Here is a 55,610-nt window from a genome sequence, read left to right as displayed (position 1 = left end):
AATATATATTGTTTTCATTATAAAAAAGTAGAAAATTGACAAAGCCAACAATACCCTCACACTTTCCGAGTTTTTTTTTTTTTTTTTTTTTAAAATTGTATTTTATTTAATTTTTGTTTGATAAATCACACTTTCCGAGTTTAGACCTTCACCAAACCCCTCTTAAAACCATAATGACTTTCTCAGGCATCAACTTCCAATTGTTTACAAATCTCACCAAAAGCCAATCTCTACCTCTCTCTCTTCCCCACCGCTTCATAACCTTTCCCTTTGGCTTTTTTCTCTTATTAAAAAAATAAAATAAAATCATAATATAATTGTATAATTTATTAAAAAAACAAATTTAAAATACGTAACCCAAATATAAAAGAAATTCAGAGAAATTTAGGCAACTGATCTTCCTCAATCATTCAACCTGTCTCTTTCTCTCTCTTCCTCTTCCTCTCTTGGGTTCTCTCAGCGGCGGACCTTGTTTGGATCAGAGACGAAGAGAGAATCAAAATAACAAACCAGACGCAACAACAACGCACCATGGTTGAAACCAGACGCAGTTCTTCTTCCAAGCGGGCTTTCTCTCCTCCTCCTCCTACTAACTCCAAACGAACGAAGGTTTTTTTTTTTTTTTAATTATTTTTTCTTTTGATTTGGGGCTATGCATGTTTATGTTCATGGGCGTGTTTATCTATGTCTGGGTTTTCAGCAATTTCCTTTTTTTTTTTTTTTATACGGAGTTTTTATTTCCAAGATTTGCATGTGTGGTTTTGAATTTTTGATCGGTTATCGTTGAAACCCTAGGCGTCGGAGTCTTCCTCTTCGATCAGCGACATTCGGAGTCCGCCGTCGGTTCCGGTGAAAGAGTCTGGGTCCGATAGTCGAGACCTTGTGTTGCGTTCCCCTGATCTGCCAAACACCGATCTTTTAAATTCCGCCAACGCTTCTGATGTGATCGTCTCGGAGAAATCCCCTCAAGTTGGGGCCGAGTGCGTGACTTTGGTTCCGCCGCAACCTTTAGGTGCTCTCTCGCTCTTTTTTCTTTTTTCTTTTTTCTTTTCTTGCATTTTTTTTTTTTTTTTTTTTGTGTGTGTTCGAGTTTCCGTTGCATGCTGATTTCGTATTTTGGGTTTGTCGGTTTAGCTGAAACTGTCACAGATTTGGAGAAACCGAAGGCAGTCGGCAGAGGGAAGAAGTGTCAGACCAAAACCACGACGAAATTGATGCAAAAGTTGCCATGGGGAAAGCTTCTTTCTCAGTGCCCTGAGGTAAACCTTTTTGTAGTTTTTTGTACTTGTATTCCTGTCTGTTCAAAAGAGACGATATTTGCTTGCTTCGCTGTGTTCTTGTTCCTTTCCCTAGAAACATAGACTGGTTCTTGCTTATGATTTTTGAGGTCTCCAAAACTTAGTAACTAGTCTCTAGTATCGTTTAGTAATTAGTCTCTAGTATAGTTTAGGTTCTTTCTCAAGTACACCATATGTACGTGTATTTTTATTGTGTGCAACTATACATATGACTCGATGCCAGTGAGTTGGTGAAAAATTGGCGTGGTTTTATATTCTATCCTAACTGTGAATATAGCTGTTAATTATGTGCAATTGCACCATGATGGAATATTTCTTAGATGGTATGTGACTTTGAAGATGAAATGCTTGCTTTGAATTTATGAGCAACCATCCTTTCTTTCTCATTGGTTATTGTTTTAGGCTTCCATAGGTACTCTATGGATTATTAATGAACCTATTTAAAGAGTGACCTGTGTTGTCATTAAGGAAAGTGATTTTGGAGTCTTAGGCTAGGGGAATGTTAGATCTTCCCCACAGAGACAGAGATGGTTTGCTTTTGAGAGGGGTGCGATGTTAATAGTTAAGAAGAGTAAACTCCCATCAATTCTGAGCTTGAAACGACTTCCTTCACAAGAGTGGTTGGACCAATCTTGTTTCGTAATTGGAGTGACATTTGATGCAGGTTGAGAATGCCTGTGTTGCTTGAGACACATAATCTGGATCTTGTTGCAGTCTGGAAAGTTGGTGGGAAAATTGCTTGAAGGTTGTTCCCTGAGGTTTTAAGTGCTGCATACTGAGGCCTCAACTTGCAATTTTCCTCGAACTCATTGTTTCTTAGGGATGATTGGGTGAACATTTTTTAGCAAGAGGAAAATGAATGAGAACTGTCAATATCTTTGCTTATGAACAGTTGCCCAGTTTGTATCCCTATATAACAAGGTTAGTGGAATTTAACCCAATAGTGATGAGATTGGATTTTATCGAGTTTCTTATGATTAATAATCTTCCATCTGTAATGTTATCTTGTGGTCACACATGTATCATTATCTTCCTCGTAGCACCATTTTGCTGGTTCATTTAGTAGGTTCCTTGGCCGACTGTGGAAGGCGTGTTGTAATAGTTGATTCACATTCTAGTCAGTGATTCAAAGTAGTTTGATAATGGTTGTAGATATATGTATAACCTTTTCCTTTTACTTTGTCGATGATTCTTTTTGATATGAAAATAAGTAGTTTCCAAGTGTTTATTATTTTCTTGTTTGTTTTTTACCTTCTCTATTGCTACTGTAAACAAGCAACTATGTATTGGTTTTTGTTGATTTTATGTTTATCAGTGAGGAAGGAAAACATCTTCATCTGGATGTTCCTTTTGTTTGGAACTAATGGTATGAATTTTTTTTTTTTTTTGTTCATTTTCCTACCAGAACCCTCACCTGTTCATTTGTGATCCTATTTTCACCATTGGCGAAGGCCTTCAATGCAATTTATCAATTAAAGACTCACCCGTTACTACTAGTTTTTGTAAACTGAGGCTCAAAAAGGTATTAGTGATGTGACCTCTTCAATATGTGTTTGTCCAAGGAAAAATTGTATTTAACGTAATTTGCTTTTCCTTGGTGGTAATGTCTCTGACTCTCTCATTTTTACTGATTTTAAATCTGGACAGCATGGTGTTGCCGTACTAGACATCTTAGGGGGAAAAGGTTCTGTTCAAGTAAATGGAAAAACATACAAAAAAAAATGTTTTGTAAATCTAAGTGGAGGTGATGAGGTTGTGTTCGGTTCGTGTGGAAAGCATGCTTATGTATCCTTTTTCGACAATGCCAACAATATTTGTTACTTGTTTTTCTTTTTTCTTTGGATTCGACCTTTGTTATAACATTGGCCATGTATTGTCTTCTTGCATGTTGTTTTGAGCAACCATTGGTGGATGCCATGTTAATTCTCCTACATAGCTTTTCAGTATTATCCTTGACACTAACTCAGATTTTTGAGCAGCTTACCAGTGATAATTTAACTACTCCTGGCGTTACTCCTTCATTAAGCATTTTGGAAGCCCAGAGTGCTTCTGTTAAGGGAATTCATGTTGAGGCGAGATCTGGTGATCCTTCTGCTGTTGATGGAGCATCAATATTAGCTTCAATGTCAAATATTCGAAATGACTCATCACTTCTGCCCCCACTTGCTAAAGCTGGTGTGGATCTGCAACAAGATGTAGAGATGTCCTCATTGCCGTCTGGATGTGGAGGCTCAGGTGATAGTACTCCAGATATTGATATCAAGGACTGCAATAATAATAATGATCAGGATGGTGTGTCTTCTAGGGGAAAAGATTTAACTACATCCCCTGATGCTACCAATGAAAACCCTGCACTTGATAGCCTGGGATTGGATGCCTGTGTGGATGCTGAAGTAGGAAAACTCTCTGGTCCAGCTTATGAATTGAGGCCGTTCCTGCGAATGCTTGCTGGTTCACCTGACATCGGTTTCGGGGGTAGTATTTCCAAAATGCTGGATGAGCAAAGGGAAATCAGGGAACTCCTAAAGGATATTGATCCACCAGTTTTAATATCTACAAGACGTCAAGCCTATAAAGATAAATTGCAACAAGGAATTCTGAACCCTGAAGATATAGAAGTTTCATTTGAAAGTTTTCCATACTTCCTTAGGTAAATCTTTTTCCTTTCAGTTGAATGATATTTGATTTATTCATTACTTATTCCTTGCCTGTTAATATATTTACGTGTGTTGCGACAAATTTCCAACATTTCAGTGATACAACAAAAAGCATATTGATTGCTTCAATGTATATACATTTGAAGTGTAATAAATTTGCGAAGCATGCGTCAGATCTTTCTACAGTGAGTCCGCGTATTTTATTATCTGGTCCTTCAGGTAATCCTCTTTTTCAGTTGATCATTCACTTTTAGATTTTGTAGTTTATTAGTGTTTTACTTTGTGTGATGGCTCATCATATTCCTTGATTTTATACTTCTAGGGTCAGAAATATATCAGGAAACTTTGGCGAAGGCACTTGCCAAACACTTTGGTGCTAAACTGCTAATTGTTGATTCTCTTCTGTTGCCTGGTGTAAGTTATTGAAGATTATTTTTGATTATTTCCTTTGATTTTAAGTATTTTTTCTCCCCCTAACTACCTGTTTCTTATTTTTGTCTCTTATCTCATTTTTAGTTTGAATTATTAAAAATGCTTTTTCCAGACATTTTGTATTAGTCTCAATAAATTTCCAATTAATTTCAGGATCCAACACCCAAGGAATCAGATTCTGTGAAAGAAGGACCCAGGCCAGAAAGATTGTCCATATTTGCCAAACGAAGTTCAGGATTACAGCATAAGAAACCACCTTCTAGTGTTGAGGCTGACATCACAGGGGGATCGATTATGAGCTCTCAGGCTCCACCAAAGCAGGAGACATCTACTGCATCATCTAGAGGCACTACATTTAAAACAGGCATGATATTTGTTTGTGTCTATGTTTATGTATAGACATTTGCAGCCGATCTTCTTTTTTAGTTATTTCACATTTTTCTGATATTTGTATAAATAACTAATTGCTAATTGCTGGTATTAACCCTTATATATGCAGGTGATAAAGTAAAATTTGTGGGTACTGGATCTGGACTTTCATCCCTGCAAAATTGTCATTCTCCAAGGTATTTATTTTGTATGATTAAGATTTTTCCCCAAGAAATGGGTTTACTAAAGGTAAATTTTATATGATTATGTGGAAAAGTATATATTATCTATTTATAGCTGTATATTTATACATATATATGTATATTTTGTAAGCAAAATACATTGCAACATGTCTATAAATGTAAGTGGGCTTTGTTGGTGTCGGTGTCCACCTATATTTTGCTCAACCAAGAGAACCATACCTTTAACTTTGACGTGTGTACGTTCTTCTTAATTGCTCAAATTTCTTGTAAATTTCTACCATTTTTATTTGGATTTTGGTGTTTGTTGCTTCTAAAAGGAAGATTTATTTTAAATGCCTTGCGTGGTTTTTAATATTAACCTTCTATTTATCTTCCATCATTCTTTGTCATTTTCAATTTTCCAATTATTCCAAAGTGAGGGAGATTTATTCCATACCAAGGGACATCTTCCTGCTTTATGCATTTCTAAGTACCAAAATTTTGCTGATTTACAGATGTTTGGGATTTTTTTGATTGGTAGTAGCTGATTAACTTCGCTCTTAATATATTTTGATTAACAGATAAGAAACCATCTAGGTTTTTGATACATTTGTTTACTCTTTCCTAATCTAAATTCTTGGCAGGGGGCCATCATTTGGTTGTCGGGGCAAAGTTGTTCTTGCTTTTGAGGAAAATGGGTCCTCAAAAATTGGAGTTAGATTTGAGAAGTCAATTCCAGATGGTAATGATCTAGGTGGTCGTTGTGAAGAAGATCACGGTTTTTTCTGTTCTGGTGATTCCTTTGCCTATATAATTTTATCCCTTTATTTTATTTGTGCCTTTATCACAGTGTTCTCTTAACTTGTTTTATTCTGTTTTGCTTTACTGTGCAGCTCATCATTTACGGTTAGATGGTTCAGGAAGTGATGACCTTGAAAAACTTGCTATTACTGAACTCTTTGAGGTCTGTTTCCTCTTTGCTTCATTAATACTTTTGGTGTTGTTTTGGTATTAAAATTTGAAATTGTCTTGTGTGTATAGATTGCTTCAAATGAGAGTAAAAGCGTTCCTGTTATATTGTTTGTGAAAGACATTGAAAAGTCCATGGTGGGCAGCTCAGATGCGCACACATTCTTAAAAACCAGGCTTGAACATTTGCCTCCAAAAGTTGTTATAATTGGCTCCCATATGCAATTGGACAATCGGAAGGAGAAGGTAAACTGTTGATACTTTAGTTCTTCTAGCTTGCTCTTGGTTGTTCTCTGTGTTGAGTATACTATTTTTAATTGCTTATGTTTTTACACTGCTGTAAAAAATGTTTTGCAGTCCCATCCTGGTGGTCTTTTGTTTACCAAGTTTGGAAGCAACCAAACTGCTTTACTTGATTTTGCTTTCCCGGTATGCCTCTTATTATTATTATCATTATTTATTTATTTATTTAATTTTCTTCTTCCTCCTAATTGTGCATGCAAGTGAGCAGAATCTTTCTGGTCTTATCTTATAAGAAACATAGTATTCATGACTTGAAATCTTTATTGCGATAACTTATAGCTGGTGGGTTGATTGTGTGACTATGGAAGAGTAATTCTAATGGCCTCTTTAGTTGCTAATCTCTGTTAACTTTTTCTTTACAGCATCCTTTTCTCTTTACTAGTTTATCCGTGTGTAATGTATTACTTGAAAAGTTTCCACCATAGTGGGGAGTATGAAAGTGCTGTTAGCAATTTTATTTCTTTTTCCAATTCATTAGGACACTTGCTTGTTTTGCTTCTTTTAAGGACGAGTACGATGTTTTTTTCCTCTTTTGTAGGATAACTTTGGTAGGCTTCATGATAGGAGCAAAGAAACCCCTAAAACAATGAAGCAACTTGGTCGACTTTTTCCCAACAAAGTGGTGATACAATTGCCGCAGGTATTGAAGCAAATATTAATCTCACCGATAATGAATTGTTCTTGCTGTTTATTATCCAAATAAAATTTCAAATATATGTTATTCTTTATCCTGGTAGGATGAAGCCCTACTTTCAGACTGGAAGCAGCAGTTGGAATGTGATGTTGAAACAATGAAAGCACAGTCAAATATTGTTAGCATTCGCTCGGTGAGTATCACAATTTTTTAGACCTTTCATACTATGCGGCTATTTTTTCATATGCTGGTGGCAGTTTTAAGTCTTTACAGTACTTTCATGCTGTCTATACATATTTCCGTTTTAAACATAACGATAGTTTCATGGTACATTTACATTTACCAAGTAAATGTATGAAGTGGGAGGTGGATATTTTTCATGTATAGTTGATATTATGATAAACTCTTGCTCATTCTCTTCTCTTTGCTCTTACAGACTGGCCAAGCGGATGCATTTAGTGCATTCACATGCTAAAAACTGTACTACTTTTGATGCTTTGGTTTTGTTGACCAATTTGACCTTACCTTTTCCTTGCAAAATTTTTCACACGTCATGGACTAATTTCTAATACCTTGGTTTCCTATAATGGTCACATGATTCTGCAGTTTTGTTCAACTTGCGAAGTTATTAATTTTGATTTGATGTTATTCTGTATGTTTCTTTTCTTGTTATCTTTAATTTTGGATCCTTTGCTTTGCTTTCAGGTGCTCAACAGAATTGGCTTGGATTGCCCTGATATTGAAACTTTGTGCATTAAAGATCAAGCACTTACAACTGAAAGTTTGTATTTATTTTGCCTATGAATTGTTTTTCTTGTAATCTTTTACTCGAATATCTACTTATGGTTGCGTCCTTTTTTTCACTCTTTTGGTACAGATGTGGAGAAAGTAGTAGGCTGGGCTTTGTGTTACCACCTTATGCAGTGTTCTGATGTTTCGATCAAAGATGCCAAACTTTTAATTTCTTCTGAAAGGTTGTTGACTTTGCTCAGTCTGTTTTGTAATAGTTTTTAAGTCCAAATGCATCTATCTTTCTGCTCGTTTTAACATTTGTGTTTGATGTAATTTATTTCAGTCTTAGGCATGGCCTCAACCTTCTACAGGGCATTCAAAGTGAAAGCAAAAGTGTGAAAAAATCACTCAAGGTAAAAGTTGATAGCTGTTCTTTGGTGCTATAGAATTCAGTGCTACTTTTCAGTCTCTTGAGACAGGTTTTTTTTTTTTTTTTTTTTCAGCTAGTTATTTTTTCCCCTAAATGTAGTTTGAAAATGATGATTTGGTTTATTGTGGAATTAACATTAAGGATTTGCAGGATGTGGTCACTGAGAATGAATTTGAGAAGAAACTTCTTGCTGATGTTATTCCACCAAGTGATATTGGGGTAACTTTTGATGACATTGGGGCCTTAGAAAATGTGAAAGACACACTTAAGGAGTTGGTGATGCTTCCTCTTCAAAGGCCTGAATTGTTTAGCAAAGGACAGCTTACTAAAGTAAGCTTAGTTTATTTGTTGGGTTGTGTTTTCCATCTTAATTATGCAAATATAAATTTTTTCTTGCAATTCATATCTTTTATCTTTACCTAAAGAATTTGGTCCGCATTTTCACAGCCATGCAAAGGAATATTGCTCTTTGGTCCGCCTGGTACTGGAAAAACTATGCTTGCAAAGGCTGTCGCAACTGAAGCCGGTGCCAACTTTATCAACATTTCTATGTCAAGCATCACTTCAAAGGTATGTAATGTTGTAGTGAAGTGATGTATGGATCTTTCTTATTGGTGCTTTATTGTTGAATTATGATCTCCGATATGTTTGATTGCAGTGGTTTGGTGAAGGAGAGAAGTATGTAAAAGCTGTTTTTTCACTAGCCAGTAAAATTGCTCCGAGTGTTGTTTTTGTAGATGAGGTCTGTTCTGTTGCATCCCAATTTCATATTTATAGCCTGTTGTCTTCCTAGTTATATCTGCAAAAACTTATTTTTGTTTTTTGTTACTATTTTAGGTTGATAGCATGTTAGGAAGACGTGAAAATCCTGGAGAACATGAAGCTATGCGTAAAATGAAAAATGAGTTCATGGTAAACTGGGATGGTCTGCGTACAAAGGATAAAGAGCGTGTTTTGGTACTTGCGGCTACCAATAGGCCTTTTGACCTTGATGAAGCAGTTATTAGGAGGCTTCCTAGGAGGTAGATTTCTTACGTTTCTAGCTCTTTTACGTTGCTATTCAGCATCATTTAAGAAGCACGATTGACTACATTTTTCTGGGCCAAAAAATAAAGAAAAAGAAAAATGATTGACCATATTCTAATTTTGTGCAGATTGATGGTTAACTTGCCAGATGCCCGTAACAGAGAAAAAATTCTTGGAGTTATATTAGCCAAAGAAGATTTAGAACCTGATGTTGATTTGGAAGCAGTTGCAAATATGACTGATGGATATTCTGGCAGTGACCTGAAGGTTGCCTACAAATACTTTTAATTAATCTTTTAATTAATCCGTGTATTTGCCTTATAAAAGAATGTTCCAGTGAATTTGATTACCTTTTTGGTTGCAGAATCTTTGTGTGACAGCAGCACATCGTCCTATTAGGGAAATATTGGAGAAGGAGAAAAAGGTTGGTTTTATACAATTAGTGTTTTGTTAAAATGTATAGTTTATGTAGAACTGTGTCAATTAATTACTAATGACCAGTCAGTCCCATATCTCTATTTTGCTCTTTAAGTCCCGTACTGCTACTCATTTATAATTGCATTTTTATGGAGGATGTTATTGGACAAGCATTTTAATTCTAGTTGTCATCTAAGTTTTCTTCATCTTTTTGGTTTCCTTCTGGATAAAAATAACATAAAACATGTATTGGGAGTTTTTATTTTTTTATTTTTTTATTTTTTTTTATTTTTAACTTTTCTTGCTGTCAATTGTACTGTACTGCTGATTTGGCTGTATCATATGTTGAATTGCATTTGTTCCCATAATATTTTCCAGGAGAGGGCTATTGCTTTGGCAGATAGCAGACCTGTACCTGCATTGTATAACAGTGGGGATGTTCGTCCTCTGAAGATGGATGATTTTAAATGTGCACACGAACAGGTATGGTACAAGTAATATATATATATATATATATATATGTAATTTGATTTTAACGGCTGGTGAACATATTGCCGATGATAATTGATTGGTTGGTTGCAGGTATGTGCGAGTGTGTCATCGGAGTCTACGAATATGAATGAACTCCTTCAATGGAATGACTTGTACGGGGAAGGAGGATCGAGAAAGCAGAAGTCACTTAGCTATTTCATGTAGAGGTGGTATTTTTGTGTATAGCATTTCTTGTTTTTATTCTTCTTTGTCACCATAGAAGTGGCAAGAGATGGGACCAGTACTAGTGGAAATCCCCGGGTCCTGTTCCCATTGTATAATATATAGGTTCTCCCCTTGCTCCCTTTTTTTTTTTTTTTTATAAATTTTAAATTTTTATTTATTTTATTTATCCTCTTATTTTAGAAATTTCACATCTCAATGAGGTTGTTTTAACCTTTGAAAGAAGTAATTATAAGAAAAAAAAAAAAAAAAAAGGTTCTACAGGCCCATCTTGAAATTGATCGATGAATAAACATTTGTTCTGTCCAGAAAGAGAACCCAAAAAAAAAAAAAAAAGTGTGAAACTGTAGTTATTGGCTGATCAAGGAGATTGTGTGACTTTGTAAAACGATGACAAACATTGGGATATGATGACGGTAGTACGGGCCCTTTGTATCCTGCTCGGTAAGTTGTCTCAATATGATACAAATATGTTTATATCGAAATAATTCGATAAAAATATTCCAGCAAAAAAAAGAAAAAAAGAAAAGAAAAAATCGTTATGAATTGATGTCATGATGAAGAAAGCTTGTAAACTAGTGCACACATTTTCTTACTACATGTACGGCCATAGAGGAACAGGTATCGATTCTAAAACATTACCAAAAAAAATTATACCTGGCAATTTGGGTTGGTGGGTCGTGTTTGTATCAATCCGTTTAATAATCGTGTCAAAAATATCTAACTTGAACACGACCCATTTATTAATCGTGTCAGGTACCTAAAACACTAATCCGATCTGTTTATAAACAGGTCAACATGACACGACCCGTTTAACACGATTATTTTAACGGATCGTGTTGACCTATTAATCCGTTAACCTGAAATTGACCTATTAACCCGAAAACTAACCTATTAACCCGTTAACCCGAAAATTAACCTATTAATTCGAATTTTTTTTTATTTTTTTTTATTTTTATGTTTTTGTTTTATTAAAAATGTATTTTTTGTTTTTAAAAAATTAGTAATAGAAAATTATTTTTATAAAATTTTTAATTTATAATATTTTTTAGTTATTAAATATTATATTAGTGATAAAATATTAATTTAAAATTAAATTTAAATGGATTGTAATAGGTATATAATCGTGTCAGGTTGAAACTGACACGTTTAATAAATGGGTCGTAACGGGTCAATTTCGAGTTAAACAGGTCAATTCGAAAATGACACGATTAATAATCGTGTTAAACGGGTTGATCCGATTATGATCCGAACCCATTTATAATAAATCCAAATCTATTTATTCCGTGTTATTTTCGAATTGTGTCGCCGTGTTCAAATTGCCAGGTCTAAAAAAAATATATCGATTCTATAAGGCAATAAAAGCGTAAATAAAGTTTAAACGCAATACACCATCTGGGTTCCGTTAAGTTGCCATTTGTGGTTAAGCTGAAAAGTCAAACGCAATCACCGTAACCGACAACTCCAGGAGAGAATAATAAAAATAATAGTAATAATAATAATAATAAAAAATCAAATAAGAAAAAATTAATAGTTGAAGAATCCATCATGTCGAGTCTCGAGTTTCAACGAGTTGTACGTTCCACAACCAACCACCACATCAACAACACGCGCTGGATTCGTTAAAGTCGTCACTTCCGACTCCCTCCATTATTATTAAGTTGAAGAAGGAGAGCTTCCTTCCCACTTCCGACGTCATCCTCTCTCTCTCTCTCTCTCTCTCTCTCTCTGCACCCACATACACAGTACGCCTTTTTCCAATATTTTCAGCTGCCTACCTTCTTCAGGTAACCACCAGGTAGGCAGGCTCCGAAGAGTGAGACTTTCTCATTTGTTTTTCGTTTTGATTTCCGAACAATTGAATTTAATATAAGTGTTTAATTATTCATATAATTATATATATATTTATATAATTAACTATAAGTGTTTAATTACTCATATAATTTTATTAATATATATATATATATATTTATTTATTTATCTATTTCAAGTTGTTATTATTAGGTTTGGAGGAGATTGTTTTGGGCGTTTTGTTTGGTGTGGAATTTGGACTTTGTTTAGTTTTGTTTAGTTTTCAATGGAGGTCATGTCTCACTCCTCCAGCTTCTTGATCCCTGCGATACCGCCGGATCAACGCTCTTCTCTGACCTACGCACTCGTTGTGCTTAACCAAAGCCTCCCCAGATTTGTTCCCCTCCTCTGGAAGCACGGTGAGTAATATTTTATTTTTAATTTATTGTTATAAGAAATTTTTTTTTTTCCCCAGTTTAGTAGGAAATATTTTCTGAGAATTTTGTGGTGCTGCGTGCGTTTTTTGTTTAGAGCAGCACAACTTCGCTTGTGTGCCGATGGAGGAGCCAATCGCGTCTACGATGAACTCCCTTTGCTCTTCCCTCATGAAGATGCTCTTGATGTTCGCAATAGGTTTGGTTTTTATTATTATTTTCGCTTTCTTATTTTTCTTTTTTTCAACAGTATTTTCATTGACTTATAGTTTTCCCCTGTTCAGTTTCCTCTAGCATTTTTTTTTTTTTTCCCCCTAGGTGGAAGTTACTTCATAATCGTATAAATTACTGGCTTGTTAAAAAAGATTTGCATTAAATATAATAAAGGATTTATGACAATTTTAAATTTGACAATTTAAAGAAGATGTACTTCGGTTTTTTTGGCTGTTTTATGTGCATATATAATGAGGTATATACGAAGCTTCTATTTACCTATTTACCCGATAACCAAACTTGCTGCATATGCATAATTATGATATGATTTGCTTTTGGTTGTAATTCTTTCTGTATATTTGTTGATGAATTATTTGGAATAAATTTAAATGTAATGATTGTTTTTATTTATTTATTTATATTCCTGGAGTAAATTAAGACCTGTTACTACTTCCCTAATAGTCTGATGGACTGGGTTTGAAATATCCCGAATTTGTTTGTGAAGGAGACTTTCTTTAATAAAACTGTTTAAATAAGTATTTTCTTAAACATGAACTCGACATCTCCATAATATTTGAGTTAACGTTGACTTGTGTGCACTAGTTTCTATGCATTTCATGCTTTTTTTATTATTATTATTTTGAAATTTTCACATTTTTTTTGTTTTTCCTGGTGTGCTGTTGTTTGGAACTCTTCCACATCTATGTGTTTTCTTTTATTTCTTGACGACATGATATCTAAATTCATGCTTGTACTTGTGCGTTTGAGCTAAGCATTTTATTGAACATACAACAACAACATGATATGTTAACTGAAATATACTTAAGCATCAACTTCTTTGATTTTGGTCAGGTACAAGCCTGATGTTATTAAGGGGGACATGGATTCAATCAGAACAGAGGTTCTAGATTTTTATACAAACAATGTAAGCGATCTGTTTTCTTCCTTCTATGCTGAGTATTAAATTGAACCTATTCCTGTTGAGTGCATTTCTCTGTATGAATGTAAAGTCAGTAAACCTTGCTTATGATGTCTCTGTTTACAGGGGACCAAGATTATGGATGAATCTGATGATCAGGACACCACGGATTTGCATAAATGTGTATCATATATATGTGACTTCGCACCAAACCTGGACAAGTCTAGTGTAAGTTTCATGCTCTTCTTTTTGTGTAAGGTTGAGCATCATTCTGATTTTTCCAAATTGGTTACCGATATGTTTTTCCAGAACAATATCATAATTTGTTATTTCTTTGATCTAATCCCAGCTATGCATTCTTGTTGCTGGAGCACTTGGCGGACGGTTTGACCATGAGATGGGAAACATCAATGTCTTATGTCGATTTTCATCCATTCGAATAGTACTTTTATCAGATGATTGTCTCATCCACCTTCTTCCCAGAACTCACCATCATGAAATCCATATTCAGTCTTCTACTGTAGGCCCGCACTGTGGCCTCATTCCTGTTGGAATGCCATCTGGAAGTACCACAACCACTGGACTTGAATGGGATCTTCGTAAGTATTTTTCCAATGGCATAGAATTCTTGTGGATTTAATAATGTTTGCGTCCAGAAAATGCATGTCACATCTAAATCAATAACTTAGCTTTGGTATGACGGAAAGGAATTTGAGAAATATCGAACAATTTAATATTCATATGTTGAGTGATTTAGTGGGACATTCTGTATGGGATATGATTGATGACCAGACTGCTAGCACTAAGCAGAGTTTGCGAACTCTAGAATTATATTTTAAATTTGCTTTTTTTTATCAATCTTTAGCATCTGGTGTAGGTTCGTTTCAGCCATTGACCTTTGGCTTGCTCTGTTTCAGATGAAACGGAGATGAGGTTTGGTGGTTTGATAAGTACATCAAATATTGTCAAGGGAGAGAAAATAACAGTTCGATCCGACACGGATCTACTTTGGACAATATCTATTAAAAAGCTTCAGACTGGTTGAGAATTTGTGATGAGGTGGACAGTGGACGGTGGACAGGCTATTTTTTCTTCGAATTCTCTCACACACATAAAAGCCCATTCGATTAATCTTAGGCATCTCCATGTTCATAAATAAATTTTTTGTAATTTCTTTTACTATACGTTTATTGGTATTTAATATGATTTATTATATGTTTTTCTTCCAATTGTTTTAGCATTGCTTTTTACTTGGTTCTATTGAATTTTGATTTTTGCTTTCTGAGTGCACATGTATTCCAAAATACTTTTACTCTATATTTGAAGACAAAAAAATTAAAATATTTGGTTTTTCTCGTGGGAAGTCTAAAAATATAGCAGTATTGTTTATATGAAGTTTATTTTGTTTTATTGTTATTATTATTAAGGGAGTTTGTTTAAGTGGAGAAGTCATTTATATCTATATCTTTATATCTGGGTTAGAAATTTTTTTTTTTGTAATTTGTGTGTTCGCAAAAAATTAATAAAATTATCCAAATTCCATTTAGACTTTTTCAGTTTTGATATATTACATCTATGATTTTTAATTCTAGAAACTAATGGATTAAAACTGATTGATGAGTTTTGAGAATGATTTTTCAAAATATGGATACAATTGGAATTAAGGAAAAATTATAGTGGTCTAAATTAAATTTTCCTTTTGTTATTATTGTTGTTATTGTTATTATATTTTTGGATGCATGTATCCATTTTTCATCGATACAAATATTCCAACTATAACTCAAATCAAAGAGTGAAAATAAATAAATAAATAAAATATGCAACTCAAATTTTAGGTTGACATTGTTATATATTTGGTGCTGTTGATGCTCACACTGGATCGGGACTACTTAAGGTTAGATATTTGCTGTATGTTTTCTTCAATAACTTATTTTAATCAAGAAAGTCGACTTTTAAAATTTCATACTTTATTTTGCTTCTTTGGATTTTGTGGGCTTGTATATGATCTTGCTAGTTTGGAGGAGCATTGCAAAAGTGTGAATATTTTTTTCAAATTCGTACTTTATTGAAGATACTGATTTCCTATGCTGGGATGCTTCTAATTTAATTTGGACAACCCTGTTACTAAAACAATAATAAGAATTATTTTAAAATAAAAAGTATCTTTAAACAGAAAAAATATAATTAAAAAAATTATTTTAACAATGTTTTTTATATCATTTCTCTTTCAATTATTTTATCATTTTTTAATAAATTAATAATTAAAATAAATACCAAATTAATTTTTTTTAAAATGTAAAATAAATTTGGTTCTTCCTATTAATTCTATAGCAAAGAGTATATAATAGATAAAAAACTGCTTGGAGATTTTCTAAGTATATCATCCTTATATATATATATATATATACACATATAGTAATATTAAAAATGGGATAAATGTTAGATGACACTCTTTGTAACTTTTCCGAATTTTATGACTATTTATCGAGCCAACTTTTTTTTTTTTAATGTTGCATTTGTTCCATTTAGGTTTTTATTAGAGGAATTATTCAAAAAACAATATATGTTTTATATATTCTTAAATCTAATAAAATTAAATTAAAAAAATAGAAAAATAAATGAAAGATAAATCTTGAAGTTTTAAGGACTAAAAACAAAATCCATAAGGAGGAATTTTCACACTGTTAACGTTTGAAAATTTGAGAAGGCTTGTTATTATTATTATTAAGGCTTATTTAGACGTCTTTTATTTTATTTCATTAATATATATATATATATATATATATATATTTATATTTATATTTATATATATATATATATATAAATCACAATTACGCAAATGCAACAACAAAATAGAAAGGGCGATACATGGCCCCCGCTTCTATATTTGTTTGGCGGCAAAAACTGTACCGAAATAAAAACCCAACAAATATCTCCGTATATTGAGCCCGGTTCTTCAATTTCCCGACCAGATTGTAGAAATCAAAGTCTTCAAATCCAGAAGATAATGTTGGAATTCGACATTTCGTATCATCTCATAATAAAGTGACGTTTCAATTTCATCGATTTGGGGTTTCCAATGGAAGCAGCAACTCCGTCCGATTCCCCAACCATAATAAGACCGATAAACAAAGGCGTTGTTCACAGAATCTGCGCCGGCCAAGTGATTCTGGACCTCTCGTCGGCCGTCAAGGAGTTGGTCGAGAACAGCCTCGATGCCGGCGCAACCAGCATTGAAATCGCTCTCAAAGACTACGGCAAGGAGTGTTTCCAAGTGATCGACAATGGCTCTGGCATTTCGCCGAACAACTTCAAGGTCCTCGCGCTTAAGCACCACACTTCGAAGCTGGGCGATTTCCCTGACCTTCAGTCTCTGACCACGTTTGGTTTTCGAGGTGAGGCGCTGAGCTCTCTCTGTGTGTTGGGGAACTTGACCGTCGAAACCAGGACCAAATACGAGTCCGTTGCCACGCACTTGACTTATGATCGTACGGGATTGTTGGTAGCCGAGAAGAAGACGGCCCGTCAAATTGGCACCACTGTTACTGTCAATTCTTTGTTCTCCAGTTTGCCAGTGCGATGCAAGGAATTCACTCGTAACATTCGGAAGGAGTACGGAAAGCTTATTTCGTTACTAAATGTGAGTTTTTCTCTCTTTCACATTAACTTCAGTTATTGCTGTAATTAGTGGCCAAAAAAAAAAAAGGAAGCTTATTCAATTGCATATGTATTATCTTTTTAACGTTCTAGGCCTATGCCCTTATTGCAAAAGGAGTTCGGTTAGTATGCACAAACAAAACCGGTAAAAGTGTAAAATCGGTGGTACTTAAAACGCAAGGCAGTGGTTCGCTTAAGGACAACATCATTACTCTGTTTGGCATGAACACTTTCAACTGCTTGCAACCTCTGACTTTATGCATATCAGATGGTTGTGAGGTTGATGGTTTCGTGTCCAAGCCTGGACAAGGTAATGGACGCAATATTGGGGATAGACAATTCTTTTATGTGAATGGTCGACCGGTGGACATGCCTAAAATCACCAAGCTTGTGAATGAGTTGTACAGAAGTGCAAACTCCCAGCAACATCCTGTTGCAATATTGAATTTTACTGTTCCAACCAGAGCATGTGATGTTAATGTAACTCCTGATAAAAGGAAAGTGTTCTTTTCCGACGAAAACACCATATTACATGCACTAAGAGAGGGTTTGCAGCAGATTTATTCCTCAAGTAATGCCTGTTACGCTGTTAATAAGGCCGAGGAGCTTACTATGGAAACGGGTAGGTCTCAGTTGTGTTCTCCTCATCAGAAATCTCATGTAGTGGTGAAACCATTATCTAAGGATGAGAGTTCTCCTGAAGAAGTTCAGGATGAGGATGGCAATTTGGAGGTTCAAAGTCATGTGAAAACTGTTGAAACTGATGTTAAGGATACCCATATTATAGAAAGCGTTTCTGGTGATAATATAATGAGGGACTTTGCTTTGGGAGTGCACAGCATTAACAAGGGGGAGGATACAAGTCAATTGATGACCCACAATGACAGCATCATTAGCAGTCAGAATACTATTTCCTTCTCTAAAATGGTTAAGGATTCGTACAGTCATTCAAGTGTGGTTCAATCATCGCTTGATAAATTTGTAACTGTCAACAAAAGAAAGCATGAATGCATCAGTACAATACTATCTGAAGTGCCTGTCTTAAGAAATCAGACTCTTCAGTTTCAATCCAAGAGCAGCAATTTTGAAGACAATGCTGCAGTTTCAAGATCCCCTAGCCCTCAGCAAGTTGAGGACTCTGCTAAGGTTGAAATGCTATCTAAAATGCCTGTCTTAAGAAATCAAACTCTTCAATTTCAGTCTGAGAACAGAAACGATAAAAGCAAATTTGCAGTTTCAAGATTTGCAAGCCCTTGTCAAGTTGATGACTCTGCTGATATTGAAATGCTATCTGAAGTGCCCGTCTTAAGAAAGCATTCTCTTTACTTTCAATCCAAGAACAGCATTGTTGAAAATGATGCTAAAGTTTCAAGATCCCCATGCCCTCACCGGGTTGATGACTCTGCTGAGGTAGAGGAAAGTCACGCTTCCAAGTATATTAGAGAAGAAAAGATCTCCAATAAAATTGTGAATGCACTTGCTTCTGTATGCGATACTGATAATGGAGAACCTCCAGAGGTATGTTGGTTTGCACTTCATTTGAATTTGTTTCTGTTAAGCTTGATTAGTTCTAAAATTCTTTTAAAGTTAATTGGTAATACCTATCTTGGTGTCCCAAAAAAACAAAAAAACACAATTTTTTCTGAATATGAATATAACTTATGGCATAATTCCTTTGTGATAGGAGTTTTTGAGTTAGTTTAGATCTTTATAGCTAGGGGTTTGTGTTTCTGATGCTTGAAAGGATTCTTGCTATCTGTAGAAGTAGATATGATGAGAAAAGATGTTGGAGAAAGAAAGGAAGTGAGAAATAGAGAGAAGTGAATATTAAATGATTAATGTTTACTAATTGTCTTTGCAAAGTCTTTGAGACAGAAATCAATATATTTTTTTTTTATGTGATAAGTGGCATCAACTGTGATTAACTCAATTTTTTTATTTGTCTTGTTTAGAATCATGTTTTTCAAATGATCTGGCTTTCAGCTGAAGGTCTTAAGCTTTCTTAATACTAAGTTAGCTAGTTCATTTACAGGATATAGACACTCATGAGAAAGGAGTTCCTGTTGCTAATATCACATCAATTGCTTCATCCAGTGGGGATCTCGAATTGCTGCCTGAAGATGGTTCGGTTGACGTTCCTTTACATTCTTCTAGTATTCGGATAGATGCCCAAAAGCCTTCTTCTGACCTTAAGATATGTTCCACCGTGCAATTTAGTATTCAAGACCTGAAGACCAAAAGGCAGAAAATGGTGTCTCAATTGCAATCCAGCAAATATATATGCCAAAGAAGGAAGACGAAAAGGTCTATAAAGTTCTAATTTTCTTTAATTTAGGAAAAATACATTATCATGCTCTTTTTCTTAAGGTATTATTGTATTCAAATGCTCATACAGGTGTTATACTGCTGCAACACTGGAGCTATCTCAACCTGAAGATGAGGAGCGAAAGGCGAAGGCTTTAGTTGCAGCGACTACTGAATTGGAAAAACTTTTTAGAAAAGAAGACTTCAGCAGGATGAAGGTTGTTCACATTACTCAATTGTCAGTGCATATGTTTATATTCATTAATATTGAGTTTGCCAGTCTGGCTGAGCTGTTCTTCATTTTATTTATTTTCTTTGGATACAGAAGGTCCATTGCTGAACCTGCTTTTGTAGGCAATTAATAGATCCAAAGACATATACGTCTTATGACCTGTCTGGGGCACATTTTGGTAGTACATTCTAAAACATATTGAAGAATAGAATAAATATAGTCAGGCTAGTAAATTCTAAACCAGTAAATTGTAACATCAACATTTGAACCAAGAGTCAAAAGAAATAACTTATCCTCTTAAACAGATAGGAAATTTGAATAAAGAAAAGAAATGATACTTTTCTAGCTTGGCTGAGAAGTTGTAGACCCCAAAACACTGGCAGCAAACTTATCTGCATTCATACCTGGAATTTTTTTTATTATATTCATGATCGGGACCTACTTTTGCTTGGTAGGTAATTGGACAATTCAATCTTGGGTTCATCATTGGGAAGTTAGATCAAGATTTATTTATTGTGGATCAGGTAGTTCTCCAACCATTCTTATGAAATTGACATTTTCTTGTTGAGGGATAATAAGGATGTCATCAAAATAAATGCTTCATCTTCAAATTTAATTTGAACAAAAACAATGATTTCTAATGAAGTTTCTTGTTTTCAGCATGCTGCTGATGAGAAATATAATTTTGAGCGTCTGTCACAATCAACCATCTTAAATGTACAACCTTTACTTCGGTGAGCTATAACCTTTTCTTTTTCGTCTCTATTTTGACATTCATGAATTGCTCAAAATTGAGGGTGATTAAATTATTGTAGCTTTGCTTCTAGCATAGTTAGGTATAACAAAATGCACTTCTAACTTAATAGGTCGTTCATATTGGTAGTCGGTCTTCTCCTTGCTGTAGATCTACCTTAAATGCATTTGTTTTTTTCTTCTTGATGAAAAGCTCTCTTCTGAACTTTGACTTCCATATTTGTATATAGGCCGTTAAGGTTGGAGTTATCTCCTGCAGAAGAAGTGGTTGCTTCAATGCATATAGATATAATCAGGTGATTTCTTCCCCACACACAATCCTCCCCCCCGCCCCCCCCCCCCCCCACCTTCCCCTCTTTTATATCATAGCTGTGTTTTTATCCTTCATGGAAACTTTTAAACTCTAAATTTCAGTTCGATTACAATATGTGACACTAGAGTTGTTTATTGTTTAATATATGTCATAGTGTATGCCCACTTGCTTCTATTTTCTTCTTATTAAACTGTTTTTTTTTTTTTTTTTTTTTTAAGAACAGTAAAAATGCTATAAAACTGTATGATTTCTGTCCCTACAGACTTATTCTTGTTTAATTTATCTTCACTCTAAAGTTCAAATACATGTTTGCTATGATCCAATTTCAGGAAAAATGGATTTGCTTTGGAAGAAGATCCTGATGCACCCCCTGGGCACCAATTTAGACTAAAAGCTGTCCCCTTCAGTAAAAACATAACTTTTGGAGTTGAAGGTAGTCTATTCTCTTGCTTTCCATGTTTTCTGAGCTGATTAATAATTGACTGAGGAAGTATCATTCTTAAATGGAGAGTCTTTTGCTGGGGTGAACACCCAGCTGTTAAGAGAGTACAATTGGCTAAGCTATTTTACATGGGACTGGTCACTTCATTTTAATTTAAATGGTGACGGAGCCAACATATAATATGAAAAAGGAGGAAAAATATACTTGGGGTTGTCATTGTTTTTACTTTGTTTTGCTTATATTGGAGGGGGCAATTCTGATTAAGACTCTGGGAGATAGAATCAAGATTAGGATACCATTGTTGCATGTTCCTTGACAAAATCTTAAACCTTAAATATTGCTCGGAGTTTTTCCAGAAGTAGTTTTCAAATATCAGTAATTTGCTTAAAGGTGTAATTGCATCCTTAAGGGTATCAGACTGTTTTTTCCAGTCATGCTATTGAGTAATATGCATAATTATTCACGAATATGCTTCTGATGGAAAATTGCATTGTCATATCATAAAGTATTAGTGTGTAAGACATTAACTGCCAATATTACTTCCATATAGATGTTAAAGATTTGATTTCTACTCTTGCTGATGATCACGGGGAATGCACAATGATCGGTACTTATAAGATGGACACCCCTAATTCTGTTTGCCCACCCAGAGTTCGTGGCATGCTGGCGTCACGCGCATGCAGATCATCTGTCATGATTGGGGATGCACTTGGAAGAAATGAGATGCAGAAGGTAATCTTTCATCCTTACTTATAGATCCTTAAAAACTCCCAACTCCCACTACTTTCTTCCTCTCTTCAGAACCAAAAGAAATGATATCAGAAAGGAAAAGCTTGCCAGCATTCTCTGTGGTACATGGTTGTTTAGGAGTTGACATGGTAAGATATTCTTATTGGTGTTATTTGTGTCAGATAATTGGGCATTTGGCGAAGCTGAACTCTCCTTGGAATTGTCCGCATGGAAGGCCAACAATGCGCCATTTAATAGACTTGACGAGCATATACAAGAGATCGGAAGAATGATGCTGATGCAGCAGATAATTTGATTATCCTAACCTTATAAATTATTTGTTCAGAGGCATTTTGTTTGTATTTTAAGGTGCTGGCACTCGAACGTACATAACCTTTTTTGGTCTGAGAATGTACATAATACATGGGGCAGGAATTTTGGTTCTGTATAAATAATTTTAATTTTAATTTATTTTTTTTTTATTGACGATTACGTGTCTTTTGGCTATGGCAATCGGATTGTTAGAATTTTTTTTTTTTTTCGTTTTTTACTTTCATAAGTTGGATATTCAGGAAGTTAATTAATATTCCCTTTAAATCTGAAATTCTCATTCCAATTTATCAAAAAATAAAAATAAAAAATAAAAAGAAATTCTCATTAAAAACTATAAGAATTGGATATGGCCTCAAAAACAAAAATATAGAAGATTGATGCCTTGGTATTATTGAAATAACATTGGTATTCAACCTTTAAATTATGATTATTGAAGCCAATCATTAATCAATGGAACAAAATAACAAGTAAATACATGTCATATTATTCAAATTTAGTAAATAATGCAATCACATTAATTTGTGTTATCAATAATTGATACTGTCATTGATTTTTGACACCATTCAATATCGTAATTATAATTATTGCCAAAAAAAATTGTAATTATAATGTTTTATTTTCTTTCCAACCGAAATCAAATTCGATAGACGGCAGACTAATTATCGGAATTATAAGGTTTTATTCTCCTTTTTTTTTCTTTTTCTTTTTTTTTGAATTTTCTCACTATTTTTAGAGACGATTTTGGGGCCTTCTAGTACAACCGTGAAACTATTTCTTTCTATTTTTTATTATTTTTTTTAATGCTTCGACCGCGAAACTATTTAAAAACAGAGAAAAAAGAGAAAAGAAAACCTAAAATTTTGTTTACACGTAGTCGTACTTTATACGCCATTGCCAAAAAACAGCGCGATATTCCACTGACTGAAAATTTTGAAGAGAGAGAGAGAGAGAGAGACTGAGGTTGGTTTGTGTTGCGGATCGAATCCTCTTGATTGGTATATTCCCAATATCACCTCCTTCTAACCTGTAGGCTTTTTATCAATAACGATCTCTTTCTCAAAGCTTGGGTTTATTTAGGGTTTCTGGTTACTTTAGGGTTTCACGCTGTAATTATTTTTCCTTAAAAGATTTGAGACTTTTGGATGCTTTAGGTTTTCCTTTCTTTCCGTTTTATTTGAAATTCTCACTTTATGATTTTCTCTGCAGGTTTTTCCCATTCTTAGGGTGACCTTTCTGATTGTAGTAAACGATGGTAAGTTTCTTGGATTGATTTTGTATTAATGTGAAAGATAGTCTATTTTCGTTTTCCTTTTCTTCTAATTTCCAAGCATCCAAACAGACTGTCAGTTTGTTATTATTAGTTTTTTTCTCTTTAATGTTAATTTAGGTATTGTCTATACTGATTTTGTAACTCTTGATTGATTGCTGTAGCTTCCCCTTTCTCTACTTAAGACTGCCCAAGGGCACCCAATGGTAAGATATTTGGCTTCTTTTCTTTCATTTTTTTATACTTTGGAATTACAATTATATGTGTACAAGGCACTAATTGGAAGGATTTTTTATTGTAATTTTTTTTTAATTTTTTTGGTAACAGTTGGTAGAACTTAAAAATGGGGAGACATACAATGGGCATTTGGTCAACTGTGATACTTGGATGAACATTCATCTCCGTGAAGTCATTTGTACATCTAAAGTAATATGTCACTTTTAGATATGCTTTTCTATTTTCTATCTTCTCTTTTATATGAAAGGATTAGTATCTTACTTCAAGCTTGAATATGATGACCTCTAGGATGGCGATAGGTTTTGGCGAATGCCTGAATGCTACATCCGTGGTAATACGATCAAGTATCTTCGAGTTCCTGATGAGGTATGATTCATACTTCTCTCATATTCTGGCTTTGTTTTTTATGTTTTATCTTTCTAAAGCTTATTGCTAATGCTATTACTGAAAACTGTTAAATGTATGCAATTTAATTTGAGTTACACTAGATATTTGATTGTTTGGATATTTTTCCTTTTTCCGCACTAATAGTTTTTTCCCCCTATCTTGTGTATTTCCTAGGCATATAGGCTTCCAAGTACCAATTGAGGAGTTTAATTTTTCTACCGAGTTGTCCTGGATATTTTTTATTTCTCAATGTTCTTTGACCTTTGAGGTTGATGTGGTATACTTGCCTTTGCTTTCAGGTGATTGATAAAGTTCAGGAAGAAACCAAGAGCCGGTCAGGTATGTTTAGCTATTTTCACTTCATTGGTTTAATTCTCTTGCCTGATAATTGTCGTAAAAAATGGGAAGATAGTTCTCTCAATATGTCAGTACTGAAGTACTCTAGGGTTGGGAAGAGTTGTAAGTGTTCACTTTTTCATCTTGATCATTGTAAAATACTATAACATGTTGTTTTGGCCAAAATATTAGGGAGTCTCGGATTGTTTCTTATCATCTTCTGGTCCCAATTTTCTCATCTTAGGGGCTATTTACACTATGAATACATTATATGTTTTCTTTTGGTTGCTTTTCCAGATAGGAAACCACCTGGAGTAGGGCGCGGAAGAGGGAGAGGTAGGGATGATGGTCCTGGACGACAGGCGAAAGGAATTGGACGTGGACTTGATGATGGGAGTGCTAAAGGTGCTGGTGGAGGCCGTGGCAGAGGTGGATCAGGAGGAAAGGCGGGTGGAGCCAGAGGTAAAACATTCCTCCTGACCTTTCTTTCTTAATTCTTAAGTATAATGAAGAAATGAGTTGTCATGGGAAATCAATTGTGTTTAGGTAGATATTAGCAAGAATGAAGATAAATAAGTTTACCCACTGTAATTACCATCATTATTACTTAGAGAAGTTCATAATAACTTGTAAGCAACATGGATATTGAACGTACTTATTGTTGCCATGCCACTAGATTTTTAGTCAGTCAATTGACGGCTTGCTTTTCATTTTGTTTTGGTGACAGGTGGGGGGCGAGGGCGAGCTTGATTCTAAAGCTTTTGGTTTGAAACAACTCGAATGGGCGAGTATGCTATTTTTTAAGGCATTTTCTGCCCCAACAGTGGTGTCAGACATCCTTGGTTTTTTATTTGCTACCGTGTGTTTCCTTTACGGTCATGTGATGCAGTTTGGATAGGTTGTTTTTGGGTAGCAAATGTGGCTAAACTTATGGTTTCTTTTTAAATATCTGGATCTATAGGATGTATTTTAAACGATGTTCTTGTGTAATGTAACTGCTGGGCTTCTAGCAAGGAACAGCTCAGAATATACTCCCAGCCATGTTCATTTCGCCGAAACTTCCATGGGAATGTATGATTCTTTGCATTATTTATTATGCCTGAAGAGTGGTACTACGAATTTCAAGTAGTTTCAGTAATTCCTGTTTCTTTATCATGCAACTCCAGTTATCAAAATTTGTTCGACATTGTAGGTACTTTAACATGTTACTGGTTTAGAGAACAAACAGCGACAAAGCAGGGATTTGTTGATTCATTTAAAATCCAAGGCATTTCCTTCAATTGGGATTTAAGTATATTTGACAAGTAATATAATAAAAGATTATCTAAAATTACAGGGAGAAAAAGAAAAAGAAATCTTTAAAAAAAAAATGAAGATGTTAGTAGAGGGGTTCTGCTAATACGGTTGAAGCCTATTTTTCTTGCGAGTCTTGGGGGATTTGACAACCAGTTCACTTGAAATCCAGGATCTGTTAGTATCGGAAGAATGGTCCGACAACCAGCAAGATAAGCGACCATCTTCACCCCCTGTCCACCCAAAAATGCCTTGGCTCTGCTCAGCCCCACTCTTTATATCTTCTATCATGGCCAACACGCTCCTAACAACTCCTGTATGCCCTCCTTCAAGCACTGCTTCAGCACTACCTATTCCTCCTCCCTCTTTATAATTTACAGGGAAATATCCTAAACTGCCCTCGTTCGTTCCACCAACCACCCATAATCTTTCCCCTTCTCCTGAGTAATGACAATCAACAAAATAATCCACCTGCCAAGACATTGCGGGCATTTATTTGGGAATATATGGTACAAGATTTCAATCTGACAATTGAACGAAAGCTCAGTTGTCTGAATGCATTATAAGCTTCATAAATTCTATAAGTTTTGGTAAAATAATCTTCAATAGGAATAAATAATCTCACATGATCTTGACTCCAACTATTCGAAGCTAATAAACGTGCATCTGAGAAATTTGCTTCACTTCTTGCATCCCTCCAGTCCCAAATGCTATGTAAGCAGTATCATAAACACCAGTTCGGACAATTAAATAAGCGAAATGCATCTTTGAATGTCATAGCAAATTTTAGACAATTGTTACAGCAATAAGAATTAAATTGATGAAGAAAAGTCAATACCTTAACGTTTCGATATGGGTCAAACACCAAAGTTTTTGATAACTCTCACCAAAAAAACCCAATTTTCCAATTGAAGTTTCCACATTAATCACCTACATATGATTACAGCGTTAATGGAATTAAAAACACAAAAATTACGAGAAGCAAATGTCATAGCACCAAAAACCAATCATCCTAAAAACAATAGCTTGAACTAAATGTCTTAACACATGCATGAATTCAACTAAACCAAACACAGTCTTTTCGATGATTAATAGACAACTCAGAATGATGGGAACAAACTTACTGATTCCAAATGATCATCATCATTAATGTCTCCATCTGTATCAAATATACAAATCAATCCATCCACGGAAGCTGAGACAAGCTTGTTTTTGTGGTTGGGAACAAAGTGCACCTATAAACAGACAACAGTGATAAGTTAACAGAAATCGAGGTCTCTATGATGAGCCATATTTCAAGGATTTGATGCCAAACCAAGAAATGAGTACGTGTGGCACTGCATGTAATGATGGATAACATAGATTCCACAAGTAAAAATACAAACATGTACATGTGTATGTATATATATATATATATGTATATGTATATACATGATTTAATATCATCCATAAAAGCAACCTGAGTAACATCATCCACATGAGATTCCTCCAGACATGCAACTTGTTTCTTGTTCCTCCAATCCCAAAAGAGTATCTGAGTAAACAAGCCAACAACCAAGAAATGAACAATAAAGATATACATTGTCAACAGGAAGGAAGAATAATAGATTTATTTGCATGCAATTTCCCACGTTCTAAACAACAAAATTTCTGGGGAACAGCAAAACTGATCACATTATTTCTCAATATGTTATCCAAAACTACTACATACACTTCTTCGAGCACATCTTAAGTGACAAAAAGGAAAAACCATATATATTAATTATTGTTCTCTATCACTAATTCATACCTGGGATTTACATCCTGCTGAAAGAAGATTATCAGTAGATCCTCCAAATGAGAAGCTAAAGATCTCTTGAGAAGAGCCAGCACTAATAAGGGACACCTGCAGCATAATGTTAACAGAAAGAATATATATACAAGTTTATTACTAAGTAGTAAAAGAGTAAGATATAGAAGTATCTTAGCGTGAATCAGTAACGCGTATCCCAATCGGAAGATCAGATCGCATACAAGCACAAACTTTTATGCATATATAGCCACAAACATAATATAGACATCCAACCTGCTGCAATGTACGCGTATCCCAAGCTCTAATGGTTCCATCAGAGGAGCAAGAGTGCAATACATTTGGGTTAGATGGACCTGAGAAAGCAATGTGATTTATAGTTTCAGAGTGACCCTTGCACTCTCCATAGTACTGACCCGTCACCGGTGAGTACAGTTTTACCGCGTTTGTAGACAATGAAACTGCCATTGACGTCCAGTCATTCCTTCATTCCAAATTCCACAGAGCATTTCAATCACCCCAGAAATCAAATAGCAAGTTATTAGCTAAAAAGATTAAAACCCAATTGAAATTTCAATCAAGTCGTCGCATGGAATTGCCGTTAAGTGCAAAATTCGAGTTCTTTTTGCCGTCCAGACTTTTCTTTACGAACCGAACAGAGAGGTAATCGAAAAAACAGGAAGAAAATTAAAATAAAAATAAAAAAAATAAAGGCGTACTTGGGAACAATTTGGAAAACGTAGTCGTCTCCGAAATTTGTTTGGACATAATTTTTGAGTCCAAACCGCTTGAAGGAAATCGAGGAGGACTGAGGCTGATCCTCCACGTCCATGTCCGTAGCATCCATGATGTCTTTCTGTGTGTCTTCTGCCTCAGCCTCAGTTGTGGAGCCGAAAGAGAACAAGTTGTAGGGTTTTAGATATTTAAGTGGACTTCTAACAACGTTTTAACTTACCACCGTGTCATCTTTTTCCTTTCAATTTATTTTTCTAGTGTTGATTTATTCTCGAAATTCATTTTATAATTTTTTTATTTTAGTGAAAAAGGGGATAATGGTATTAGAACCGAAACGGGACGTCAACCTAAAACGTAAAAAGAACCGAAACGGGAACGGAGAAAAAATTTTGTGCAAAATTGGAATGGAAATTCCGATCGCTTATAATTCTCCTTTTATTATTTAAATGTTGATACATTTCTCATGAATTTAATTTAAATACCGTCCCGTTCCGATTCAGAAAAAATACCGTCCCGTTAGATTACTCTAACCACGAAGTAGACTCCAATTAATTAACGACGTTTGTACGTCCAAACAAAAACAGAAAAACAGTACTTTGAATTGATCAATTTTATTAGTCTCTTCAAACGTTTTTTTTTTTTTTTTTTTTCCTTTTTTTTGGGGCTGAATTCTTCAAACGGGCTACGCTAAGGCCAAACCATTTCGCACACTATTAATTGATAATAATATAAGACTACCCATATGTTACTTTTCGCTATCAATCACGATGAAACAAGAAATAAGAATACAACAGGAAATATTGCAAGTCTATATAACCCATAAATCATAGTCTCAACCCAACATGAATAAATCATGCAATATTGAACCTCAAGAGGTTAGAAAAACCGATACACCAGTCGCTAAATGCGAAGAAAAAGAAGAAGAAATTAAAAACACCCAGCAACTCAACATTAATTAGTGTTTTATTCCAACATCAACTTATTTGCCTTTCTCTTCCGATGCACCACCGCCTTCACCGACTCCATGCTCTTGTTCACCTGCATCCTTATGAGCTTCTTCTTGGCCTGGCTTCGATACTTCTTGCTCTGTAACAAAATGGCAAGTAAACATATGAGCATAAGAAGACAAAATGGAAAGCTATAACAGCTTCAACGACTGTTCTTTCTTTTCTTTTCTTTTCTGAAAAATGACACCATCAAATTTTTGAAACTCATACTAAAATATAGCATTTCCTCCATGCAATTTTTAAACAGCTTTGAAGTTTTATCTTCTGTTTTGGTACCTGATTCTAAATAATCTCACAACCTTGGTTGTGAAACCTTGGCCAGTCTAGCTACCTTCAACTAAAACATATATATATTTTTTTTCTTCCAATAGATTTCCAAAGCTAATAAAATCCATCATGAATCGCTGGCACTATAATATGCAACTACTACAGTATTAGGCCTTCTTACCATCATCATCACTATCATCGAAGTCTTCACCCATTGCATCATCACCCAAGCCACCCATGCCACCCATGCCACCCAAGCCACCCATGCCACCCATGCCACCCATGCCACCCATGCCACCCATGCCACCCATGCCACCCAAGCCACCCATGCCACCCATGTCACCAAATTTCTGCAAGATACACGAATATTTAGAACAAACGCAAAACTAATCGACCAATGTTGCTATGGAAATGAGAAAACTTATAGGCTGATATACTAACCGAAAAATCCATTCCTCCCAAATCCAAGTCACCAACACCTGATTGTTAGAAAGAAAAATAGAAAAGATAAGAGGCATGTCAGCATTTGTCGACTTAAAACAAGAGTAGATCCATATGGGAGTAGCCCAGTGGTGTAATCCACTGTTTCCACCTTTTTAAGTCACAAGATTCAATATCCATGCACCCAATAGACGGGGGAAACAAAGAATTGCAGAAAAAGACAGTACATACGATTAAGGAAATCAAGAAAATTACCTCCACCATTATCCTCATCCTCATCCACCCATTTATCCCAATCTACTTTGACATAATGTGGTGTCTTGCTATCTCCGCGCAAAAGCTTCTTCCACCATGCTTTCTCTGACTTCTCCAAGATACAGAATATACTCCTGACTCCAATATTTATTTTGCTTTCCTATAGAAGACAACAAGGAGGGGAAAAAAAAATCAATCAACACAAAAGAAATAAAAAGCATATTCATAGTAAAGAATCCTATTAACCCGTTTTACTAAGCAATACTCACACTAACCATGTGGGCATCCAAGTATATTTTCACTCAAAAGTTTACAAATGTTAAGAATAAACCAGAATGGATGACCTAAGGATGAATACCTCAATCCTTGGCCAACAAAGATAAAGAAAAGAGTAAAATGTTACTGAAAGCAGCCATTTTCGGTGAGTGCTACCTTGCTATCAAGTTTATTTATAAAACGAAGAATCACAATTAAGATAGACATAAAAGCTCTAAACTATTGAAAATCACTTTAAAAGCACCAAATTTTCAGAAAGGTTTTTGAATGTCTCAATAGTTACCTCCACATTGACCTTATCATAAAGATCCAATTTCAGTTCATAAAGGTGGTTTTCTGCACCAGCACTAGCAGAGAAGGTAAAGACTCCATCTGGTTCAAGATTAACCTTGGCATCTTTTGCATCAGGCAATAGTACTGTAATAAATAACTTGTCCACCCTCTGGGCCCACTTCACCTCGGGATGACGACTAGCACAATTAAAAGCATTATTAGAGAATCAAGAAAACAAAGATACCTAAACTAAGAACCAATCAAATATTTAAATACTACAAAGTAAAAACCAGGATCAGAAATATTCTTCCCAATTCTTATAAATTTTGTAATTATTTGCTCAGGTTAAGTACAATACAAATATGTGAAAGTAGACAAGTGCACTCAACCAACTTGTTTGTTATTGTGATTTAATGGCTGCCTCTGCAAAACAGCCAGTGCCCTGCCCTGGTTTAGGACCCCAGGACCGAAAGTGTAACCGACTTCGATCAGAATCTCTATGAGATTGAGCTACAACTTCATTAAAAACTACATGCTTGACCACTTCGATTCCATTTTCTTAAGGACACTGCAAACTAAGAGTGTTGATGAGAGTTCAAACGACATAGGTGAACCAGAACCCCAGGAGCGAAAGTGTAACCGACTTCGATCAGAATCTCTCTGATATTTGAGCTACAACTTCATTGAAAACTACATACTTGACCACTTCTATTCCATTTTTTTAAGAACACTGCAAACTAAGATTGTTGATGAGAGTTTAAACCGCATAGGTGAATGTTCTAGTATCTTTTAATTTTCAGTTTTTATTTATTTTTTTAAAAAAAAAAAAAAAGAGAAAGATATACCTCGCTAAAAATTTTTTAGGGTTTTTTTTTTTTAAAAAAAATAATTGCTTTATAATTTGATTTTCTCATTAAAAACAATGATTTCAGTTTTAACTATTTATTTTCAACATTTTTTTTTTTTAACTATATCTTCTCTCCCTATCTACTCTACCTTTCCTCATCATTTCTTCCTCTAATTTACCGAAAAAAATATAAAAAATAACTGAAAACCAAAACTAGCATACCTCCTCAATCACAATCCTCGGTTATTTATTTATTTTTATTTTTATTTTTTTCTCGAGAACCAAACATCATTTAAAAGGTAAAATAATCATAAACAAGTTCATATGTAGGTTGAAAAAGGACAAAAGAAAATAATGGCAAGAGCGTAAAAAAGAATCAAATCCGGGAGCTGGAGAGCAATAATCAGAGCAGAAGAGAGAGGAATAAGAAGAAGAGAGCTTACCTCATATTTTCCTGGAAATAGAAAGAAACCGTAAAACCCTAGAACAAAAGCAGCGCTAGCCCAAGTGTGACTCTTGTTTTGGGGTGTTTGGGAGCAGGCAAAGATAATAAAGAAAAGCGTACGACACACTTCTAGTACTTTCTTCTCAGAATTCCCCTTTTCTATAATATAGAGTGGCTTAGAGGCTTCGAATATGCTTTTCAATGCCCATTGGGCTTCTCTCACGTTGGATCTACATTTGATATTAAGGCCTGAGCCCTTTTGCTCCTCTTTAGTTATTAGGCCATTCTTTATACTTAACCCGCTACCCCCTCTTTTCAGTCCAAGCCCATTATTCAGTGGACCTAAACAGAACCATAATGACCCATCTATTTGTTGGCCCTGGTTCACAGTATTGCAATTTAGGACCCATTCCATTTGAGAATCATTTTGTAGCTCGAACAAAATCACTAACTGCCTAAAATGCCCAATTCAGAGTGATTGTAAAATCACTTTTTTAAGATTTTGTTCTTGGAAAATCACATATTTTGGTGATTCTCGAAAAAATATTTCATAAAAAATAATTGATTTCTATAACTGATATTCCGAACGGCCCCTAAAAAACACTTTTAGTTTTTCCTTACCAAACTCCATATTAAATCTTCTAGAACCTGAATGGTACCTAACTGGATTTACACGATATGGGGGCCCATTATCTCTTTGCTCTTATGTGCAACCGCCAATCACATGGAAAGCTTGATTGTTTTCTCTTCTATACTTTGAGAAAGCATCATGAACTTCATGAGACTTAAAAAAATTAGGTCCCAACTAAAATTTCATTATCTATTTGTTTCTTGCAGATTTTCAATCACTTGTGTCCGACACGATAAATCCAAATATGAAGCATAAATCGAAACGGGTGGGATTTGTTAGATTGCTTGCTAATTAGAGCTTTTAAATAGTCAAAAAGATCTATCAATACCAAATTGAATCTTTAAACATTTACCAAATCAACACAAAGAAAAAAACTAATTTGTTATTCCCATCTTTGTATGCTACTTTATTATGTGAACCCTACCATAAAATAAAATTTGTAATTAATTTTAATATTATGGATTTAAAAATTATAACGAACGAGTCCACATAGTTTGCAGCCATATTTTATCGGGCCTACATGCACTTTAACTATGTTATAAAATTAGAACCTGCTGTTACATTTTCTTTTGATGAATTATTCATTATACATTACGTATTATTTTAGATCGTGCACTAAATATCCAAGAAATGAAATATAAAATCAAGTGGGATGGGGGGTTGGCCTCAAACACCATGTAGCGTTATGAGGCGCAGTTGTTGGGGATTGAGCGCCAATATTTTACCAAACACAATATGAACCTCACAAGGATATATATATTAAAAAAGTACCTTGCCTTCCATGTGAGTCTTATACTTGTTCTGATATGTGCATCGAACTTATACATATTTGATATTGGTGTCCGGATTGAATCTTAGCGCGAGAAACTATTATATGCCCAGCCGGAGCCAGAATATCAAACAAATTTCAGATCCTACAATCCTCGTAAATGTAATACTCCTAAGATTTATATGCAATAATTAAATAAATTCTAACTGTTGAAGAAACCCATCTGAAGCATGAAAAGGTTGATATTTATTCTTTTTTTTTTTTTTCTGTTTTTAAATCATTTATAATAATTCTTTTCATCATTATCTTTCAACTATAAATATGACTAGTTTATAAGTATACCATCTTCATTTGACATGAAAAGGTTAATATTGATTAGAGGAAAGATTACCATATGTTCCTCGGCCTGCATATTCAAGACTAAAAGAAATTATAGGAAATTAAAATTAATGTGTTAAGAACCGGATTGCGTTTAAAGAGTGAGTGATATCAAATTTCTTGCATCAATTATTTATTTCCTTCCCCTTTTACTTTTCAAACATGGGACAAATTTTTATTCACCAAGAAAAAAAAAACATTGGAAATATTTTGTCATTAACCTATCAGAAAGGTTGGGATCTTTATTTGGTTTTTAACGAGACAAATAAGTCGTTATCAGACAGAGACAACCCTAAAATTAATTACAAGAGTCCAACGATGTATTTCAAATGACTAGTGCTTTGCATAGAGAGATGAGATGGGGCCTGAAAAGGCAATGTGAATTGATTGACTGAGATGATATTTGTGACTACTTGATGACCATCACTAATTTATTCCATATGAAACGTGATATTTTATTCTAACTTTCAAAATTAAAATATAATTAAATATATCCAATTACAATTTAACATCTTTACATTTCTCTTCACCATTACCGGCGCTGATAACAAATAAATTTTTAGATACAGTCTAATAATAAAATCTTTAATTACTTCATCCACGATCTTCAATATAATATATATATATATCATAAAAGATAAAAAAATTCCCAGCAAAAAAAAAAAAAAAAAGATAAAAAAAATAATAAAAAAAAAAGATCATCGACTTTTGAGCAACGATATGTCATTCAGTGGCCTGTAAAAGAGAGACATAAAATTCGCTCCTTTGTTATTTTCTTACTAGTCGTGGCCTGTAGGTGGATCTAGCTACAGTTTGTAAACAGCACCTGTTGTACAAACAGGCAAGTTTAGCCTAAATTTTAATTTGCATAATTTTTTCCAAACGTAAATTTTTCATTGACCTATATGTCTTTGGTATAAAATTGATCATACGGACCTTCACATACATATATTTTTTGAAACTCCAGTGAAACTTCCTACTACAACATTCTGCGAATAAAGCCATTAATATTTTATTTATTATGGAGTCATGTTTACCAAAGCTCCCAGAGCAGGAAAAGGAATGACTGAAGAGTCATCGTACACGATGGCTTTTTAATTTTTGTTTTGATAGGTAATCCTTTAAGGGTACGCGTTTTGGAATAAACTAAACTAAATCCGGAAAAGGTGCGATGGACAATGCAAAGGCCAGTGAGTTGTAGTTCCAATGGAGCATGCACTTTGGATACGCGGTGTGAGAGATAGAGGCGGTGTTTTTGTCTAAGTGAATTCTTTCATTCATTCATTTCAAGGCATGATGTTTGAAATTGTGGGATTCTTTCATCTCTCCGAATAGAATGAATTTTTCCCTTACCTACTGTTCATTGTAAAACTTAAACTTTTTATTGGAAAAAAAAAGTAATATAAATAAAAAAAAAATGAAAATTATCCTACATAAATATAGATATGGGTGAGAGCACTATCAATTTCCAGCTGACTCTTTTTTAATAATATTCACCAAAAAGAAGCATCTTTCTATAAAAATTTCCAACCAAACCATATAGGTGTTATTCTTATTACCAACCAAAAAAAAAAAAACAAAAAAGGTATTTTTCAATATATATATAAACTATAACGGTGTGAATAGGGAAATAATAGTAAAGGGTCTGATAAGCTGCTAATATACCCCACTTTCCTGCAATCGCAGGGTCATAATTTTCTTTTACCATTTAAAGCGCACCATCATGGGTCATGATCCAAGAACAGTGATTTCCTTATGGAGATTTTTATTCGCCAAAAAAAAGAACAAAAAAGAAAAGAAAAGAAAAGAAAACCTTATGGAGGTTTTTCTTTGCCTCAACTATAAATATTTGAATTCACCCAATACAGAGATATATAAATATTTGAAATATAATATATCATATTTTGATGTTTTGGTTTTACGTGCCCTTCTTTTTGTGTGTCATCGACCGAATACCCAAGAAAAGACGCTTTTTATGAGTCAAAGTCAGACACTTTTTTTGAATTGTACTTCGTATAAAACACTGTTGGTAAATAGTCCCATCCATCTATCATTTGGTTATTGTTAAAATTACACGTTTAGACATGTTCTCGTTGCAAGTTTTGAAACTTGGTAAGTTTGAACCAAACCCCGAATTATAGGCTACAGATCTGTGGACAGCTGCCGTGGGGAAAGAAGTGCATCTTTCAGTAGAAACGATAGCCTAGGGTGCGTCTAAGTGTTTCTGTAACTTTTCTATGTGTTTTTGTTTGTTTCTTAAGAAAATTCTAATATAAAAATTCTGCTTTGGATCTCGGCACAATCCTATTCCATTTCCACATCGATTACGCGTGACAATTTTTAGACTAAACCATACCAAAATTCAGAGTAGATTTGATTCTGACGACTAGTGAGTGGAAACCCGGATGAAGTTGTTGTCATTATTTTCTTCCTTCAATGCCTCTTTATTATTTTCTCCATCCCTTTCTCACAACGTCACCGATGACGAAACCAATAAATGGAAAAAATGAAGATGTGATATAATTTTGATCAGGAATTATTTACTCCGAACACGGCAATATTTTTGCTGTTGATTTTTGGTTTTATTATATATTTGATTGGTGAAATGTTTTTAATCCGGGTACGCTTTCCACGAAAACAAACTTGCTTGATCCGATATTCAAGGGGTGGGCGAGAAAGAAAACCAGCGTGGAAATTAGCATTCTCTTGTATATTCGCTTGAGTAAAACTTAATAAAATCAAATACAAACAAAAATAAATAGTATCCCTCTTTTTTTTTTTTTTTTCTCGCTTAAAAATGTAGCATCCCTCATTAGAAATAGGTAATAGATTCCATTATTACAAATTTGACTCTATTAGGATTCAGCATATATACCTTTGGCATAGCTTCTTTTGAAAGAGAGCTTTTACTAGTAGATTTTTTGTGAATAGACTATAAGAAGAAGAACTTTTATAAGTTATTAGATGTCTGGATGAAAATAAAAACGTTTAACATTTTATAATAGTTTTGTGATTCCTTTAAAGAACATGAGGATATCATTAGAAAGAATATATTCATTAAAAGGAAAATTTAATTTACCTCCGAAACTTATTTTCATCTTTACGGGAAAAAATTAATAATTAATAATTTTAAAATATAATTAATTTAATTACATAGATGTCTTAATATATCAATGCTATCCAAAACGTAAACAATGAAACATAATTCCCAGATAAGATTATATTTTTTTTCAAAATTTTAACACTTCTCACAAAGGATTTATATATATTTTTTTAAGAAAACCAATTTTCACCGTCAAAATAAATTCGGGAGAGTGTAATAAATGTGAACTATACGATAGGTATGATCAATGACATGGGACCCTTCTTTTATTGGGTTGAGTATCAAAATATGTAATTTTAATTATTTTATTTGACTTTTTTATACTAAAATTGAATTAAATGGTAAATCTAAATAACTGGAGTCACAATACTTATAAGAATAAAAAAATAAAATAAAAACCAGCGTCAAAATTTTTTTCTTACTTTTAGATTTATAATACCAATAACTTAATATGAGATTATATATTTTAATAAGAAGTGTAATTTTTTTTTTTTTTCCTATTGGTGTGATATAAATAAGAATAGCACTAGCTGTTGCGAAAGGAGGGGGAAAAATGGTTATCATATTGACGGCAGAAACTAAAATTTTAACCAAAATAAAAAAGCAGCACCTTAATTGTTTGATAGTGACTGTCATTTTTTAGTAATAAAGTTAACATTGCACTCATTAAGATATATCAAGTTAAATAAAGTGCATCAAATTCATTACCAAATAAAACACGCAAAAAAAAAAAAAAAAAAGAAAGTGCACAAAATATAATGTTAAAAGAGCAATGCTACTGATACTATTGAGTCCATTAATATGTTTATAAAAAATATGTATGTAACTATTTGATTATTTAACATATCAATATAATTTGTAAATGAATAAGTAAATCTTTTAAAATCAATATTATTAAATAAAAACTAATTAAATATTTACATATTGATTTTTGATAAAATTGATACAATAAATGATATCTATAATATTACTCAATTATAAATATCTAAAAACAGGAAAAAACAACACCAAAATATTCAAGAAAATAAAAAAAAGCAATTATTTAAAAAGGTCGTTTGGAGAGGTAAGTTGGAAATAATAAAGAACAAAATGACAAACTTTTTAATTTCTATCGTATTTATTTGCTTGGTATGTATGTACGTTAGTCCCATTAATTGTCAATCCTTGTCATCGGCGTTGTGTGTGTCCGTAAAGGAGGACCATACATATTTAATTAAATAAGATACAGACCGGATAGGCTCATTAAAGGAAAGGCTAATATGCACCACAAACGTATATATACCGACCACAAGCAAAAAACAAAAACGTATATATATATATATATACACACACCGAAGAATACAGACATGGGAGCCTCATTTACGCAGTCGCTGCCAAATGCCACCCACCCCCGTCGTAAATCCCCGACTCCAGTTACTTTTTCCGTAGTCGGTCCGACACAAAATTATTAACAAAAATATTCCATGAAATTACAAATAATTGCGTTTCTTTTTTCCTAGCCACAATGGCGGCGTTGCCCTTTTGCCCATTCCGCAAATCCAATATGGCAAATTCACACAAATATTTAAAAGCTGAAGCTCTGGGTTCACCCCTTTTTCATTTATTTTTTATTTTTCTTAGGGTTTTAATTTATTGAACTGGTGGTTGACACTCTGGAGAAGATGATCAGGTCGGTCAGTCATTAGTTACGGAGTGAAGTCAATTAATTTGCACTTCCTTCTACTTATCTAAGAGTAAAATTGTAAATAAGTTTGAAAGATCAATCATTCCTACGCTTTGTAAAACAAAGTTCGAAACGTCAATCATTTCATCCAATTTTTAAAGTTTTATATTTATGGCATGCATACATAATTATATATTATATATATATATTACATATTCATAACCGATTCACAATGCACGTGGCCCCACTACTTAGATATTAGATACAATTTTAAATCACCATGTAGTATCTAGTAGTAGAGTTGGTGATACTATTCATTATCTTCTTCCGTTGACTATGCTGAAATTCAGCATTCATTTCACGTGGCATGTATATTAGTGTTTCTGCGGTTACTTTTAAAATTAAGATATCTTTTTTTGCTTGAAATAAAATTACGATATCTATGTGGTATACTTAGAATCTGGGGACAAGAAGAGATCTCATCGAGGATTTTCAAAATATTTTATTGTTATTTTCAATAATGCTACAATATTAAAACTTATCTATCAAATAATAATAAATTAAGTAATAAATAGGTAAATAATTTGGTATCCATTACACTATATATTTTGATTATATTTATTTATTTTTTCTTTATTTAAATTTCCTAAACACAAAATTTTCACTGGGGTCATATAAAAGGTTGAAGACTCATGTAGCTGATGCAAGATATAGCCGGCGGAGATGGAAAGAATCTTTACTGACAAAAAATGATGATGATAATTAAATACGTATATCCGTGCACCGCATGGGTTGTTATTTTTAACTTGTTATTCGTACACACATATGCCCCTTCTAGAATTATTTTTATTTACTGGATATTTGATCGCAACACAATACGGGTCCAATCTAAGGATCAAATTAATAATTGTTCATACATTCATAAAAAAAAAAAAAAAAAAATGCAATTGTTTGTACAATCTTCAAAACCCACATATTTATGCATAGAAAAAGAAAAAACACAACAAAATAAAGAAATAAATAAAATGACTTTTCAACACCTACCCGCTGAACCATATTCCTTAAGTGGGCTGTCAACAATTAAATTTGATCAATAATTAATTTGCCACTTGTACAACGAGTACATACCATGTGATTCGCCGATGGCAATCAAAACCTGCAAATAACGGTGATGGCATTCACCAAACCTAAGCTATCTTTTTCTTTCTTGACCACTTTTGCTTCGACATACTTTCATTTTTTTTATTTTAATAAAATCACACCAGTTTGGAAATACATTATTTTGAATAACACTCATTGTTTTTATTAGTTATTGTCTTAACTCTAAAAGTATATATTGCTGTCACAGTTTAATAGTAAAAGTCATCTTTTAGAATAATAATCGAAATTTGAATAGTTTCACTTCCAATATCAAAAAGATATTAAAAATTTATCTAAAATATATAGAAAAAGAACTCTTTTAGTATTTTCTTTCCTTATTTTGTTTTTTATTACATTATTTGTGATTCTATAATTGCTTGGATTAATATTCAAAGGGCTTTTTTTCCACTTAATTTAATGTGTTTTTGGCAGATCCAGTTTTGGTTGGTATTGGTATAATTATTATTTAAATTCAAAATCGACTATAATATTTTAATTTTCTCTCATGTAACTGAAATCTTTTTTATTTTGTTTTATATTTTAGCCTGTTATAAAAACCTTGATCCTTCCATTTTTCTTGGAAAAAAATATAGTTTATATTTATTTCGACATAAATTTTAATTTTTTTGAGTGAACGTAAATTTTAAATTGAATAAAAACTGAAATATTAACTTTTTTTAAAAAGTGATAAATTGACTTGTTGATCAAGGTCATTCATATAAATATATATATATATATATATATATATTGTTTTTGGGAGTATGAAAACACCCAATCACGTAAACGATTTGTATAATTACAAATTGAAACAAACTAATGAAATAATTATATATTATAAAAATGGATTAAAAAAAAAATATATATATATAAATTGATTTTTGTTTATTTTATGTGTCTCGTGAAGCATACAGTTGCAAAACTAATCTCCATCGTTCGCGTGCCGACTGCTTAACTCTTGGATGTGGTCGTGGAAAATTGACAGCCAAACGGTGAAACAACACGAATGTCGATGAAACTCCAAACCGCGTGGCACATCACAAAAGCATATTATTTATTATTATTAATAAACACAGCGATTCCTTCTGACCGGTAGCATTCATGCATGCCAAGACAACACCTCGCTCAAAAATTAATATTAAATCGAAAACAATTTTCTTTTTTTTTTTTTTGTTTTTTCAAATAATTTGTATTTTTATTTTTTTTTATTTTTTATTTTTTATTTTTATGTTTTTGGGCTGAGAATAAAGAAAATAGAATTGGCCATGTTTCTTTATCGGACTTTTCAGTCTGTGTTGGGAAAATCTTTCAAAACATCGATTTTGAAGTTGCCAATATGCCTACGCTACGCTCCGCGAATCCACTGTGAATGGCACAACGCCACGTGAAGGGGGGTGTAAAAATGTACAGTGGTAGGTGGATTCTACGGCTACGATGTTGCCAAAACTCCAAGGGGATGGTGATTGCAAAGACTAAGCTAGAGAGTGATTGCACGCTCTTAGATGAGAAGGTGGGAATATCAACCACGTAGTCCCTACGAGGAAGGTGATAAAATTAGTGAACTAAAACTGTCCAAACAAAATAACGAAGTAAAAAATAAAATAAAATAAAAATAAAAGGACAGCACATTCTCACTTGTGGAAAGAAAGAAAGACTTGCTTATTTTGACATGTAGGCTTTAAATGCCAAATTAAAATTTTGGTACAAAGGAGTCTGTAAAAGGTGCACGTTGCCTGCCAGAATTCTCATATTTTGGCATTTGTCTCTTAAAGATGTTTTTAATTTTGGAGGCAGACCATTTGTTTGTGTCCGAAGAGATGAGATGTGGGGGAGTTTGCATAAGTGAATAAGATGAAAGCACTAACCAGTAAGTAAGCCAAAGAACGAAGACTTAGATGTGTGGCTCAGTTTTTGTTGCTTATTAGCTCATTGACCCGCTTGGTTTTCTGACTCAGTTTTTGCTCCATCGTAGTTCGTCTTGAGGTTCGAAAACCAACCGCTTCTCTTTTGAGTTTTTTATGTTTGGTTTTTATAAAGTAGAGGTAGTCGTTGCTGTTTTCTATTCCTGCATGGTTTACTCTCTCTCTCTCTCTCTCTCTCTCTCTCTCTCTCTCTCTTTTTATCTGATTTCTTTCTTTCACGAGTTGGAATTTCTTTCGGTGTTAATCTTTATAGTTTTTCTGGAAAAGAAGGTCAAAAGTCATATTTGTTGTTCCAGTACGTTTTATTTATTGTTTTCTTTTTTGGTTTTTTAACATTTTCTGGCTCTGATTGCTTCTCCAAGTAAGCTTTCTTAAGCCTGGTTTTTTCAATATCCGGCGAAATCAACGATATTTTAATATTTCTAATAATTTCTGTGTGTCGTGAAAACTGCGAAATAAGATCGTTTTTCAACACTCATATCATATTATTGTTTGACTAATAAATTATTAATTACTAAAACAACTTTCATTTTAAAAGCAAGTCTTTGTTTTAATATTTCCATTTATGATTTCATCAGTTTCGTTGACGAGAGTCATTTTGTGATTCACGGACCCCGTTTATTGATTTAGTCGTATTTCTTTCCATGGAAGTAAATCAACTATCAAGCTTGAGCAGCTATCAAACACCTTTGCGAAAGAGCTCCTGATGAACTTTTTCGCTTTTTCCTTTTTTAACACCTTTCTGGGTTGACCTGAATAAGCACTAAAATATATATGAAATCTTCAAAAAGGTCTTTTTTTCACCTGGGTTATCAATTTCTTAGTGGTGATTCGGCATCACTTTTTAGCCTTTTCTGATTCTGTTTTTGCTTTAAATTGTTATTTACTTAAGTATTTAATCCCATGTTTGTATTATTACGATTTGATCTGTCTTCTGCCTGCAGATTATATATATAAAATTTTAAATCTATATTTTAATTAATCTGTGTTCGATATCATCGACCCTTTTTTGTTTGTCTTGTGTCTCTTTCTCTCTGTCTTTGTGTCTTGCTTTTCTACTTTTGTGCTTTCTGCTCGTGTCTCTCTGTATATATCGTTGTTTCATGTTTTTCCTGCTTTTCTCTCTGACTTCAGCTGTAAAAAGGTTCAAATAATATATAGTTTTATTGAAGCAGATACCAGTATTTCTTTCCTTCTTTTTTTTCTTTTTTTTTTTTTTTTTTTGTGGTGGGGGGGATGAAACAGATACCAGTCTTTCTGGGTTTAGGATTTTATTATTATTATTATTCTTATTGTTGTTGTTGTTATTTCAATGCTTATACGTACGCCAAATTTGGAGGCAGCTTAGCCCTGATTTTTGTTTTATGAATTTGAACTTTCAGTTTTGTCTTCAGAAAACATCTAACAATTGTTTTTTTAATATTTTCAGGAAACAAGGAAGGAATTGATGAGATTCAAGCATTAAGAAGTAAAAATATATAACATATATATATATAGCTCCTGATACAAAAATTGGGAGATGTCGTCAGAATCTTGGATCACATCTACTTCATGTTCAACCTCTGTGGTTCACCTCTCAGAGACCTCCTCAATCCCAGCATTAGTTCAATATATAGCATTTGCTTTTCTCTCTCCATGTCCTCAGCGAGCTCTGCTATCCATAGTAGATGTCATCTTCTTGCTTAGTCTCCTAGCATTTGCAATTCGTAAGCTTTATCAAAGGTTCATTTCCAATGAATACCGTGCCAATTCCGAACTCAGCAAACCACTTATCGGTAACAACTCAAACAGAGTTGCTCCTCCCAGAACTACTCTCTGGTTTAAACTCTCTCTGCTCGTGACTGCTCTGTTAGCTTTTTGTCACATTGTTGTATCCATTCTAGCATTCAATAAAAGTAGTCAATTCTCATGGAAGGTATTAGATGGGTTATTTTGGTTAGTTCAGGCGATATGTCACGCTGTTGCCGCAATCTTAATCTTGCATGAGAAGAGATTTCAAGCTGTTACTCACCCGATATCGCTTAGGATATATTGGTTTGCAAACTTCATCTTCATTACCCTGTTTGCCATTTCCGGTATTATTCGTTTTGTATCCGATGATGAAAATGAGGGAACAAGTTTGAGATTTGATGATATCGCTTCGATAATATCGTTCCCGTTGGCGACATTTCTTTTATTTGTTGCCAATTATGGATCAACTGGGATCGTTCCCAGTAGAATATCCGACGATGGAATGGCGGTGGGAACCAATTTATATGAACCGGATGCGAAGATAACCAATGTATCTGGCTATGCTTCAGCTTCCTTATTATCCAAGGCCTTTTGGATTTGGCTGAATCCTTTGCTGAGAGAAGGCTACAAATCAAGTATCAAACTTGATGAGGTGCCTTCGCTTTCACCAGATCATAGAGCTGAAAGAATGGCAGAGCTTTTTGAAGCGAACTGGCCTAAACCGAACGAGAGGTCGAACCACCCTGTTCTAATTGCATTGGTGCGATGCTTCTGGAGCAGAATTGCATTGACAGCATTTCTTGCAGGGATACGTTTGGTTGTGATGTATGTCGGGCCAGTACTTATCAACAGTTTCATTGATTTCACTGCAGGGAAAAGAAACTCTACAAATGAAGGATACTATCTCATATTGGTTCTTCTTTGTTCGAAATTCGTTGAAGTTTTAGCGACCCATCAATTTAACTTCAATACTCAGATGATTGGCATGCTCATCCGCAACACTCTCATTACTTCACTATACAGGAAGGGCCTGAGACTGTCCTGCTCTGCTCGGCAGACTCATGGGGTTGGACAGATAGTGAATCACATGGCTGTAGATGCCCAACAGCTCTCTGATATGATGCCCCAGGTTCATGCTGTTTGGATGATGCCATTTCAAGTGATTATATCCTTGGTGCTCCTCTATAACTACCTTGGTGCCTCAGTGCTAGCCGCGATAGTTGGACTTTTGGGTGTTCTTTTGTTTGTTGTGTACAACACCAAAAGCAACAACTTCTACCAGTTCAATTTGATGATGAAGCGCGATTCGAGAATGAAGGCGACCAATGAGATGCTTAATTACATGAGGGTGATTAAGTTCCAGGCATGGGAAGACCACTTCAATAGAAGAATTCTAGCTGTCCGTGACTCGGAATTTGGGTGGCTTACCAAGTTCATGTACTCTGTCTCTTTAAATATTATTGTGATGTGGAGCACACCGTTGCTGATATCAGCTGTTACATTCGGCGTTGCGCTTTTGTTGGGCGTGCCACTTGATGCGGGAACAGTGTTCACAACCACCACAGTCTTCAGAACCTTGCAGGAGCCAATCAGGACCTTCCCGCAATCTCTGATATCACTTTCGCAGGCCATGATAGCGCTTGGAAGGTTGGATCGGTATATGATGAGCAAGGAATTGCATGATGAATCAGTGGAGAGAGTGGAGGGTTGTGATGGTAGAACTGCTGTGGAGGTTAGAGATGGGGTGTTCAGCTGGGATGATGAAAGTGAAGAAGCGGTTTTGAAAAATATAAATATGAATATTAGTAAGGGGAAGATAGCAACTATAGTTGGGACTGTGGGATCTGGAAAGTCTTCACTCCTATGCTCTCTTCTTGGGGAGATGCATAAAATATCTGGAAAGGTATGGGTTCAATTTGGTAAACAACCTGAATTCTTATATTCCTCAATATATTTTGGCCATGCATTTTGTGGTTTATCTTGTCAGAAATCTCTTTCCAAGATGTCCCTAAGATTCAACTATATGATTGGATAACCCTTTTTGCTGTTTTTTCACTCACAGGTAAGAGTATGTGGAACAACTGCCTATGTATCTCAAACATCATGGATTCAGAATGGAACTATCGAAGAAAACATCCTATTTGGCTTGCCAATGGATAGACAGAGATATAATGAGGTTATCAGGGTTTGTTCCTTGGAGAAGGATTTGGAAATGATGGACTATGGAGATCAAACCGAGATTGGAGAGCGTGGCATCAACCTAAGTGGTGGCCAGAAACAGAGGATACAACTCGCCAGGGCTGTGTATCAAGATTGTGATATCTACCTTCTTGATGATGTCTTTAGTGCTGTTGACGCTCACACTGGATCGGAACTATTTAAGGTTTAAACTGCTACATGTTTCCTTCAATAATTAATTTTAAGAGAATTAAACTGCTAGCTTGCCTTTTATAGCAAAGTTAGCTAATCATATTTACCAGAGCTAAGAATAAGAATTAAGATAATTAAATATGCTGCAAGATGGATACCTTAATAAAGCTTTTCATTACTAATCTTCTAAAGCTATTAAAACTAGAATCTTGTCGAGTTATTTTACATAAACTTAACGCCTTTTCATATGCAGGAATGTGTGAAGGGAGCTCTCAAAGGCAAGACTATTGTACTAGTAACACATCAAGTTGACTTCTTGCATAATGTTGATCTTATTATGGTAATGAGAGATGGGACGATAGTACAATCAGGAAAGTACAATGATCTTCTAGATTCTGGCTTGGATTTTGGAGCACTAGTAGCTGCACACGAAACCTCCATGGATCTCGTAGACGTTGAGCATAATAACCCACAAAAAGAAAGAATAAATTCTCCACGACCAACTAGAAATGCATCCTCTTCCAGCCATGGCGAAGCCAATGGTGAAAGCAACTCTGTGGACCAACCAAAGTCTGAGAAGGGTACTGCAAAGCTTATTAAGGAGGAAGAGAAAGAAACTGGCAGAGTGAGCATGAATGTGTACAAGCAATATTTCACCGAGGCTTATGGTTGGTGGGGTGTAACAGCAATATTGTCCCTTTCTGTTCTTTGGCAAGCTGTTCTAATGTGCGGTGATTATTGGCTAGCCTATGAAACTGGTGATGAAAGGAAATTCAATCCCGCTCTGTTTATTTCTGTGTATGCTGCTATTGGTGTGGTTTCATTAGTCGTGGTAACAGCGAGATCCTTCTCTGTTACCATTGTGGGGCTAAAGACGGCACAAGTTTTCTTCTCCCAAATTCTCAATAGCATCTTACATGCCCCGATGTCGTTTTTTGATACTACTCCTTCGGGAAGAATCCTAAGTCGGGTAACGACTCTTAAAAGTTCTAGCTCTTTCTCATTTAATCCCATGTTTTCAAACTTCATGTTCAGTTAGCTCTTGAAACTTAAAAATGTTCTCTCTCTTTTCAGGCATCTACAGATCAGACCAATGTTGATTTCCTCCTCCCCTTTTTCTTGAGTATTACAATTGCCATGTACATCACACTGCTCAGTACCTTCTTCATCACAATTCAATACGCCTGGCCAACAATATTCTTAATTGTTCCTCTTGCTTGGCTCAATATTTGGTACAGGGTACGTCCTTTGATTTTTTTAACAGTTTTTGTACTTTTATTTCATTTGGGTAACTACACAAAACCTACTTGAAGCTCTTGAGTAACTACACACTCAAATATTTGTATTTTATGCATTCATGTCTTGAAAGATTTTAAGCATTCATTTTATTTTGGAAAAAACAATTTGTTTCAATAATAAATTTTAATTTTTTCCATTAGCGTTCTTAGTTTGAAGATTTGACATACTTTAGAAAGTATTTTGTTTTTTTTTGGTAGCTGTGTAAGCTTAAAATAATTTCAAGCTACTTAGCCAAACCAATATTTATAGTTTTTAATCTTACAGTCAAAGAAGTATGTGAGTTAAAACAGATCATTATTACAGGCACCTGCCTCCTGATTAGATGATTATAGCATTTGCATTGTGTTTTTCACAATGAATGGTCTAATATAATCCTCACAGCACCCAAATCTTTTGAACAGCAAATCCAAGTCAGGGTAAATTGTGAGAATTATGAACTGACTTTTACAACTTATGCCAAGCTGTAGAAAATGAACTGAACTAAAATATAAGAGTCAAAAAGAGAGGCTGTATAGATTTTTTACTGACAGTTCCTTGTGGTTTTTAGGGATACTATCTTGCAACATCTCGTGAACTTACCCGCTTTGATCAAATCACAAAAGCACCTATTATCCATCACTTTTCAGAAACTATAGCTGGGGTTATGACCATCCGCGCTTTCAGAAAGCAGGGTAGATTCAGGCAGGAGAACATTAGAAGAGTAAATGCCAATTTGCGTATGGATTTCCACAACAATTCATCCAACGAGTGGTTGGGTTTTCGCTTGGAACTTCTTGGGAGTATTGTCATGTGCTTATCAACTTTGTTTATGATCATGCTACCAAGCAATGTTATAAAGCCAGGTATTATTCCATTTCAATACTTAAATTATCCATGTCGAAACTTGATCATCATCTCTCAGTGATTACTGATTTCTGAGTTCTCTGCATCTGTCAATATTTACATATCAAAATTTTTACGAGTCCATCCTAATCAAGATTAGATTTCGGCTTTGTTTGGTAAATGGTTATTTATTAGCAATGTCCTTTCGATTTTCCTTCTCTCTAGCGAACCAAAGCAAGGTTACTATTGTGCTTTATACAATTACAGTTTTTGACATAAATATGGTAGAAACTTGACTAACTCAGATTTTGAACATAATTGCAGAGAATGTTGGTTTATCTCTCTCCTATGGGTTGTCCCTCAATGCTGTGATGTTCTGGGCTGTATTTATGAGTTGCTTTGTGGAAAATAGGATGGTCTCCGTTGAGAGGATCAAACAGTTTACTAATATTCCATCTGAAGCAGCATGGGAGATCAAAGATCGTCATGCTCCTCCAAATTGGCCAAACCATGGCAATGTTGAGCTTAAAGACTTGCAGGTGATTCACTTCAAACTTTTTTGATATCTTAAAAATTTTATCAACCTTCTCATCCAATTCAAAGACTTTGTAAACTAGCCATGGTATTCCTCGATGACTTGGACAATCAAAAATTAATGCACAGAAAGTGAACACTAATTCTTAAGATACAACCTTTAAGCCATATTTGGGACTGAGCAATCATTCTACTGGTAATAATGCCCTCCCTCCCTTTCTTGACAAGCAGGTCAGGTATCGTCCGAATACACCCCTTGTTCTTAAAGGCATTACTTTGAGCATTCGGGGAGGAGAGAAGATCGGCGTTGTTGGTCGAACAGGAAGTGGGAAATCAACTTTAATTCAAGTATTATTTAGGCTAGTGGAACCCACAGGAGGGAGAATTATCATTGATGGCATTGATATAACCATGCTGGGGCTTCATGAACTAAGGTCTCGCTTCGGGATCATTCCTCAAGAACCAGTTCTTTTTGAAGGAACTGTGAGGAGCAACATCGATCCAACTGGAACACATTCCGATGAAGAGATATGGAAGGTAAAAGCACACCATTGCTATTTCCTGATTATAAACGGAATTCAGAAGCAAACTTATTCATGAACTTAATTTGCTGATTAGCAACAATTTTATTGATTTTGTAGAGCTTGGAACGGTGCCAACTTAAAGATGTGGTGGCCTCGAAGCCGGAAAAGCTTGATGCATTAGGTACCATGATTATTGTCACGTTCACTTTCTTCTCCTTACAAACTTGTTTGATTTCTTAGGCTGAAAATGTATGTTTGCATTGATATATATAGTGATTGATAATGGAGACAATTGGAGTGTGGGACAAAGACAGCTTCTGTGTCTTGGAAGAGTAATGCTGAAACACAGCCGCCTTTTGTTTATGGACGAAGCTACTGCTTCGGTTGATTCACAAACTGATGCTGTTATACAAAAGATCATCCGAGAGGACTTTGCTGCTTGCACAATCATCAGCATTGCTCACCGAATTCCTACTGTTATGGACTGTGATCGAGTTTTAGTAATTGATGCAGGTCAGTTTCTTTCTCTTTTTCCTCTCTTGTACAGCTCAATTTTGAGACTTGCGCTGGGATTTTCGTACTGATGCCGATGTTGCTGATGTCTGTGTCTTGGTTTTTCACAGGACGAGCAAAAGAGTTCGATGCACCATCGCGGTTGCTTGAGAGGCCATCATTGTTTGGGGCATTAGTTCAGGAGTATGCCAATCGGTCGGCTGAATTGTAGATCTCAACCAATATGATGTTCGGTTCGGTTTGATTTTGGTAGGCAAAATTTGCTGCTGATTGAGAGGCAAAATTTTCAACCTTCCTGAAAATCATTGCCAAGATTGGTTATGGTATAACACTCCATGTTATGGAGACGAAAATAATCTTCTCAATTTTCCGACAAGAAAGGGAATAATTCTCTCGAGTTTGAAGTACTTTGTATAAAACATTTTTACAAAGTCGGGCTACCTGAACTAATTTCTACTCTGTGACCTAAGAAAAAAAACCACTCATATCATCGATGGTAGTGTTAGTGTAACACAAAATTATGAGATCCTTTTCCTAATATTAGTTACACTTTAGAATTGATTTTCTTCTCCTTTTTGATTTCATAATTATGTCTGCAATAAAAAGTGTAACATATTTTTGTACTTCTTTTTGTTTATGTTACTAAAAATAATGTTTACTTGAATTGAATTATTATTATTTATTTTTCTTGGTGTATTATCAAGTTGGACAAAATCTCTATAATTAAATTAAACTTCTGAATGGTGTAGTGACTCAGACTGGCGCAAAACATTCCTTAATATATTATTTTAAATGAACGTTTTTAAGAGGTATTATTTTACTTATAAAGAATATTTATTAAATCAAAAAAGAAAATTTTGACGGAGATTTTTTTTTTTTTTTTTTTTTTTTTTTTTTTGTGTTTGCTGTCCCCTATGCCCTCCCCACCCGTGACTCGAACTCGCGCAACTGTGGCGCTATCATTTTCATTGTTCTTTGGTTTTTTAATTAAAGCTAATTTTCTTAAGCTTGAAGAGCTCATCTACTTTCTTTTTCGTTTATTTTTTTGTAAGGATCTTTTGTAGTTTCTTATAGTCCAAGGCAGCTGAATAGAGCTGCTCATGAGCTAGCAAAATATTCCCTATGTCGATCTGTGTATGAATCCTGGTTACTTGGCTTACTTCTATTCTCAAGGGTGGTTTATCTTCATCTGATTAATGAAGCATAGACGTATTCTTTTCACAACAAAAAAATAAAATTAAAAATTAAAAATTAAAGAGAGAGAGAGGTTAAAACGCACCGTTTAAGGCTAACTTTAAACCCCGACCCCTAAACCCTTCCCTGTTCTGCCCATTTGGTGCTGCTGATTGTGCCCTAGAAGCAGAAACAGAGACCAAGAGAGAGATGGGAAGGTCGAGAAGAAAGTACAAGAAATCGAGGCCAAAGGTCCGCGTGGGTTTGCCGAAGAGGAAGCCCAACGTCTTCAAACCAGCCTTCTGTCTCCCTCCCAAACTCCGGTCTTTGCTCGATGAAAGCGACCCTTCTTCTGCTACTAAATGGGACAACAAAGCAAGCGTTATCCAAAACTACAACTCGTTCGGCTTCGTATCAAACCCTAACTTGCTCGGCGTTCGTGCCCGAACCTCTCACATGATTCAAAGCGATGATCTCCAGGTCCCTCCCCCTTCTGTGCCGTCCGATGAGGCCGCCACCGATCTGGATTATACCAATTGCGGTAGCGATCTCGAAGAAGACGGTCAGTTGCTTCTTCTTTCTCTTTTTTTTTTTTTGTTTTTAAATTATTTTTACATAATTTGGGTAAATCCATTGATGAAATTGATTAGAATTTTACCTGTAAATCAATTTTGTTCGAGCTGGGCTCACTGATTTAATTTTGTTTGGGTTGGGCTATATAGACTTGAAGTCGGCGCTGGGAAAGAAACGAAGAGATGGGAAATCCGCACTTCCACAACCATTGACTGCGATGCAGCGCCTTCATATCTCTCGTCTTGTAGAGAAATATGGAGATGACTATCAGGTAGGATTAGGAATAAAAATAGGAAAGCGTAGTGTTTTATTTATTTATTTTTTTTGCTTGCTGTTGTGTTAGAGATTTATGAAAGATTATATGGGTTTTGTATGTTTGCTTGCAGGGTATGTTCATGGATACGAAGCTAAATGCGATGCAGCATTCTGTTGCCACTTTGGCGAAACTGTGCAAGAGGTATCACATGTATAAAGATCGAAATCCTTTGATCTTAGTTTGAAACTTGTGAGGAAATTTTGATACCGAGTTTTTGTGCGTTTATAACTGATGAAAGCAATGAAAAGATTCAGAATATTAATTTAATTTTTCTACTTCCTAATTCTGTTCTTAATCTTCAAATAATCTTTTATCAGTCTTGAATTTGTAATGGTTCTAGTGCAATGGATACTAGTCCCTGTATCTTCTTTTATCACTATCCAGGTACCAATTATCAGAAAAATAGAACAAAAGCTTTTCCAACTCCAGTGGAGCTGTGATGGAGTGGATTCATTCCAACTCCAGTGGAGCTGTGATGGAGTGGATTCATTGTTCTGAATTTGCCTAATTTCGTATTAACCATGGTTCAGATCGATTTAGTTTCTCAGTTTATACTCTTAACATCGATGATTGTTGAATCTTTGGTTTGGTTGGCTTCAATATAAATATAAAATCTCTTTCACTCGTTCGTACAAAACATGAACAAGCATCATCGTGCACTAAGTCCTGCTAATTCTACTGAAAATATATTAAAGTTTAAGTTTTTGTCCTAAGGAAACTACTTAACCAAAACAAAAGAGAATTCCTTAATGTCAAACAAATCCATCTTCACTAAAAAGGTAGCCAATAATATGGGTTTCTTTAATCGAATACGGATATGGTGGTCGAAATTTTTTTGTTGAAGATGTGATCCATATTACTGTAGTCATAATATGGGATACTTTATTTATTTTCTAACTTGAAAAATAATGTCTTAGATTGATCAGAAATGTGGAAAACTACATAAGCATGGGCTCTTTTTTTTACTGTTTAAGTATTTAAATATAAATATATACATGCAAAAACAAGTATTTTTCGTAGACGGACCTGGCGTCCAGTGGGATTCAAATGACTGAGCTTTACATTTTTTTATTTTTTTTTCCTATATATTGGAGCTCTTTAAATTAAGCCAAAGAAGTTGATTGAATTAAAAAACTAAATTTAAAGAAGGTTGATAGGTTTACTTTAACATCCCCTTCTTCGAAATATTCAAACCTGAATGATATGGGCAATTATAAAACTATTCCAACGAAAAAGCAAAAAAAAAAGGCATGCTAATATAATATTCCAAGAGTCCATGTAAGATCAGCCGCGAATTTCTACAGGTCGGACGGAGAAACAGGGGGAGAGAGAGTTAGAGGAGAGATTTCTGGGTTTTGATTGGGGGAGGAATGGTGGGCTTAGAAAGACTAACAGTTTATCATCAACATCTGATGGATGATGGTAATGGTGGTGATGTGGAGGGTTTGGAGCATCCTCCGTTTTCTTGTTCTTTTGGGGTTTCATGCTCAATTTGTCTTGCTTTGGCTAGCGATGATGGAGGCAGATCAAGGGCTAAGCTGTAATACGGCCATGTGTTCCACCTGGGTATGTGTTTCTTTTTGTTTTCTGTGTTTCTCATTAATTCTATGTCCATTGTTGATATGAAAATCATAATTTATTTTTGGTGATATTTATTGAAATTTTGACTATTGGGTTGTCTTACAAAAGGAATTTATTAATATAGATCGACTTTGCAACTATATTTTTTTTTTTTACAACTATTGTCCCTTTTCTTGCTGTCTTTTTTGAATTCTCATGTTGAACTTGCATGTCTGCATCAGAAATATAGTTCTATTTCACTGATACAGCGCTTGGAAAGAAAATTTTGTAGAAAATCTTTGGGTGTACTTGTCATTATAAGGAAAGAAGAAGAAACAAGAAGCGCGTTTTGACTTTCTAATTGTAGGTATACTTACTAGGTTCATAACAGCTTTAATAAGTGGATCAAGGAGTGGAATCTCACATCAACTCAATTAACTTGCCTAATAACCTAACAACCACACTGTCAACGATGTGATATGTTAGTTTCACCGAGTAACAATGCATATTCTCAGCTTCCCGTCACAATGCCCTTATATAGAGACAACAAATGCCATGAATTTCTTGTCAATATGTCAGGTTGATGAGAACTCCAATTGCATGGTCCTGTTGATGGCCAGACCGGGATGAGGTGCTTTTAGCATGTGCATATAGTGCTGTTGGTTCATGATGCTCTCTGCAATTTATATCTTGTATTCTTTTATTAGCATCGATAAATAACCTCATAACACTAATTAATATGAAGAAAAAGAACAAGCCTAATTTAATCGGTGGATGAACTCGTTACCTGGAGTGTATGATATCCTTCCCATAATTCTCAGTTCTCACATTTTTAACTTTGCTTTCTTCCTAACGATTGTGATTTGATTTCATTAGTTATTAATGAAAGGTTACGATTCCTATAATTATGCAGTTTGATCAGGATTGACATTTGTACATATGCATATGCATTCAGTTAATGTTTTGTGTCAAAGCTGTTTCTGTTCTCATTCTGCACTTCTATTTTCATTCCATAACCTTGACTTTGCTTGCATGATTATTTATCCATGTGCACCATCCACTAGCATTTACTCAATGATGATATGCATTCAATTGTTGTGCTGTCCTTTAATACTTTTTGCAGATTGCATTGGTTCAGCATTTAATGTAAAGGGGTTATTTACCCAATAATTATCTATCCATTCAGTTGTTGAGCTGTCCTTAAATACTTTTTGCAGATTGCATTGGTTTAGCATTTAATGTAAAGGAGTTATGCTGTGTCCAAATTGCCGAAAATTTGAGAAAAGTCAATGGCTATATGCCAATGGTTCTACCCAATCACTTCCTGAGAGCTTAGATGACTGGATAAATATGATTTAAGTTACACTGAAATGGTATGAAACTAATTCTTTTTAGTTTGCATACCTCAGCCACCAACTGACCGTCTAAATGGCTCTTTCTCTGTACTCTCAAGTTTTTTAGTTATATGGTCAGTGAATTTAGCCTATTCTAAAATTTAATAAGCAATTAAACTCAGTGATATTGCAAAACTAAGCTAGGCTCGACCTTAGCAAAACTGAGGAAGTTAGGCTTAGCAAATCTTGAGGTGCTTCCAAACTCAAACTTGGCTAAGTTTCAAAATATTTAATCCTGGATTTTAACTGTGTGTTGTTGAAATAAGCTTTGAATCTAACAAATATTCACTTTTGGAACGTTTGTCTTGATTTTACCTTTTACACTTTGGAACGTTTGTCCCATGGTTTTGTCTGTCAATCAGTGCGTCTTGCGATTTGATCTCATTCTATGCTTTTTGCAGCTGTTTAGAATTCACAAGTGTCCGTTTGGTGAATTGACAAAAATTCATTAATCTTTTGAGTAAGCAAGATAGCTGTTATGTAACTTCGAGCCTTTTGTCCTGTTTTATTTTGTACCTATGTTTGTATGTTCATCTTTCGGGAACATGCATGCTACTCATTTAGATGGGTTCTAGTGAATTTAATGGTTCCAGTTTTAGTAGCAACTAGAAAGTTCTTTTTTATTGTGTGACATAGCATATTTTTTTCTTTGATTTCATCAAACACCTGGAGTATTTTTTACCATTTGAAATCACGTGTAACTTTTTGATCCCTCATTGGAGATAACATGCTTTAACACCTTGTCAGTCTGCACCTTTCATTATTCAACAAGAATGACAGAAAACACCTCTGTTGTTATTCTATGTACGCTATGCCACAAATTGTATTGTTTCATTTAGCATTTTTTTCTCCTCATGTAGGTTGAGTATAGTTAAGTTTTCTTCCTTTTGAAAGGCAACACATGAGAGACATTTGCTCCATTTATCCATATCATGAACTTTAACTATAAACTTGACAAATAGAGGATTTGGAAACATAGCTTCTTTTAACATTATCTTAACAATATGTGACCAAAGATGTGCGGAACTTAAAATTATTACCAGAAGACTGATCCGATCCT

The 55,610-nt window shown here is 34.5% G+C and overlaps 8 protein-coding genes across 21 annotated transcripts; 6 read left to right on the top strand and 2 right to left on the bottom strand.

The window, feature by feature from the left end:
• Positions 1-208: 208 nt before the first annotated feature.
• Positions 209-10,285, top strand: LOC107426342 (uncharacterized). 3 transcript variants are annotated; one of them, XM_016036488.4, is made up of 27 exons: positions 209-609; positions 796-1,012; positions 1,135-1,259; positions 2,704-2,820; positions 2,946-3,083; positions 3,266-3,948; positions 4,053-4,174; positions 4,278-4,369; positions 4,541-4,751; positions 4,887-4,953; positions 5,583-5,731; positions 5,832-5,902; positions 5,980-6,153; positions 6,265-6,336; positions 6,749-6,850; positions 6,948-7,037; positions 7,550-7,625; positions 7,722-7,818; positions 7,920-7,989; positions 8,157-8,336; positions 8,454-8,576; positions 8,665-8,748; positions 8,844-9,028; positions 9,161-9,299; positions 9,397-9,456; positions 9,828-9,932; positions 10,032-10,285. In XM_016036488.4, exons 1-27 carry the CDS (start codon positions 532-534, stop codon positions 10,143-10,145), a joined length of 3,741 nt encoding a protein of 1,246 aa, XP_015891974.2. In that variant the 5' UTR covers positions 209-531; the 3' UTR covers positions 10,146-10,285. The 3 variants fall into 3 exon arrangements, with proteins under 3 accessions (XP_015891974.2, XP_048336060.2, XP_015891975.2); XM_048480103.2 differs by lacking the exon at positions 2,946-3,083 and having other exon boundaries at positions 3,278-3,948; XM_016036489.4 differs by lacking the exons at positions 2,704-2,820; positions 2,946-3,083 and having other exon boundaries at positions 3,278-3,948.
• Positions 10,286-11,574: 1,289 nt separating this feature from the next.
• LOC107426275 (thiamine pyrophosphokinase 1) lies at positions 11,575-14,749 on the top strand. Of its 4 annotated transcripts, none has more exons than XM_016036401.4 (7): positions 11,575-11,961; positions 12,235-12,373; positions 12,491-12,587; positions 13,454-13,526; positions 13,647-13,748; positions 13,870-14,119; positions 14,438-14,749. In XM_016036401.4, the coding sequence occupies exons 2-7, from the start codon at positions 12,241-12,243 to the stop codon at positions 14,563-14,565; spliced, it is 783 nt and encodes a 260-aa protein (XP_015891887.3). In that variant the 5' UTR covers positions 11,575-11,961; positions 12,235-12,240; the 3' UTR covers positions 14,566-14,749. The 4 variants fall into 4 exon arrangements, with proteins under 4 accessions (XP_015891887.3, XP_048336061.2, XP_015891885.3 ...); XM_048480104.2 differs by having other exon boundaries at positions 11,579-11,961; positions 12,155-12,373; XM_016036399.4 differs by having other exon boundaries at positions 11,580-11,961; positions 12,168-12,373.
• A 1,611-nt stretch (positions 14,750-16,360) lies between these two features.
• LOC107426229 (DNA mismatch repair protein PMS1) lies at positions 16,361-22,463 on the top strand. Its single transcript, XM_048481228.2, has 10 exons — positions 16,361-17,160; positions 17,271-18,695; positions 19,210-19,481; positions 19,573-19,699; positions 20,169-20,237; positions 20,374-20,447; positions 20,697-20,762; positions 21,109-21,212; positions 21,772-21,953; positions 22,133-22,463. Exons 1-10 carry the CDS (start codon positions 16,600-16,602, stop codon positions 22,241-22,243), a joined length of 2,991 nt encoding a protein of 996 aa, XP_048337185.2. The 5' UTR covers positions 16,361-16,599; the 3' UTR covers positions 22,244-22,463.
• A 648-nt stretch (positions 22,464-23,111) lies between these two features.
• On the top strand, positions 23,112-25,606 carry LOC107426344 (probable U6 snRNA-associated Sm-like protein LSm4). 3 transcript variants are annotated; one of them, XM_016036492.4, is made up of 8 exons: positions 23,116-23,389; positions 23,490-23,535; positions 23,715-23,756; positions 23,878-23,976; positions 24,076-24,153; positions 24,474-24,513; positions 24,808-24,972; positions 25,238-25,606. In XM_016036492.4, the coding sequence occupies exons 2-8, from the start codon at positions 23,533-23,535 to the stop codon at positions 25,258-25,260; spliced, it is 450 nt and encodes a 149-aa protein (XP_015891978.1). In that variant the 5' UTR covers positions 23,116-23,389; positions 23,490-23,532; the 3' UTR covers positions 25,261-25,606. The 3 variants fall into 3 exon arrangements, with proteins under 3 accessions (XP_048336517.1, XP_015891978.1, XP_015891977.1); XM_016036491.4 differs by having other exon boundaries at positions 23,119-23,278; XM_048480560.2 differs by lacking the exon at positions 23,715-23,756 and having other exon boundaries at positions 23,112-23,278.
• Positions 25,607-25,735: 129 nt separating this feature from the next.
• Positions 25,736-28,554, bottom strand: LOC107426346 (WD repeat-containing protein GTS1). Its single transcript, XM_048480558.2, has 8 exons — positions 28,312-28,554; positions 27,869-28,076; positions 27,593-27,688; positions 27,263-27,337; positions 26,928-27,038; positions 26,642-26,733; positions 26,429-26,513; positions 25,736-26,274 (listed from the first exon to the last, which is right to left on the bottom strand). The coding sequence occupies exons 1-8, from the start codon at positions 28,437-28,439 to the stop codon at positions 25,906-25,908; spliced, it is 1,164 nt and encodes a 387-aa protein (XP_048336515.2). The 5' UTR covers positions 28,440-28,554; the 3' UTR covers positions 25,736-25,905.
• A 559-nt stretch (positions 28,555-29,113) lies between these two features.
• Positions 29,114-32,297, bottom strand: LOC107426343 (uncharacterized protein OsI_027940). 5 transcript variants are annotated; one of them, XM_060820325.1, is made up of 7 exons: positions 32,137-32,297; positions 30,857-31,043; positions 30,298-30,457; positions 30,043-30,080; positions 29,912-29,951; positions 29,783-29,857; positions 29,114-29,413 (listed from the first exon to the last, which is right to left on the bottom strand). In XM_060820325.1, exons 1-7 carry the CDS (start codon positions 32,139-32,141, stop codon positions 29,307-29,309), a joined length of 612 nt encoding a protein of 203 aa, XP_060676308.1. In that variant the 5' UTR covers positions 32,142-32,297; the 3' UTR covers positions 29,114-29,306. The 5 variants fall into 5 exon arrangements, with proteins under 5 accessions (XP_060676308.1, XP_060676306.1, XP_060676307.1 ...); XM_060820323.1 differs by having other exon boundaries at positions 29,783-29,884; positions 29,921-29,951; XM_060820324.1 differs by having other exon boundaries at positions 29,783-29,875; positions 29,921-29,951.
• Positions 32,298-41,477: 9,180 nt separating this feature from the next.
• Positions 41,478-50,216, top strand: LOC107426334 (ABC transporter C family member 4). 3 transcript variants are annotated; one of them, XM_048480826.2, is made up of 11 exons: positions 41,478-41,686; positions 43,171-45,375; positions 45,535-45,855; positions 46,096-46,812; positions 46,917-47,081; positions 47,689-47,983; positions 48,288-48,502; positions 48,729-49,034; positions 49,139-49,202; positions 49,295-49,534; positions 49,645-50,216. In XM_048480826.2, the coding sequence occupies exons 2-11, from the start codon at positions 43,261-43,263 to the stop codon at positions 49,743-49,745; spliced, it is 4,539 nt and encodes a 1,512-aa protein (XP_048336783.1). In that variant the 5' UTR covers positions 41,478-41,686; positions 43,171-43,260; the 3' UTR covers positions 49,746-50,216. The 3 variants fall into 3 exon arrangements, with proteins under 3 accessions (XP_048336783.1, XP_015891962.1, XP_048336784.1); XM_016036476.4 differs by having other exon boundaries at positions 41,478-41,802; XM_048480827.2 differs by lacking the exon at positions 41,478-41,686 and adding an exon at positions 42,190-42,532.
• Positions 50,217-50,739: 523 nt separating this feature from the next.
• LOC107426302 (uncharacterized) lies at positions 50,740-51,863 on the top strand. The gene is made up of 3 exons (XM_016036435.4): positions 50,740-51,269; positions 51,430-51,551; positions 51,667-51,863. The coding sequence occupies exons 1-3, from the start codon at positions 50,918-50,920 to the stop codon at positions 51,778-51,780; spliced, it is 588 nt and encodes a 195-aa protein (XP_015891921.1). The 5' UTR covers positions 50,740-50,917; the 3' UTR covers positions 51,781-51,863.
• Positions 51,864-55,610: the final 3,747 nt, after the last annotated feature.

The sequence above is a fragment of the Ziziphus jujuba genome, chromosome 9, assembly GCF_031755915.1.
Source record: "Ziziphus jujuba cultivar Dongzao chromosome 9, ASM3175591v1".
NCBI lineage: Eukaryota > Viridiplantae > Streptophyta > Magnoliopsida > Rosales > Rhamnaceae > Ziziphus > Ziziphus jujuba.
The sequence above is the reverse complement of the archived record's forward strand: the minus strand, read 5'-3'. Positions and strand labels throughout refer to the sequence as shown.

What these genes read in the sequence shown, in the direction of transcription:
- LOC107426342 (XM_016036488.4), top strand. Translation starts at nt 532, where the DNA reads ATGGTTGAAACCAGACGCAGTTCTTCTTCCAAGCGGGCTTTCTCTCCT. An exon ending in GGTTCCGCCGCAACCTTTAG is followed by an intron (nt 1,013 to 1,134) that starts GTGCTCTCTCGC and finishes TTGTCGGTTTAG; the next exon opens with CTGAAACTGTCACAGATTTG. An exon ending in ATATTGTTAGCATTCGCTCG is followed by an intron (nt 7,038 to 7,549) that starts GTGAGTATCACA and finishes CTTTGCTTTCAG; the next exon opens with GTGCTCAACAGAATTGGCTT.
- LOC107426275 (XM_016036401.4), top strand. Translation starts at nt 12,241, where the DNA reads ATGGAGGTCATGTCTCACTCCTCCAGCTTCTTGATCCCTGCGATACCG. An exon ending in GCTCTTGATGTTCGCAATAG is followed by an intron (nt 12,588 to 13,453) that starts GTTTGGTTTTTA and finishes GATTTTGGTCAG; the next exon opens with GTACAAGCCTGATGTTATTA. An exon ending in CAAACCTGGACAAGTCTAGT is followed by an intron (nt 13,749 to 13,869) that starts GTAAGTTTCATG and finishes ATCTAATCCCAG; the next exon opens with CTATGCATTCTTGTTGCTGG.
- LOC107426229 (XM_048481228.2), top strand. Translation starts at nt 16,600, where the DNA reads ATGGAAGCAGCAACTCCGTCCGATTCCCCAACCATAATAAGACCGATA. An exon ending in AGCTTATTTCGTTACTAAAT is followed by an intron (nt 17,161 to 17,270) that starts GTGAGTTTTTCT and finishes TTAACGTTCTAG; the next exon opens with GCCTATGCCCTTATTGCAAA. An exon ending in CATAACTTTTGGAGTTGAAG is followed by an intron (nt 21,213 to 21,771) that starts GTAGTCTATTCT and finishes ACTTCCATATAG; the next exon opens with ATGTTAAAGATTTGATTTCT.
- LOC107426344 (XM_016036492.4), top strand. An exon ending in AAGTCATTTGTACATCTAAA is followed by an intron (nt 23,977 to 24,075) that starts GTAATATGTCAC and finishes GATGACCTCTAG; the next exon opens with GATGGCGATAGGTTTTGGCG. An exon ending in AGAAACCAAGAGCCGGTCAG is followed by an intron (nt 24,514 to 24,807) that starts GTATGTTTAGCT and finishes TTGCTTTTCCAG; the next exon opens with ATAGGAAACCACCTGGAGTA.
- LOC107426346 (XM_048480558.2), bottom strand. Translation starts at nt 28,439, where the DNA reads ATGGATGCTACGGACATGGACGTGGAGGATCAGCCTCAGTCCTCCTCG. An exon ending in CAGCAGGATGTAAATCCCAG is followed by an intron (nt 27,338 to 27,592) that starts GTATGAATTAGT and finishes TTGTTTACTCAG; the next exon opens with ATACTCTTTTGGGATTGGAG. An exon ending in ATGATGATCATTTGGAATCA is followed by an intron (nt 26,734 to 26,927) that starts GTAAGTTTGTTC and finishes AATCATATGTAG; the next exon opens with GTGATTAATGTGGAAACTTC.
- LOC107426343 (XM_016036490.4), bottom strand. An exon ending in ATGATAAGGTCAATGTGGAG is followed by an intron (nt 30,458 to 30,856) that starts GTAACTATTGAG and finishes TGTCTTCTATAG; the next exon opens with GAAAGCAAAATAAATATTGG. An exon ending in GGATGAGGATAATGGTGGAG is followed by an intron (nt 30,081 to 30,297) that starts GTAATTTTCTTG and finishes TCTAACAATCAG; the next exon opens with GTGTTGGTGACTTGGATTTG.
- LOC107426334 (XM_048480826.2), top strand. Translation starts at nt 43,261, where the DNA reads ATGTCGTCAGAATCTTGGATCACATCTACTTCATGTTCAACCTCTGTG. An exon ending in CTGGATCGGAACTATTTAAG is followed by an intron (nt 45,856 to 46,095) that starts GTTTAAACTGCT and finishes TTTCATATGCAG; the next exon opens with GAATGTGTGAAGGGAGCTCT. An exon ending in CGGGAAGAATCCTAAGTCGG is followed by an intron (nt 46,813 to 46,916) that starts GTAACGACTCTT and finishes CTCTCTTTTCAG; the next exon opens with GCATCTACAGATCAGACCAA.
- LOC107426302 (XM_016036435.4), top strand. Translation starts at nt 50,918, where the DNA reads ATGGGAAGGTCGAGAAGAAAGTACAAGAAATCGAGGCCAAAGGTCCGC. An exon ending in TAGCGATCTCGAAGAAGACG is followed by an intron (nt 51,270 to 51,429) that starts GTCAGTTGCTTC and finishes TGGGCTATATAG; the next exon opens with ACTTGAAGTCGGCGCTGGGA. An exon ending in AATATGGAGATGACTATCAG is followed by an intron (nt 51,552 to 51,666) that starts GTAGGATTAGGA and finishes GTTTGCTTGCAG; the next exon opens with GGTATGTTCATGGATACGAA.